The sequence below is a fragment of the Cyprinus carpio genome, unplaced genomic scaffold, assembly GCF_018340385.1.
Source record: "Cyprinus carpio isolate SPL01 unplaced genomic scaffold, ASM1834038v1 S000000972, whole genome shotgun sequence".
NCBI classification, from domain to species: domain Eukaryota; kingdom Metazoa; phylum Chordata; class Actinopteri; order Cypriniformes; family Cyprinidae; genus Cyprinus; species Cyprinus carpio.
Window position 1 is genome coordinate 275,531 of NW_024873695.1, and position 72,089 is coordinate 347,619.

Below are 72,089 nucleotides of genomic sequence, written 5' to 3' on the forward strand. Positions count from 1 at the left end.
CAACACTTAGCTAAGTGTTAAAGCATGCTATTAATGCAGTGAAACAGAACATTACTGTAACTTGTGCATACAATATCCAATTTGCCTTAAACTTCACAGGTTTGATTAGAGTCCTGGCCTGAAGACATCTACAGTACATGTTCATATTTGGTTATAGTTATAGCGCCACCTAAAGCATGCTATTAATACTATGAAACAGGAAGTTGTTTGTAACTTATGCATACAATGCACAATCTGCCTCAAACGTCACACGTTTTATAAGAGTCCTGGCCTAAACACATCTTGAGGCCAATATTGATTTATAGTCAAAACGCCACCTGCTGGCAACAGGAAATTACTTGTTTTACACTAACTTAAACATGCAATGTCCGATCTGCCCCAAAATTCACATCTTTGGAGTCCTGGCCTGAAGACATTTACATGCTAATATTCAGTTATAATCATAGCTCCATCTGTTGGCAGCGGAGTCATTTACTTGATAATTTTAAGTTATAATATTAGGTTCTCTTTAGTTGGATGTTGAATGAATGAACTGACTTTAACTGAAAAACTGAGTGTTTTCTATTGACCTTCCTATTATCGACATACTATTTTCCTGTATAATCCTGTAAAGATGCTTTGACACAATCTGTATTCTATAAAGCGCTATATAAATAAAGGTGACTTGACCTGACTTTAACTACAATTAAGTGGCCGTTTATTCCATTAACATTATATTTTGCGCAAGTACATTTTAAGATTTGAAGCACACCACAAGTGCACATTCAATACAGTTATGCATGCCTCTTTTTCATAATGGCTAACTTTTTTTTTTTCTTTTTTTTTGTTTACAAAACTTACAAAAACTGACCACATGTTTGGTATCCTTCATTTCTATCATGATGTACAAATTATAAATATGTATTGTCAATTCTTCCACATGTACAGTACATACATACAGAGAATTGAAATTGCGTTACTCTCAGACCCTTGGTGCATACAGATAACACTAACAGTAAAACATTAAATACAGGTAATAAATATAATATAAAGTGCAACTATACAAATATACAAATAGGTCATGTACAAAGAAAGATAAGTAAAGCAGTACAAGGCGCATGGCAGACAGAGTGCAAACCAGTGAAGTAAACAGTGCAGATATAATTATTGTAGTGCAAAAGAGCTTATTCAGTCAAAAGTGTCAAAGATCTCAGAGAGCAGTTCTTTATTTAAACTGACAGTAGAGGTAGTTGAATGAGGTCAGTTAACTGCTGAAAGAGGTAGTGAGCAGACCAATGCTGTACAAAGTGTCTGGTGCAGGTCCCAGTGTGTTAGTGGGAGCTGGGGGCGGGGGGGTGGGGACTGAGGTTCAGAGTTCAGAGGTGCATGGGGAAAAAGAGGGGAGGGGGGCAAGGTCGGGAGGGAGTTCAGCTTCCTGACAGCCTGATGAATTAAGCTGTCCTTCAGTCTGCTGGTCCTGGCCTGGGGACTCTGCAGTCTCCTCCCTGATGGCAGCAGACTGAAGAAGCTGTGTGATGTGTGGGTGGGATCACCTGCGATGCAGAGGGCTTTACGGGTGAGACGGGTTCCGTAAATGTCCTGGAGGGAGGGGAGAGAGACACCAATGCTTTACATATGTGCAAAACAAACAAACAAAAAACACAAACAAATAAACAAACAACAACAACAACAAAAAAACGTTTTTGATTTTAGGGTGAAATATATGACCATGTTCTTGACTGGCTTTCAGCCACATTTCTCATAATGCTACAGAACAGCTCTGGCATGACTGTATGCCATATGTGTTTGGAATGTATGCCGTGCCCATGGGGGGGCCATCCATCCATCAATCCAGTCTTTGCATTCAATCCTTTTTGCTAATTGAAAAAGATGCTCGGAGACAAAATGATTTATGCCACAAGGCAAAAAACAAGCCTGATAACCCTTGTTGTACAGGTTTGTGTGGCTGCGCCAGAAATCTGTAGATTAGAGGAAAGAAATCTGCACCATAATAGGACAGATTTTGTAAGTTAAAAGTGGCTCAGTTCTTCAGGGAGTGCCAGTCTCAGAGCAGGGGGCGGATTTAGTGTATTGGGGGCCCCTGGCAAAATATAGGAATGGGGCCCTATACATTTGCACACATTTTCCTAGATCAACCTTGAGGTTCCTTTTTTTTGTTGTGATGCTTGTTACTGCACAATGGTGCCTCATAGTTGTGTCCAATGTTTCTAAATTTTTTCATGTACATGTTATAATGGCCTTTTTTCATGTTGTAGACCATGAAATAGAAACAGATTTACTGTTGAGATACAGGTTTTCCCAAAAAAAAAGTCAGAAGTATAAATTATAATATAAATTTAAAACGGTTTTACTACAGTACATACATATGTTTGTAAGGGCTGCTCATCTGATTTTAAACTAATTATAGTTCGCTTTCACACTGAAAGATCCGCAGCAAGTGGGGAAACAAACTTGAGTTTGATTGAATCGAACCAAACAAGTAAAAAATAAATAAATAAATAAAATCAACATCGTATTTGGTCCGGACCAAAGCAATTGAGTTAGCGGACTTTCCTGGTGTGAATTACAATGTTGATTTTTGTTTTTGTTTGGTGAGGTTCGCTTTCACACTGCCCTTTTTGCAAGTGAACCAGAAATTGTAAACAAAACCACACTCATGCTAAAGGTCATCCAATCATTGGACAGAAATTCTCAAGCATACCAGAGTTTGTTTGGAACTGGACTGAGACCACCTCTTCAGCTGGGTCTCGGTGCGGATGGGGGAAAAGAACTTGAGTTCAATTCAGTCGAACCAAAAAAGACAGGTGTGAATACACCCATAGAGTGATTTGTGGCTTGTAACAGATGTGTGTGTTGAATTTAAATGCTTCTCAGTAGATGTCACAGAGATGTTTGATAATGTTGTCCATGAGTAAACACAGCTGCTCTGAGCTTGCGTTGCACAGCCAAATGTGCAGCTTTTTAAATGTTGTCCATGAGTAAACAGACTTGTATGGTTTGATATAATGTAAATTATGTCTCTTACTGAAATATGCAGTAGAAAATCTAAAAGAAAATCTAAAAGATCCACATTATTTTATACATATTTTGGACTATGAGGGGGCACTATTATTTTAGTTACCTCAAATGGTTGCACTAAGTCAAAGTCCTTTTAAGGCAAGTCATGTCACTCAGGGGCCATCTTTGAAACCTCTCAGTCATGCAGGTTTTGCTGGTATGTTTTTTGATTTGGAAACATAAAATTCTCCAAAACTGTTCGCTAAGCTTGATTAAATTTCATATTTGAAATCACCTCTCATAAATTTGTTTTTATGTGTTCCAATATCGTTATAAAAGAGCTTATTTTTCAGGCTAGACCAGCCAGTGTGCATGCGCAGTCCTGAGCACACCTCTCAGAACGCTGACTGTTTCTATAGCAACCGCGACTTCTAACGGCAGCTGTAGTGGCGCGCTGACTTAACCGTTTAGCGATTGGCTCTTTTACTCAGAAGGCGGGGCTTCGTTCGATAGAGCACCCATATTGAGCGTTGCATTTTTGCCCATTCAAAACTTTATGAGTGACACATCTTCATATTCTATTGTCTTTGACTCAGTGAGCTACTGGCACTACTGGTTGCTATTTTTACTGCCACACAACTCAGAAAATAAAATGTAAAAAAATGTTTAAATAGAAGACAAAAACTTTAATAAAAAAAAATAGAAAAAAAATATATAAAGATGTCAAGGCTATTTACAGATGTTTAATCAAACATGAACTTCCTATGCTGTGCTGATAAACAAGTCAGCCAGTTTGGTTTAAGCCTATGCTCATATCCATCACTATCTATAAGCTCCTCTTCTTACCCCCCATAGTCCAATATATCTTCACAATGGGACAGTTAAAGACAACTTTATAATGTGAATTCACAGTAAAACAAGAGCAGTAAATTACTGTGGTGTTAGCATCGTTCTGCTGTTCATTCACAGTCATTTGTAAGAAAATGACCCAGCATGCATTGATTTCACAGCAAAATTTCTGTTTACAGTAATATATTGTCAAATAATACTCTTGAATCTTGTAAATCCTGGTACCTTTTTACAGTGTAACCTCAAGCACATCTGTATTTAATAGCTTTTGATCTAGTTCTGATTTTATTTATTTTCTTATGACAGGGAGGTGATTAAGCCTGTGCTTTACATTTCTGTGGATGATAATGTGGCGGTTGCCATGGATACGGAACAAGTGGAGGAGACACATGCACATGCTGTAACATTCTAAAATTAGAGGGACAGTAATTAAAGACCTTTAAACGAACCTCTAACATTGTGGGGGCATTAACAATTCAAACTGTTAAAGCATACAGCTTATGAATGGTGCAATACGAATTTTGTTGTTGCTGTTTATTTTTGACTAGTTTTATTTGTTCATTGTGAAAGACTTAACTGTATTTCACTGATGAAACAAACACATTCCCTGCATACACTCTGTACACTGCCTGTTCTGTCTTACTACGGTTTTGTACCTATTAATCATTCATTTCTGTAATCAGCCACTGATTGTGAAGAGTTTGTGGTGTTATCTTTTGCTGCTGTGGAATTAGTCAGTTAGTTCTGGAATTATAACATATACTTCCAAACCTAAATAAAAACAAACCTCAAGTTGCATTGTCACAGTCTAGGGACAGATATCAGGAGAAAAATTAATATTAATAGTATAATTATAATAATTAATATTAATTTTAATTAAGATTTAAAAAATATTATTAATAGTATATTTATAATAATGAATTATAATATTTTAATTAATATTCATTAAAAGTATAATACTTGTAAGGGTACAAATACACTTGTAAGAGCTAGTGGTCACAAAGGAAAGTAAATATTTTAAGAGACATTTTTTGCACATCATACACTTTTCACATTTTTGTTTCAATAATTATTTTGGATTTCATATTATTACATTATGTTCTGTTCCATTGTGAATTATTTTTCCAAAATGCTATAGATATCAGGATATCTAGATGGTGAAGGGAAGCTTGGATAAAATATAATGTTGGATTTCAAGTTCAAGTTCAAGTTTGTTTATTTCTAGAGCACATTTACTTCCGGTTTTTAGCTGACCAAAGTGCTGTACAGTAATCACGACAAAATACATAATGAACCAACAACATCACTATCAACAATCAAATATAGAGCATTAAAAGATAAGTTCAAGTAAATTACACATTAAAAGCTAATCCAAACAAATATGTTTTTAGCGCTGTTTTAAAAACTCAGATAAAGTGGAAGCCATTTTAAGATGAATAGGAAGATTGTTCCCATAGAGTGGGGCCCACCACTTCAAAAGCTCTATTTCCCCTCTTTTTCAAGCGGGTTCTAGGATACGAAGGAGGGATTTGTTTCCTGATCTCAGTTCTCGATTTGAAGTATATGGGTGGAGTAAAATCCGATAAATAAGATGGTGCAAGATTATTTAAGGATTTGTAGACTAGTAGTAAAATTTTATAGTCGATTCTATATTGAACAGGTAACCAGTGAAGGGATCTCAAAAACGGTGTCACATGATCAAATTTTTTGCCTACTTTCAAAAAAACGTGCTGCGGCATCTGAACAACTTGTAATCTAGAGATTTGATTCTTGGAAATCCCATAATAAAGAGAGTTGCAATAATCTAGCCTGGATGTTATAAAGGCATGAATAGCAACTTCTAGAGAAGCATTGGATAGGAAAGATTTAATTTTGGCAAAAGAGCGCAGATGAACAAAAAAAACTAGAGCCCACTACCGAGGCAATTTGCCTATCAAATTGTAAGTTTGTTTATCAATTACCACACCTATACTTACGAACCTTGGCTGAGATAGTGAAATTTAAAAGATCAAGGTTAGGTAAATATTGTCTTCTTTGTTCGGATAGCTTCCGATTTATCTGAGTTCAGAAAAAGAGAGTTTTTTGAGAGCCATGCCTTTACATCATTCAAACATGCTGATAAATTACTAACAGGATTCTCATTACCGCTGGTCAAGGGGCAGATAAATTTGCATGTCATCAGCGTAACAATGGAAGGCTACATTATGTTTCCTGAAAATGGATCCCAAGGGAAGTAAATATAAAGAAAACAGAGTGGGTGCAAGAACAGATCCCTGTGGTACGCCACAGGATAGCTTGCGTAATGATGAAGAAAAATGTCCAAATTTTAACAGAAAAAGTTCTGTTTGTTAGGAAAGATTTAAACCAGTTTAACACTACCCCGCCTAAACCCACATAGGACTCCAGTCGGGAGATGAGAATTCCGTGATCGACAGTATCAAAAGCTGAAGACAAGTCCAGCATGATTAAAATGACAGAAGCTCCCGAATCAGTAATCATAAAGATGTCATTTAAGACTCTAATAAGGGCCGTTTCAGTACTATGTAACGATTTGAAACCTGATTGAAAGATCTAATATATACAATTTGTGGATAAGAAAGACTGAAGTTGCAGAAAGACAATTTTTTTTCCATCACCTTAGAAATATAAACGGAAGGACAGACACGGGTTTAATCGCGAAAATTTGCTAAGATAGATGTATCAAGTGTGGGGTTTCTTTAGCACTGGAGTCACTTTGTCCCTTTTTAAGCTATCAGGGATAATCCCTGACTGCAAGCATTTATGTAAGTAAAGTTACAAGGCCAGGTCCTACAATATCAATTAATTACTTCAGATAGCGGGGGTGCATAGTGTCAAGGGGACTAGAAGAGGTTTTAGTTCTGGATTTGTTCTTTGTTGTATTATATTTAGGATTTCCCCCATCACACTAATAAAGTTTAAAGCATTAACCAACTCTTCATTACCACATTTAAATGCGAGTGGAAAAGAACCATCATGACAGAAGTTCACAAATGTATACATGCATACAAACTTACTTATTCAGGGAACTGGAGAGAGATGAGGTGAGGACACAAGATGCAGGAAGTCTGGGCTTTATTAAAAGTAAAATTAACAAACTAACAAAAACTACCCTCAGGGGGAAAAACAGGCAGGCAGGAAAGGACGGGACAGGACTATGCACTGCACAGCAAGACAAGGCAACAGGAACATACCACATAGTCACATGTAATGACGCCCTGTTAGTGAAGAGAAGCCATGATCTTGACCTCAAGAGCCCTTTAGACTAGGCTTTAGCAGCCTCCACAGGCTACACGTCTTACATTTACATGTATTCATTTAGCAGATGCTTTTATCCAAAAAGATTTGAAAAAAATAAGTGGAACATAGAAAGAGAGATGCAAAAATACAAAGTTAGCTAGAAAAGTGCAAGTATAGAGATGTCAGAAATGAACAAACTGTGACAGATATGACAGTTTTTATTAAAATGTTGTAGAGTTTGAGGTTTTGGCAAGAAGGGCATTCCCACAGTGGACGGGATGGGGAGAATGTGCCTTCCAGACCTATAGTAAACTAGATGAACTCTTTTGGTGCGAGGCCAGAGAGAGAACAGATGGCTTGCTATCAGTGTGTGTGTGTTTGTACAATTCTGTGGGTTAATCACACAGACATAGAATAATATTTTGCCATATATTACACTGGATACATTCAGACAAGAGCCAGCCAAGTTAATGTCAGAGTGGGGTGGGTGTCAACATTTTTGATTGGGCAAGCTGTTTTACTAAAACTATGTTCATATTTAACTCGTCTTCATGTTGTTGGAAATCTGCATTGTTGTTTCATCTGTGGAAAACAAAACGAGGTATTTTGAAGACCTTGGTCACTCTTTTTCATGCAATTAATTTACAATGAGTGGCAACAGTTAATTAATAACTTAAGATACATACATATATATATATATATATATATATATATATATATATATATATATATATATATATATACACACACACACACACACACACACACGAGATTCTGCATTTACTGTATTCAAGTATGTGTACTTTCCTCAGTATTGTTTGCTGGCGCGAACACATACATTATAACACTAAATATAATGATGTACATTAAATATATATATATATATCATATAATTAATAAGGAAACATTATTTCATAGTAGTATTGTTAAGATTCACAATTTTTAAAAAAAAGTTCAGATTCTTGTTTTAAATTGTGTTTCGGCTTAGTTTTTTATTTATTTTGTTTCATACTTTATTTTGTTCTGTTTCAGGAAGTGGAAAATAAACTGACTCTAATCCCTTATATTAACCTATAGTATCCAGAGTTTAGGTTCAGTGTTAGTTCCTTGTTTATTACCCAGTTATTGTAATACTAGAAAAAATACTAGTATGTACATGAGGAACATGACTGTAAAACAAAGTGCCACATAAATTAAACTTCGCGCTCTCATTTGAAAAATGGCTTGTAAATTGTTTTTGCTGAATTTTCATCCTTTTGCTTGTAGAATGGGGGCAGGGGTGTTGAGATGTGAGCGGAGGTGGAGGGAGCATTGGATTTGGGGGGTGATTCATCGGGGTCTGGTGCAGTCAGCGTATGAAAAAAAACTGCTACTGAAACCTGAACAAAAATAACACAAATAGGGTTACAAATACAAAACAAAGATGGCCGGGGAAGAATAGAGGGTCAGTCCCGCTCGGGCCCGGACCTGCCCCTCAAACTAGCCGAGCTCTCGCTCCACAGGTCAGCCAGATACTCTGAGGACACCACACACACCACACACACACCACACTCTAACACGTTTCACACACACACAGCCAACACAGATCATTCACACTCATTCAAACCTCGATACACACACACACACCACACACACACACAACCACACACACACACACATTTGGTGGTTCTCGTGTGTGTAATCTGTTGTTTGCTCTGCAGACGGTCCCGAGGAGCGCAGTCCCATCACACAGGAGGTCTCCCCTCCCTCCAGAGAGCTCAGAGGAGAAACTATGCTGAAAACTCCTCCGCTCACCTCCTGTCCACATCATCTAATGAAGAGAAAGAAAGCCTGATATGTCAGATATGTGTTCAGACAACATTTGGAGAACTTCACCTGCAATGGCCCCTGTGTCCTAATGAAACACTTGCAGGTGGATTCTTGTAGACTCAGCCGGTGTGTCTGCTGTTTTCAGTGAGACTATAGGGCAGATGTGTCATTACAGTAACTGGATACTCGGAGAGGGGGGGGCCCTTAACCACTTCAAATAGTGGCTTGGGAGGTCGTAGGATCCCTACTGTGCGCCGAGTGGAACGCTCATTGCAGACTGGGCAGGTACGGAGTAACAGTAGCATGATCAGAAACATCAGAATGTGGCCTTTGACTCTCCTACCCACCTGCTGTTGTATTTTTCAATGCGTAAACGAAAAATGCGGTGCGAAAATATTCACAAAAAGTCTGTCTGTGTAGTGGTCGCGGGGCGGGCTGTGGCGCACCTGACTCGTCACAGAGCTATGTATCCTGGGGTACTAACTAGTTATTCCACGGTTTGTGTGTATAAAAGGTCGGAGCGTGTCACAAAAAAGAATGTACTAGGTGTCGCGGACTCAATGTGGTGTGTGTAGAACGGTAATTTCTGCACTCTGAAGCCGCGATGTAAGTCATAGCAAGTGATAACAAAAGGGACAAGAGCAATGTGCAGTGTCAGAATCGTGTGCCACGTAGGTGACGCGGAGGCAAAATCATTTTATTTCAACATAGAACAGTCGAATGAAAGTCTCTGGAAGTAGCTGTAGCATGTCAAAATGGAAAAAGCGAAGCATCAGTGCGGGTATAAGGACCGTGCTCCAGTGTAGAGAGCTCTGGTAAGGAATGATGGACGTGGTCTAGGTTTTATGATGGAATGATGAGCTGCAAAATAATCAATGTTCTTTTCAGCTTTATTGATGATTATGAGCAGGCAGTCATTGATGATGATACATCTGTGCATTTAGTAAGACATGTGGAGAACAACACATACACAGACACACCAAACCTACATTCACCAAGACCAGAGACCATGAATCACTGGAAGCGGAAGCGGCGGAATAAACCAGAGCTGTGTTTCTCAATGCAATCGCATAGCCACAAAAGCCTAGATCATAGACAGACTGGCACTAATTAATCTCTACTACGTACTACCCCTAATGCAAGCCCAGGGGTCTCATTCAGGGGTCGGACTTAACCAATAAGTGAGGTTAAGCAGCCCCAAGGGCCCCTGGAATACTCGCAAAACAGATTTGGCAAAATGCTCCAGTGTGGATTTGTAGCCTGGATATGTGACGCCACCGTATCGGATATTCTAGACCATGCTATAAACTCCTTTTTTTTTTTCTGGAGTGAGAAAAAGCACTGAAGTAAACACGATTTTTAAACCACTGCTGGATTCGCCGTGGTCGAAGGGTCCCAGTGTCCTGCTTGAATAGGTCCAGTGATACATAACTTACAAACCACAGCTGCATTGTGTTGATTTAGTGTACGAAGAAGTCTTCCATCAACAATTAGGAACTGACCACTGTATTTAATTTGAAGAAAAGCTGGAAGAAGACGGTAAGATGTGCACGTTAAAAACTATCATTATACTTCTAAGAGAATCAGATGACTCATCGAGTCAGACACACCATAATGCAATGCAATAAATACATAGGCCTTCAGACCAACAAAAATGGTCCACTAAAGACAGCTTAAAGATGCCTCACCCTTATCATCTACAACTGCAGAAATAACATTTGATTTGAATTGTTTAAAACAAGTGAAATACTATTTGGCCAGTGGAAATTAATGAGTTCAAATCTAGTAAAAAAAAAAAAAAAAAAAAATACATCTGAGGACTATTGTAAACTGTTTTGGTTTTATGGATATTTGATATATTTATTGTAAAACATAACAAGGATACTGGAATGATTTTTTAGCAAAAAAAATTATGTATGGCACAAATGGTATTTATAGTCCCAGTATCTCACTAGCTTCCATATAATGTGATTTTCAGTGAGGAGTCAGGGTGGAGATGAAACGTTAGCGAGCCTATCTCCTCTGACCTGGATTTATAAGGAGGGATTTTATGCAGATTCTGTCACACACACATGGTTTTAAGAAAACTGAAAACTTTTGCAGCATAGCGACCCCAGGTCATTCTGAAAAACAGCTATGCAACTTTTTAGGTGCCCCTTGCATTGTAAAACAATATGGTTTGATTGTTCTTACAAACTGAGGCTTGAAATGATTTCCTGTTTCATTACTCAGCACTATACCACAGAAACTGTTCAATGAACCCAAAACACACGGTAATACTTTTTAAGTATTACATTATTTACACAAACCAGTTTATTTAGGAGTTATCAGTGGTTCATAAGATCATTTAGAACAGATAACTGAGTCACAAATTAAATCTCCTTTTTAAAAGCTTTACGAGGCATAAATAGTCCTCACTTAACAAAAATAGTTAACTGACAACTACTAAATGTTTTATAACAACCTGAATTAATCATGAATGCATGTTAATAAAGCATTTCTTGAACACACTATTACTATATGTCTAAATAATAAGATATTAATAAATGTACATTTAAATAGTTTATTATCATTTACTTACACTTTCTAAATGATCTTATGAACCCTGACAACTCTAAAATAAACTTGTTGTAATAATGTAATACTTAATTTAGAGAATGATAAAATTGATCATTAATAAAGTATGAAAATACACTTATTAAGCACATTATAGATATGCTTATACTGTATATCAAGTACATCGTCATTTATAGCTATATTTCTAAACTGCTTACTAATGTCTATTAATGTAGGGACAATGCTTTATAAAATGATGTGAATTAATTATTTACTAATGCTTAACTAATGATCCAGAGCGTGCAGTTATTATAAAGTGTTACCTTGTATGTTAATACCAGTGATGCTGTGCTAATGGTGAACTTTGTAGCCAATAACCTAGAGATAAACAGATTTAAAAATAATTTCAAAAACCTCCAGAGTGAAATAATCCAAGTTCTTTCAGGCAGAGGGAGAACTTTACTCATCATGTGCTGAGTAAACAGATTTGCAATTGAAGATTTTTTTCTGTTAAAACTGACTCTGGTCTTTTTCTGCTGCATTCATTATCTTTTCACACATCTGAATACATGTGCCATGGCACCCGTGAAAAAATATATAAAAGCTTTCTTTTTAATCTTAAATATCACAGTTATGGGTGTATAACAATCAGAGTGGCATTTTTAGGCTTTTGAAAGAGTGCGGTTTCCTCTAACAGAGATTTTAAAGTGTTTAAATATTCGTTTTTATACGTTTATTGACAGTAAACAGTGATATTGTGTCATCAGCGTATGTTGATGGAACTGGCACTGTTACTAGGCTGTTTTGGCTAACACAGTGTGCATCGCATCTGTGAAACACAGCATTTCAGTGTCACATCCTGCCAGTCAGCAGCTTGAGACAGACGTCTGTTCAACTTCACAGCTATAGCACCTTAACAGACGGGCCAGTCCTAGAGACACATGACCTTACAAACTGGACGCACCGTGACTGATCATGCTGTTTATGTAATTTGGGGTATGATGCAGGTGTATTTGAATTTATTTAAGAGATTAAATGTGTCGCTAACATGTTTATATAATCTAGATTTTGATTACAAATGCAAACTACAGGTCAGGGTGTCTGGGTTGACTCTTTGTTTTGACTTCTTATAATAGTATTTCGAATTCTTCTAGATTTGAATGAAAGTACCAGAATTTGTTTTGATATGTTTTCTTGCTCTGTTTGTATTTCTGATTCTGCATATTTCGGCTCAAGCCATGATGAACTCTTTCTTTCTGATATTTTCAGGGTAATATATATATATATATATATAGTAATATATATATTATATATATATTTAAATTATAACTTCATCATTACAAATGGTGTAATTACAAATATATTTAAAATGCATGACATACAGTTTTTTTTTCTTTAAATATTAGTTTACCATAAATGCTCAGTCAGTGCTGTTCAGCAGTACACTCAAAAATAACGGTAACACTTTAGTATAGGGACCAGTTCTTACTATCAACTATTTGCTTATTAGCATGCATATTATTAACATATTGGCTGTTTATTAGTACTTATAAAGCACATATTCTGCATGACCATATTCTATATCTCTAATCCTACCCAATACCTAAACTTAACAACTACCTTACTATTAATAAGCAGCAAATTAGGAGTTTATTAAGGCAAAAGTCGTAGTTAATAGTTTGTTAATAGCGAGAACTAGAGCCGTAAGCAAATAAAGATGTGACCGAAATTACATATAAAGATGTACTTAAGTCCTACCTTAAATGGGTCATAAAAGGCACTCCTCAAATATAAAAATAAAATATGCTCTTAATATAAAGTTGAAACTATCAATACATTTTCATAAAAAAAAAAGTTTGAAAACATTGCATTCAGTCCACACTTAAGTATATACTTTTTCACACTAAAGTATCTACTCCTCCTTTTTTAAGTATACCAAAAGTGTACTTCTTTTTCATAAGGAAATACTGTTTTTTTTTTTTTTTTTTTTTTTGCTCATATTAAAGTATCTACTGCTTTATCACTTTAAACCTGAATGTTTGCTTGAAAATGTGCCTTGTGCTTCCTTTTTTAAAAATAAACAATACTTGCTTTGATATTTTGTGTGTAATGCAACAGGATTCACAGATATATTTTTTTTAGGTGTGGTTGTAAATGTCCACGCAAAACACTGCATGTGGCTCTCGTCTGAGACTTTGACCTTTCAAAGAAATTACTATGGGAGGAAAGAAGCAAAGCACAAACACGGGAGAATGACAGAGAATGATGGGAAGACTGACTAATGACTCTTCTGTGGTATCCACAAGCGGAGGCTTAGGTCGTGGGATACGTATTCAAATCCTTGAAGAAACGACATGTTGAGTTCCAGACCAGGTCGGGGGAGCTAACTACCCTGACGGGTACAGCATATACCCGTGCTATGCATGCATGGTAAAACGTGCGGAGCATAAACATTATAATCTTTGACGCAGCCATTACAGTGTGGTCATTATATTCATGCAATAGAAGAATCTGCGTCCAATAATACTTGCCCGTGGTTGTATACTCTAGATGGATACGTTCTCTATCTCAACACACTGAAAACATGCGTTTCCGTCTTAGTTGACAGACCATGCTGAGGAGAAGGTGAGGATGGGAAGTGTCGGGTTGAAAACCATCGGCTTAGATCAAGTCACAGTAGTAGAAACAAGACACGGGGGATGATATTAGAACTTGCATAAGCTAGAGCGAGGGGGGCGAGCAAGGACGTAGGTGTCAGGATAGGGGTGGGAACAGTAATGTTGTCGTGATGTAATGTAAATATAGCATTTAATGAGATTTAAGTCATAGGCCTGTTGTTTGTACTCTGTTCGCTTTAGTAGGAAGTATGTGTTTGAAGAACGATTGAAACGTGCGGCAGTACGCTTGCGTCAGCGTGTGGGAGTCCCGGGCCCGGCTGCTCGAGGGCCGCGGTCCTAACTCACTGGCCTAGTCTTGTCTAGATTAGTGTCTGCTATTTTCCAGTCGTTTTGTCTTATGCCCCCACACAGCCAAAAAACAAAACCAGAAATCTTCTGTTCCTATTAGGAATAAATTACATTGGATTTCAAACAGGCAATGAGTGTGTGTTAATTATAAATGTTGAAATTAATTGTCATTCCGCTATTTTATTCTTGGTCGCAAGATTATTTAAAAACCCAAATATCCCCCAAATATACTCTGAAGACATTCCAGTTTGACATTATACACTGTTCTTTAATTAGTCTTGAGAAATGATTCTCTCTCCTGAAAGTTGACACGGTCTCAGTCATGCAAGGGCTGCGTCTCAGTGGGCCGCGTGGGCTATGTAACTTCGTTGCTATAGTAACATCTTCTTTGAATGCCGTACTCATCCAGAAGGAACTCACTATTTTGGAGAGCTGCTCGGGGACATTTGCACACATCATTATCTTCTGTCAGACTTCTTCATTTCAGTAACATACCTGTTCATAAAACTCACAGTTTAGCCTTCCTTTAAACTATAGAACTGAGATATATAGCCTGATATATAACTTGTAAATTATGCCGTTTAGTAGTGATTTCCCCAACCTGATCTGGGCCTTTAATTGTGGTCATTACAGTTTTTAACACAAAATGCATTGAGGTAACACAAATGTAAAATGCTTGAACTTCTCTTACACACAAGCTCAACCAAGACCAAAACAATGTAATTTTACTGGCAAATTTTCAAATGCTTTCACACTGTATGTCAGAACAGATAACATCATTTTCTAAAACTATCTTATAGGCTTAAGTCAAAGTGAACAGCTTTTCATATTGTGAACTGAAGCACAAATATGTCTCCTGTATTTTATTCCATTGCTAATGAGAAAGAGCTTATTGAAATTATGCAAATATATAAATTACAGCTTATTTCCAACAAGAAAAAACACACCTACCACCGCAGGTGTCTGAGGTTCTTCAATCACAAAGCGGACAGACGATATGATGTAAATAACCGCAGTAAACAGTGAGCGGGACGCGTGCGTTCGGGCGATCTTTGTGGAAAAATATTATTCTTAAATTCTGGAATAGTACTATTCGTAAAGAAAAAAAATACTTAAAAAAGAAACACTAGCTTTTTCTAAGATTTTGTTTCTATTTATTTTCTTTTTATTTATTATACAATTACAAAACAAAAAAAGTCCTCTAACACTACTCTAGCTTGCTTGCTATATCTATTTTTTATTATTTTCGCTATTCTTATCTGTTTTCTTTTTATTTATTATAGAATTAAAAACAAACAAACAAAAAAAGAAAGAAAAGAAGAAAAAAAAACTGCTATGTATACTAGCTTTTAACTAACTGAGACTTGTTATAGCACGTACGGCTTATCCGGCTCTTTTGTGTTTTGATTTTGAATTGCTTGCATTGTCCTCATTTGTAAGTTGCTTTTGTGGATAAAAGTGTCTGCTAAATGACTAAATGTAAATATCAATGGAATGAAAAGTGCCACTTGTGCGGGAAATTGTGAGGGGGCCACTTGCAGAAAGATCTGCACTCAAAAGGAACTAATGCCAGAGAACGGGGACACAGTTGAGACCACTTGTCTAATATATATCCTGATACACAGGGAGGAGAAAACATAAAACATCTGCTATTTCCACCATTCCCAGCAGTCAGACCTGGTTTGACACCCATTTCGAGAATGATGTCTCTTTTTTTCCCTTGCTCCTTACTACCCTTTCCTCAACCCCATTGAGAGAGTTTCTCTCAACCTGGGAGATGGAAGGTTTTCACCAGTTCATTTCACCTCCAGATTGTCCCATCCAAATGTCCCTCCAGGAGGCAATGGAGGATTGCTGAATGCCAAGACAACAATACCAGGAAATGTATACACCGTCGTGGAGGCAACAGAATCATCCAAGATCACATTTCCAAGTTTTTTTTTGCCTTTCCCACAGAGAAGGATTGCAGGTGGTGAATGAAGATAGGAAGACCATGTTACGCACACGCCGAGAACTCAGGCAGATACTATGATGACTTTATTTATTTATTTATTTATTCTTTGCTGTGCGTTGTTGGCTGGTTGTATCTCTGTGTATTTTCACCACACGAATACAAGTTTTTTTTTTTTTTTTAATTGCTGAACAAGCTTTACCAATACTTAAGAAGTACTTTTTTTCTAAACTACTTAACACACGTTGCAACACACCTACATCACACAATTACGCCAAATGAGTTAATTTTCTGGGCCACAATGCGTCAACCACAACTTGGTAAATAAATACAACTCTACATTTCAAAAATGGCTGAAGTACCTTTTTCAACATATACTAACTCTAAACAAAATCAAACACAATGCAGAACACAATTCAAAATTGGAGTCATTCGGACAAAAACATTAGCACTACTGTTCTATCAAATAGGAAACATATAGTCAATCAGTAGCACATGTGACTGTCAAAATACTAACAGTTGATGGCGTCTTTACAAAAACTGCAGTTACCGATTTCTTGTACATGTTGTGACATACATTTGTCAGTTCTACCTGCATATAGACAATATAAAATTTCATTATTTTTTTTTTTTTTAATTTAGGTTACCTGCAACTGAAAACCCATTTTGTAGTTTTTAAGTGTTGAATGTGTTCGATTCTTGGCAACACACTGTCTAAAAACTGAATGAGTCATTACGGTTATAGAATGTACAATAGACAAAAAATAGGGTCCTCTATGCAGAAATTGCAATTGGAAAAACCTGTGACTGAAGTTGCTCGCCATGTTGTGGGGGACTGGATGTGGATGGTAGCTCTGATGCCCAGTGTATCATGGCAAACAAAACAGACATGCGAGAGGTTCAGCGCAGCACTCGGTGGGTGTTGCACTCGTGATGATGACCAAGCTTGTTTCCGCACAGGATAACAAAAAAGCAAAACGGTAATTGTGAACTTTTTATCTCACAATTTGGACTTCTGTTCTTGCAATGTGAGTTTTACATCTTATTGCAATTCAGACTTAACATTATCCAGATGCACAATTGCAAGAAATAAAAGTCAAGAAACATGGTGAGATTGAAAACAAACTGCACAATTACCCTTTACCCTTTATATTCCATGGCAGAAATCAGCTTTCACAGGTTCCACATGTGTAAGAGGGAAAACAGACAACAACCAAAATAAATATCCAATGTCAAGCAACTTCTTCTTACCAGCAACCCTTACTTCTTCTTCTGAATCTAACTATGCCTCTTCTCTTCCCAGGCATTTATTTTTTCTCTCTCTGATTCTTTTTGTTGTTCTGCATCAGCAAAAACAGTTCAAAGAGGTCTTTTTTACTCTATGTTATGTAATTGAAAGAGAATCAACCCCGACTATTCCTCCACCTGAGAATGGACTCAGCTCTTCTGAATATTTAGTGATCTGTTACTTAAATATGCTTATCAGTTGTTACACATATTTTATATAGAAATATTTTTCAATACTTTTGAGTTGCTGTTGGTTGCAGAAGTAAGGCTTTACCAATATAGTGTAAAAGTTTGTAGAACATTTACGTCTTCATTTCTGTGTCATGCTGTGTATTAAGCATAGGTAAAAAAGATAAGATCGGATCTAATGACTTTGGTATGGGGGGTAAGGCGATGTGTGTGAAAATAAAATTGTAAGCATTTTAGAAAGCGTTGTAATTTACTGAATATTGTGTGTGACAACATGTGAACGTGTGAATGGGGGGTTCCGCAGGCCGAGTAGGTTCACAACAAACTGGAATGTGTGTGCTAATGATGTGTAGGAGTGTTTTGAAAATGTGTGACTACAGATTGGACAAAAAGGATGTTAGCAACCTGAAAAAAAAAAAAACTGTAAATGACAGCTAGATATTGTACTTTTTTTTTCTTGCATTTTTGTGAGTTTTATGTTTTCAGTTTTTGTGAGTTTTTTTTTCTAATGTCCTGTTGCGAGGCATCCACGAGCGTTATACAATGCCAAGTGGCTAGGGGTGGGCAATCGGTCGATTGGCGTGCTGGCGGCGGGAGAAAGGGGGGGGGTCCCCACCGAGAGGCGGCGTGGGGAGGCACCCCAGGGATACACCTGTTGCATTCTATTAGAAGCTGACGGTCTGAGATGGGGTCCATTCATTTTTTTTGGTAGTTTGGGAATTTCTGGGCGGGACGCGCCTGAAAAAATATAAAAAAATAAGCTAAAAGGTGAGAATAAAAAAGAAAGAAAACAAAAAGAGATGCATTTACTAAACCCATAACAGAAAAATAAACTGGTAGGTACGTCCACAACACACCATCTCACATGATCAACAAGCAAATATACTTGTCTATGTTAGATAAAAATCAAACCAATATCTCAGGACCTGACACCTAAAATAACAGAGTGTTCTGGTAATTCCATTTGATGTTAGTGTGTTTTTTAATGACATTGTGCTATGATATAACTAAATGTTTCTGTTGGAAGAAGAGACATGTGTTAGTGTCATTTGCGGAATGGCGAAATTTGATGTTTGAGACATGTTGTGAGCAGTGCTGTTTGGTTGTAGATGCTAGTAGTGTTTAATGTGTTAGGGGAGTATTGTAAGTTGAAAATCAGTGCTGTTGAGTTGTTCAGTTACTGTGTGGATGTTTGCAATAAAGTGTTTATGTGTGTTGTAGGAGTGGTCGTTGATGCGTTTAAGAGGTTTAGGTGAAAATGTTGTTAGAAAAGAATTAGAATTAGAAAAACTGTAATGTGACCGTGTCATACGTGAAAATAGATCATGCAGACCTCATGAAGGACAGGTTACCTGGCACAATATATCTACAGTTACCATGCTTTAGCATGCTATACGAGATAAAATAAAATACATTAAATAAAATGTGGATTTGTAAATAGAATGCAAATTTTAAATTAAGCAGTAAACTAAAAAGGATTGAATAAGGTATTAGCTTTTCATAAAATTTGTTCAGTTAGGAATTACCCAAAATATTATCTACCAACGTATATCAATTTTTTTGCTATATACCCCCTATGTATTTTTTTTTTGGTAAATTAAGAGATGTAAGACTAAGATATATATATATATATACATATATATCTCTATATATATTATATATATATATATATATAATATATACTATATATATATATATATATATATATATATATATATAATATTTAAAAAATAACTTTCATCTTATAGACTGTACGTCTGTATTTTTGGACAGTGTTGAAAGTGTTGAAGTCAATTTCTTTCAACAGTTTTGCCCAACTATCCAAAACCAGACCAGGCACAGGGAAGAATTATGAGTCTGATTCACAACTGATTCAGACCAGTGACCTGCAGTACTCCAGCCAGCGATCAAACCCCTACAGGAATCCGCATGTTGGCGTGTTTACATCCTTTCACCGCTTGACTCAACAGATCAAACCATTCCTGATGAAGTGGGCAGAGCAAACACTCACTATGGTACTAATTACTGACAGATTTATGATCCTGAATCGCTTCTTGTCAGGTTGTTTGTATATATTTATGATTCTAAAACAGTTTCAAAAATGATTTTTCAAGAGGATTGGATTTGATTTCACTAGTTGTTTTGCTCTTGTAGAAAGTACTCTCTCTTGCATTCCCTCTTCTGTTATTTTGAGGATATTCTAGGTGGTGACGCTTCATCCTTTGTCCTGATTTGGACCACAGAGCTGTGAACCAGACCACAAACACCACACACACACACACACACACACAAAAAAACACACTCGCAGTGACATCCTTGCACGGACTTGGGGTCTCAGAAGCAGTTTGGGCCAGCATAGTCGTTTTATATATAATTCACCTCTCCTCTCATGATTTCAATCTCATTGGGTGACAATCATACTCTTAAGGGTTGTGGTGTGATTGTAATGTGGGACAGATTCAGATCTCACCTGGAATATCTTGTGTTTCTGCCACTGTTACAAATTGTACATTATTGTACTGACAGCAGCCTACTATAAACAAGTCTGTAACATACTATATTGATTAATAAAGGTGACTCCGAGGGGGCATATAGCAGTGATCAGTAAAGTGTACACTCACAGTGCATTTTTACCTTGTCGCAAAGATCAAAGGACCACAGATTCAAACAAAGTTAAAACCACAATTAGTCCAAACTGTATTATGTAAAAGACACAGCCCCAGACTATTGAAGGCGATCTATTAAAACATGCACTTCTGATTATAAAAGAATGTGTAGCATGTAATATTGTCAGTTACGTTAGATCTGAAAGTGTATATGATTAATTCAAACAGCACAGGTACGTAGGCTCTCTTTAGCATCCTCCCTTCACCAAGTGACATGTTATTAGGTCAGTTTATTTTAAAATATAGACAGAAACAAAACCAGGACCTTTATTTGTATGGTCTCTGAACACAGGCCCAGGGGAGAGACCAATGATTCTGTGGGGAACTGACTGCTCTGAAGCTCCCTGCTCACTCAATATGCTTGATCTCTGCTCAGTAAAATCATTTATTGTCCATATGGAAATAGTTGCGTCTGCTCTAAAGTGCAACCTTCAAATGTAGTGTAATATACTCACATTTACAAAGCAATTAAATAAAAAACAAATACATTCATTAATTTGGTAAAAGTAACACGCACCATCCTAAAATCAATGCAAAAAGATTTCTACACCTTAAACGGCTTAGTGAATTTTCAGTTGTCATGGAATACTGATTCGCTATAAACAGCACATAGTGGGCAATATTCTGTTGTAACAAAATGAAGCACGGAGGGAATCCCACTGCCCCTGTGGGACAACGGCTGAAAATGGCCTTTGCTGATAAAAACAATGCTCACACACCCCCACATTTGCTTTTCCCTTTCCCCTCCCTTCCTTCCTCTGCAATTTCCTTTTTTAGTACGAGACCATCGTAGTATCGTGTGTTAATTCTCATAACGGTTTTACTACTCATCAGGCTTTGACCTTGTGACCTCTCCTTCAGCAGATTTTTCTGACCTGTTGTCCCTTCAGTGGCGGTGATTTTGAAGAGTACAACAGCTTATAGTGCACGTGTACAGAACTGATTAATCAGTTAGTCAGGTGATATGACCAGGCCCTGCTCAGTTACAATAATTTGGCAGCCATGGTAAGCCCTCTGTTTAGAGTTTCACTGTAAAATTACTGTAAACCTGGGCTTCTTCTTGGATTAATTTTTTTCTGATATAATCTTTTAATGTCCTATGGAGTTTACATAAAATGAACACATTTTATGTTTGATTTCATGTACATTATTTTGTTTACATTGATTAGTACATTAACCATTATCTGCTTGTTTTGGGTCACCATTGCATATCTGAGGTGCATGCTGTACACCATCTCAGGCATTCTCTCTGTGGTTTGTCCTGCACAGGCAGGGCTTGTGGTTTTGTTGGCATGAGAGCAAACCAAACACCATCTGTTCCTCCACCATTGTGCCTGGATACAAATACACATTATATTAATCAGCATTTCTCAGACGATTACATACGAACATGCAGCAGTGTCTTTGCCATTGACTGCCACAGTAGACTGACAGAAAACTTATTTGGGGATAATTAACATACATGGATACACATATAAACTTATTAATAATTTGCCATTGGCAAGGCTAACTACTACAAATTGCTCATGCCTCTAGTTTAATAGCTTTAAATCTTTAACTTTAGTGCATAACCTGTTCTGCATTATTTGTGCTTCAGCCATGAACTGTGAACAAAATCAGCAGCAAAATCAAGAGATTTTACAGTAAATATTCACAACAGCACAATACTGAACTACGCTGTGATGTGTCTGGGAACAGGAGATGCTAAATATATCCTACCATTAAATAGCTTTGTTTTACAAAGCTACAAATTCTACTTTCCATCCTCTTCTCTCCAAACTTTCTGTGTAACAGTAACTGTCTGAGAGTGGGAAGAGCTGAAGAATAACCAGGAGCTATTTACAGATTTCCAGCCTATTGTCTAACACACACACACACACACACACACACACACACACACACACACACACACACACACAGATGCCACATGAGAAACATGGCATTCCACAATCCATTTGTGATTTATTTCAGATTACTTCAAACATATTTACAGTTTTTTTTCAATCGCTAACAAGCGCTTACCCATACTTCCGTATCTTTTTCTAAACTCTTAACACAGACTCACACCTACATAACACAATTGGCCAAATGGATAATTTTCTTTTCAAAAACAACATTTTGTTACAGATATATCCTAACGACTCTTCATTTCCAAATAGAACACATCTTTCTCTGCACACACTAACTTTACCCAAACACTGTAAATCTGACTCAAAATGAAAGTATTCTGTCAAAGAATAACACTTGTTTTCACTTCACAAGGTACATGGAGTCAATCAAAGTACACCAGTTTCAAAATACTGGCTGATTGTTGACATTACCAAAACTGCATAGACTTTTATGTTTCAGTTTTTTACAGGTATTTGCATGCAAAAAACATGCAATCCACAGTGTTTACACTAAATTTCTTGTTGGGGAAACTGTAGTCGACACATGTACAGTAAGTCGTTCACATTCTAAAAGCTTTTCCAGTAAAAGCAAATCAGTTTTATTTTCCTTCTACTGTTTTTTACTACAGGCGGTAACATAGAAACACAGTATGATAGAACAGAAAAAGTTTTACAGTATTGCCTACAGTGAAAAAAAACATATCCATGAAACACACAAGAGCATTTCTGAATAAAAAAAACATCAGCAAAAAGCCCATATTAAACTGGGATCTTCAGGGTTAGGCCCATGTTTTCAATCACCCATCCACATCTGATATTATCCAAGGCGATGCACCTGGGGATAAACTGCTTGGTATGTCGGATACACCCTTGGCAATCATGAACTGTGATGTCCCTGCAGCCAGCATCCATGGCTTCAAGGAGGGACATTGGTCATGTGGCTGATGGTCATAAACCTTCCACCTCCATGCAGAAAATAACTCCTCTATGGGGTTGAGGAAAGGTGAATAGGGTGGAAGGAAGACACTTACCAGTCTGTGGGACCTGGACTTCAAACCATGTTGTTATTTGCTTTCGAATGATGGAAAGCCACATTGGTCCCAGGTAGTTACAAAGGTCCTCAAGTTTTTTACCGTCCTGATCCTGCTCTGGAATCAGGCAACTGGTGGAGATCATTGAGAAAGGCAAGGAGGGCGTCGGTTTATTATAGGGTCCAATCTGGACATCTGTGAAAGGAGTAATCCCGCAGTTGCAATTGCTGCACACATGGTAATGTTTGCCCCTCTCTGTCCTGGAACATCAACTGTGGCCCTTTTTTCCAATTACAGTTCGTCCACGTTGACCGCCTTTTGGCCCAGATTGAATCCTGCCTCATCTATGTATATGAAATTCATGAGGGGGGCCTGGTTGGCCTTCAATTCCATAACTCTCTGAAACAAGTTTATGTAAAATCAGGTCATTACTGTATAACATACTGTACTTTAAACCTATTGCTGTGTTGGTTACCTACTTGCAAAGTGCAAAGCTTATAGAACTGGACATTGAATTGAATATACACTATACCTGGACATATTGTCGTCATAGCTCCTAGACTCTCTCACTGTTCCTCTTAAAGGGAACAGTGTAGAGCTGCTTCATCCGCACTCTGTGTTTGGACAATGTATTGTGAAATATCTAATGGTCTCCACAATTCTAGTTTTAATTTCATGCAGTTTGTATTGCATTATTTTGCAACAACCATTTCTACAATGGCAAGCTCTTGATCATTATTGAGGAGCTTTCCTCTTCCCCCAGAGGGTGGAAGACTTTGCATTCTTAAGAGGGACAAAAAAATTCTACATATGCATTACTGTTATGACCTTATTAACATGTCAAGTGAGAATAGAAAAACAATCCATGTAAAATGGAAACTACTTACCTGTTGGTTTGTTGAAAGATGCGTATAATGGAGGCAACCGTTGACCCGCTTCAAAAATTGGGCTGCCACTCTTTTAACCAGCCCTCTCTTAGTGAAAGACCATGGTGATTACATTTGTCAGTGATAGTGTCACACATTGCAATCACTTGACTACTGTTCTTGCAGCCCCTTGGAATGCCGCACCACAAACTTCTTACACCTCTACCTTGCCCTCAAAGGTCCTTGGGCATGATGCCTTACCTGAAAGCTCCTCTCCACCTGACTCTCTCACGGCATCTGCACCTCTCACATACTTTCTCTCACTGCTCCTGCACCTCTCACTGCTGCTGCCACCTCTCACTGCATCTCTCATTGCTCCTGCACCTCTCACTGCATTTCTCCTGCATCTCTCACTGCTCCTGCACACTCTCACTGCACCTGCACCTCTCACTGCTGCTGCACCTCTCACTGCATTTCTCCCTGAATCTCTCACTGCTCCTGCACCTCTACAAGTGCTGCTGCACCTCTCACGAGGATTTCTCCCTGCATCTCTCACTGCTCCTGCACCTCTCACTGCACCTGCACCTCTCACTGCTGCTGCACCTCTCACTGGGATTTCTCCCTGCATCTCTCACTGCTCCTGCACCTCTCAGTGCTGCTGCACCTCTCACATGCATTTCTCACTTCTCCTGCACCTCTCACTGCATTTTCTCCCTGCATCTCTCACTGCTCCTCGCCTCCTCTCACTGCATCTGCACCTCTTACTGCACCTCTCACTGCAACCTGCACCTCTCACTGCATTTCTCCCTGCATCTCTCACTGCTCCTGCACCTCTCACTCACTGCCTCCTCACTGCTCCTGCAGCTCTCACTGCTCCTGCATCTCTCACTGCATCTCTCACTGCATCTCTCACTGGGCCCCTTTGCTCTTACTCTTCCTCGTCCAGACATTACAGTGTTTTGTCTTTTTCTGTTTCTGTTTTCAAAAAACAGCACTTCTCAAAGTCCTCCCTTTTACTGAATAAGTGTCAATGTAATAGAAAAAAATAACCCCTGCCACTGAGTCTAAGTAAGCCAGACTGGAATCAGCTGTGGTTGGCCCAATTTACCCAACATAAATCAGCTATGTGTAAATTATTCAATTGTTTGTTTATTATCAGCATGAGATATATTGTTTTTGAACTGATATCATTGCAGAAGCAGAGGTTTTTATACTGTATCTAAGGTCTGGAATATTGTGTTTTGCTATTGTGGGATGTTGTGTGTTAACATTCGTAACTACTACAAAAACAATCCATAATTTTGTTTGTTGGGAGGTATAGCTTGTCTGTTAAGAAAATGTTAAGCATTGTGGAAATGTGTTCACTGACTGCATATTGTGTGAAAACGACATGAATGTGTGAATGGTATGGCCACAAAAAGACTGATGCTGTGCTAATTGTGTTTAGAGTTTTGAAAATGTGACAACTGGTTGGACAAACGCTTGTTAGCGACTGAAAAAAACTGTAAGGATAAATTTTTGTTTTATTTCAGATTACTTCAAACATTTTTATCCATCTATAGCGTCCAGCCTCAAATGAGTGTGAGAGAAAGATGACTAAATTTAAGCATGCTCAGGTAAAGGTATTACTCTAAATCCCTGTACAGGATTTATTTCATGGTGAAAATGATGAGTCACTTCCCTTTGCCCAGCAACATTATGCAGTTCCAAATTGGGAAAACTAAGTAATCAGTCACGGCTTATGACATGGGGGTGAAAAAACAGATGGCAGTCTTGGCCTGTTACATGACATGAAATACTGCCAGAAGACAAGTCAGTTAATTTAATCCGTGATTATCAGTTTAGTTCATGTACTGTATGACTATGCATGACTGACAACCACCATAAGTCTTTTGCAGCCATGAGACTGATCATATTGACTGACACTGATATACATCACTATTTGAAATGCTTGCAACAACATTAAAAGGATAGTTCACCCCAAAAATTAAAATTGTGTCATCATTCACTCGCCCTCAAGCTGTTCCAAACCTGCATGAGTTTCATTCCTCTGCTGATCCTAAAAGAAGACAGTTTAAAGAATGTTGGTAACCAAACAGTGGATGTTCTCCATTGACGTCCATAGGATTTTTTTTTTTTCATACTACGGAGGTCAGTGGGGACCAGCGGTTATTTGGTTACCCGTATTCTTCAAAATATCTTCCTTTGTGTTCAGCAGAAGAAAGAAACTCATAAAGGTTTGAAACAGCTTGATAGCAAGTAAATGATGACAGAATATTCATTGTGGGGTGAACCTATCCCTTTAAAAGACCAGACGAGGAAATCCACTGTCTTCTGGGTAGCAAGATAGCCACTCAAGTAAATAATAATGAATTGGTACAGGAACGGAATAGAAAAATAAATTAGAAGAAAAAATGTCATGCCCTACAATCATCTTCATGCTAAAAGCTCTCGATGACAACAGAGACAACTTGGACAATTTTAACTGACAACTCCTAGAACTAGTAAAATACATTTATCACAATACCGTAGGCTTACTATTTAAAAGAACTGTCCGGTTTGATTCAGTTACCAAATCAGACATCAGGAGACTACAACGGACAGTCTGGTTTCCCCCGCCTAACCTCCAAGATCTTTACACCTCCAAAGTGTTAATAGGCTAAGAAAACCACTTTGGACCCCTCACACACACTCTCTCTTTGAACCGTTGCCCTCTGCTCGCCGCTGTATAGCCATTCAGCCTGAACAATTAAAACTTGCATAACTATAGGCCTACATGGTACATCATTACTAACACATTTATATTGCAACTGAAAATTGTATATTTGTAAATGACATAAACTGTGCACTTGGAACATATCCATACATTCATTAAAACAATTACATGTTTTCTCTCTATATTTATAGCTACTCATATATAATATAAGTTTGTTTATATATATTTTTTTCCATTTTTCTTACATAAGTGTTATATTTCATCTCTACTGTGTAAGTTAATTCATATGCATGTCTGCACTATCATCCTATGTTTGCACTTTGAGTAATAGACCAAGGTTCACTATCATCAGCAACCGCAGTTACGTAACACCACATCTGACTCAAACCATTCTTCCCAAACAGAAGAGACTATTCAGATATATTACTTTCTGACGTTGCCTAATGCACCATCAATAGCTGCAAAAATGGCAAGTAATAATAACTATTCCGCCGCGTGTTTAAGCGTGTTGTTGTCTGAGATAGAACTACATTATCCGGGAACCAGTGAGCGCAGCCAATGGGCGTCAAGAAAACACGAGGTGTGACGACACGAATTCGATCCTTTTATGCGCGAACTTGACCTGCTCTGAGAAAACGGCGCGAGCGAGGCGAGCTTTGCCATCAAACCCGGATCGCTTTGTCTGAAGGTGGGTGTGCCTGCATTGTTATGGTAAAGTTTTTTAAAAATGCGTACGCGTTCTGTTAATTTGTGCGATTATTCTGTATGCCTAGGATTATTGGAGTGTAGTGGGTTCATATATTTCTGATATGCATGATGTTAAGTGTTAATGGAAGCAATCGTCCACACATTGCGTTTTTATTCTTGACAATGTATGATGTTTTCAAGGTTTAAGTCTTAATTTAGGTCACATTTAAGTAAGTATTCAAATAAAAATATCGAAAAGTAACGAAATCTGACCTATAATACGATAAGCTGCCTCATGCATCTGAATGGCTGTTTAAAGATAGGTCGTCCTATACTTTTTGCATTCGCAAAGCATTGCGCTGCACGAATGCCGTGTTAAATCAGACCGTTGCAGGTTGGAGTGCATCATGTATTTTTAGCGTGCATGAGTTTTCATGGAGCTGTAGAAAGAGCTTAGCGCGCGGTGGCTTTGTTTGGATCTGTTCTCTCTGACTCTAATAAAAGCGTCTTTGTTTTTGCCACAAAATGAACTTCAGTCTTGTGGCTCATTCTACAGCAGCAACACGTTAAAATAGCATACTTAGTATAGAGTATACAGTTTTTTCCTCCTCAAGTCTGTGTTTTCCACATCACATGTGCAGGCAGTAGCCCCTCGGGTCACGTGTGTGTGTTTTTGTTTTTTGAGGGATAGGCGTTTTTTTTTTTGCGCGAGATGTTGTAGAATTTTTTTCGCTAAATTCACCACATTTCGTCTTTGCTCTCTCTCTTTTAAAATGGTTGGCTGCAGTTTGGGGACCCAGTTTTCCACAAAAAAAGTACTGTTGGGCACATCAGGAGCCGTCGTCAGTGGAGAAAACTATTACTTTTCTTTAAATAAATAAATAAGTATTTGATGTTTAGTGTTTATTTTTTATGTTTATTTTAATTGGTATGTTTTTTTTATGTTTTTTATTTTTTGTTTAGTTGAGTATAATATTGTGTTCAGTATGACAAGGATTATGTGTATATTATTGATGTACAACAGTGTTGTATGGAACAGTAATGTCGCTGATTTGGTTTTCAGGCATACGTCGACCCTCTAGTCTTCTGCAACAATGGCTTCAGGAGGTAAGACACCGGCTTGTGACCGGATCTGGATGTATTTGTAGTAGTTGAGGCAGAGATTAACAAGAAAACTTGTTTTCAGATATTCATGTGAAGGAGCTGGACAAGCGTGCCTCGGGACAAGCTTTTGAGGTCATCCTTGGGAGTCCTGCTCCAGATGCCAAGGCAGAGTTCCCGCTCTCTCCTCTGAAGAAGAAGGACCTTTCCTTGGAGGAGATCCAGAGGAAACTAGCCGCTGCAGAAGAGAGACGCAAGGTGCACACCTATACGTGTTTTTTTTTTTTTTCCATTTTCTCCACCATTCAAGGCATGCCAAGTTACGTCGAACATGTTTAAGTCTTCATAAAAAACATGTTCGATAACAAATAAATGTGGGTGTGTATGAGATTTTCTCCAGAGGCAGTTATTAAGGTTCGTTATACAAAAGGTTTTTTGTTTAACCTGTTCCTGGAATAAACGTCTTGCATTGATTTTTAAATCTGACAACATCATATTCCTAGCTTCAGGGAGTCAGATTAATGCATTTTAATTTTATTTTTTTTCCTCTAGTCTTATGAAGCGGAGGTTCTGAAACACTTAGCAGAGAAGCTTGTGAGCATGAGAAGGAGGTGCTTCAGAAAGCTCTAGAAGAAAACACAACAACAACTTCAGCAAGATGGCAGAAGAGAAACTGAACCAGAAGATGGAAGCCAACAAAGAAAACCGTTCGGCCATCATGGCAGCCATGAACGAGAAGTTCAAAGAGAAGGTAAAGGGGATCTGTTTTCATACATGGGTTTTATGAAGAGAAAAATGATTAATACCTTCTGCTTCTATTTTAGGACAAGAAGCTGGAAGAGGTTCGAAAAAACAAAGAAAACAAAGAGGTCACCTGTGAAGAAAACTGAAAAAATGTACAATTACAGGGGATCCTGGTGGGGTTTTTTACATTTCCAAAGATTTTTTTTTTTTTTTTTTTCACATGATAGGAAAAAATATATATTCAGAACAAACAAATGCAGCGTTTGGTTTGGATAGAGCAATGCTTTTACACTTTGATCAACTCTCCTTCACACATCTGTGTGCTGTTGAGACCGCGGCTGATATTAGCGGTCTTCTCGATCTGGTAGAGACTCGTGTGTGATGTTTAACATGCCAGTAACCATATTTCTTGATCTTTTTGCTTTCCATGAGGTTAGGAGCTTGTTTGTGTATTTCTTGCTTTAAGCACATGCCTGTTCTTTGTACAAGTTCAGACTGGATACTGAAGGGCTTTACATGTGAAATGCAAAATTAGCATTACCTGTTGACATCTTTGACTGTTAACTTGTTAACTTGACGGTTGTACCAAATAAAAAGTACTGAAGCTAGCGCTGGCTTTCAAGTGTTACAGAATGAAAAATGGGGTGGTGACCTCTTTCAGCAGGTTTTTTGCAAAGTATTACATATTGTGCGTTACGAGAAGTCTGTATTCATGCTGAAATTAAAGTTAAATTGAAGTTAAAATTAGGTCAAACTTGTTTTAAATGTAGTATAGGCTGAATTTGTTGATAATTTTTCATGCCGTTTCAGTGTCCACTGATCACAGAAGAGCAGATATAATGTGGATTGTGTCTCCCTCTAGTGTAGAAAGCGATCAGGTTTTGTTATGATGTTATTTATCCCAGTCTGCAACATGCTTTTCCCCAGCTCAGACGAGGTATGTTTGAGAAATGGGGCAATTGAGAAGTCTGAGAGCTGGTGACAAGTAGCAGGTGACCAAACTAGAGCTTCTGCACAATTGTTCATGAAAGATTCTTGATAAACTGAATGCAGTTTAATAAACTGAAGCCTTTATCTTTCTGGTCAGGTTATCTGATCACAATCTGAATCCCATAAAAAAAATTTACATTTCTTGCATGAAATGATAGTAAATAATCATGTATTTGGCATAGCCTATATTTCAAAACGTCTGTTCTGAGTAGATCATATACACTGTAGAAAATGTATCATTTTTATTGTGACGATTGTTTAAGAAATTCAAATTCCACATTTTTAAGTTTATTGTAATTTGCTGAGCTGTTCCTTGCACCCCCACACAAAAATACAATTCTTTTTTATCAGCCTTTAGTCTGCTGAGCAAAATAAAGAAAAAAATTCCACAATATATATATATATATATATATATATTTATATTTATATTTATATATATATATATTTATAATGCTATTTCAGACAAGTTAATTATTTATGGCTTTTGAAACAAAAATTTTATTTATTTACTGGTTGGTGATAATTTGATGTATATGGTATTTATATATATTGTGTATCTCCAGAATGATCATGTTCAGTGTTTTAATAACAGTTTGATCCACTAGGGGGAGCTCTGCACAAGCATCCTCCAGTATACTGTAAGAAGGACAGATGCAGATTTTTTTAAACACTGACAAAATGCACCACTGCAGTTCCTGACAGGCCTGTCAAATACCTCTCCGTCTGACTGCTGACATTAGGAGCTCGCACTCATGTCAGATTTTATGGCGGGGTGTTCCTCTAATGTGCACTAATGTGGCTTTTAACGAGAAGGGAAAAAGAAATCGCATTCCTTGCCCTACACTTGTGTGTGGGTGTCTTTGTAAGTATTTTCATGAGTGGAGTCAACATGGAGGTCAAAGGTCATGCAGACAATCACTGGGGTCAGTGTAACGTCAATGCAACAACAGCGCTCTCGGCTTGCAGGTATCATGAGAATGTCTGGAGCAGTCCCAGCAGTGAATGAACTGAAGGTTATAATCACAGCAGACTGTGTCACTGCAGCCCTTTCTCTGGGCTTTTTTTTTTTCTCCAGTCTATTTACATTTCCACCACTCACTCTGACAGCAAACCTTTCAGATGTCCTCTCAAAAGCTGACATCCCCTCGGATTTTATTCCATAAAGGTCAACTGCCATACATTTTACAGTCAAAAAAACCTCAAAAAGAAGTCAAGTTGCCCCCACATGACCCAAATGCAGATAAAGGAAGAAGTACACACATCTGACAGCAATCTCATCTAATGACAGCAACAGTCCATCTCTACAGTTAGTGAGCGATGGGTCAAACAGTGCAGAAACAGATTTCACAATACAGGACAGGAAAAATCTTTTTAAAAGCTCGTTAAAGACACATGTGCCAGGTTCTTAAAAAATTTACTATTATGGTTTATGGTTTAGAAATTTCATTTCAATTTAATATCTAAACTTAAAAATGTCATGTGGTGTAACCATCAAGTAAAAAAATTAATGTATTTTTTTTTTTTTTTATGGAAAGTATTGTTCGGTGTTACTTTTTTCTCATCTGAGCTACTCTTTGTTTTTAATATAAAAAGTATATTTTTGGCAAATTCACGTCTGTAGAGTATTAGGAGCTGCTCAAACAAACTTTTCAAGTCAAGTCACCTTTATATGTATAGAGCTTTATACAATACTAATTGTGTCAAAGCAGCTTTACAGAGTTAAACATGAAAATAGTTTGTCAATAATGCAAGAAGACACTAACAGAGTCATTTTCTCCAGTTCAGTGATGTCCTCATTCAGTTCAGCTCTCTTCCAATAGTGTTTTAATTGTGTTGCCATTCTGAGTTGCATGAAAAACATTTATTTTCAGGGGATTACAGCTTTTTAATTAGGCTTGTTTTCTAAATTATCATACTAGGACAGCCGCAGCACCCTGGCACTGTTAACATTATGCCAGAAAATATCAATAAAATATCAATCAATCAATTAAAAAAAGGTAATAAATTATATATATATATATAATTTAATGCTTTGTATGAGTAAACTTTCTTATTTGCATATTTGCAGTGTCAGTATTATTAATTATACCAAACACAGAATGAGGCCTGTTATTTAAGTAATGGACTATTTCTCTCTTGAAGGGGTTAAAACTGCAGAGCAGGGTTTCAGATCCCAGGGTTAAAAGCGTTTAAAAAGATGATAACCCTGGGTTAAGTGCAAGGTGAAAAGACTTAGACAGAAGGTTGATTTGGGCCAGTGAGCAGCCACATACAGTACAAACTGCAATGCCTTGCAGCTCCATGCCATTTTGCACAGAAAAACAAAACAAAAAAAAAAATCACTCACACTTTCTGTCGAGAATATAAAAAAACTGGTTGCAATGCACTCACATAAGTAGGCGGCAGCCATCATATGTGAAAGTCTATGTGACTGAGAATAGAAAGTGTATGTGTGTGTGTGTGTGTATAGCATCTTTGACCTTGTAAGCCCTTGTGAACTATTATGTTGAGCTCCTGCACTCTCAGCCCACATCTGTCCAAACACTGTCTCAGTGACAGAATTTTACTGCCTGTCTGAGCTCTGCCAGGTGCTTCAAACTGCAGCACCTCAATTATGTTGTTTGCATTTTGTAGAAATACTTGGCATCCATAGTCACTAATGTCTGCTAATGTCTGGTAGAGCTTTCAGCAAGTCACTGTCACAACCATGAAAGCCTCCATAAAAATCATCTACAGCCATACATTGCTTACTGGTGCATACATAAACAAAAATTTGCCTTTATGTATTTGGAATGAAAATCGAAAAATCTACATAAATACATATCATAACAGTAAGTGCACCTCACGGTTATGGTTTGTTATTCACTAGATGAGGATGTGTCAGCTGAAAACTAAACATCAGCTGTAAAAAAAGCCATAATGTCTGAGACCACACTCGGCTAGGCTTCGTAAATGTTAGGTAGATTTCTAGATTATTCTCATATCATGCCGATCCTCATGTTTTGTTCGTCATCTAGACTGATGTTGTCATTAAAGGAAAAGTTGGACATATGCCACAATGCTAAAAAAGGTCAAATTTCTGTTAATCTTTCAGATATTCATTTTTCAAAGTTGACCTCAGATTATTTTACTCTAAGGAAGAAAAGCTGCAATTCTCAGTCTGCTGTGAACCTCATGAAATCCTGAAACAAATGATTTACTTCGTCCTGAATGAAACACAGGAGACTTGATAAGCAGTAATGAATTCTTCTCCTGGCTATTATAGTTGTTCCACTCAGAATCTGCCCATTTGTCTGTGTCTTGCAAGGTGATGCCCACTTCTTTTAGCATTAATTGTGTCTTCATGTATTACATGGTTTGGCAAGGCAGCTGAATGTCATTGGTTTAGTGCTGGCTGACAAAAGGTGTAATGGGGTCTTGTTGGTGCTTATATCTAGCTACGTTGAAGGCCTAGAGACTGTTGAGGGGGCGACAAAATGTAGCGTAACTGCAGTTAAAGAGATTCCAGCTGAGCCAGTCACAGGTAGAAGTATTTCAGACAAACACCTATACTGGGGCAGTTATATATATATATATATATATACAGTCATGGCCAAAAGTTTTTGAGAATTACATAAATATTAGTTTTCAAAAAGTTTGCTGCTAAACTGCTTTTAGATCTTTGTTTCAGTTGTTTCTGTGATGTACTGAAATGTAAATTACAAGCACTCATACATTTCAAAGGCTTTTATCGACAATAAACATGACATTTATGCAAAGAGTCAGTATTTGCAGTGTTGGCCCTTCTTTTTCAGGACCTCTGCAATTCGACTGGGCATGCTCTCAATCAACTTCTGGGCCAAATCCTGACTGATAGCAACCCATTCTTTTCATAATAACTTCTTGGAGTTTGTCAGAATTAGTGGGTTTTTTGTTTGTCCCCCGCCTCTTGAGGATTGACCCAAAGTTCTCAATGGGATTAAGATCTGGGGAGTTTCCAGGCCATGGACCCAAAATTTCGACATTCTGGTCCCCGAGCCACTTAGTTATCACTTTTGCCTTATGGCACGGTGCTCCATCGTGCTGGGAAAATGCATTGTTCTTCACCAAACTGTTGTTGGGTTGTTGGAAGAAGTTGCTGTTGGAGGGTGTGTATCAGTCACTCCTCTCTTCCATGGCTGTGTTTTTGGGCAGAATTGTGAGTGAGCCCACTCCCTTGGATGAGAAGCAACCCCACACATGAATGGTGTCAGGATGCTTTACTGTTGGCATGACACAGGACTGATGGTAGCGCTCACCTTTTTCTTCTCCGGACAAGCCTTTTTCCAGATGCCCCAAACAATCGGAAAGGGGCTTCATCGGAGAATATGACTTTGCCCCAGTCCTCAGCAGTCCATTCACTATACTTTCTGCAGAAGATCAATCTGTCCCTGATGTTTTTTTTGGAGAGAAGTGGCTTCTTTGCTGCCCTTCTTGACACCAGGCCATCTTCCAAAAGTCTTCGGCTCACTGTGCGTGCAGATGCGCTCACACCTGCCTGCTGCCATTCCTGAGCAAGCTCTGCACTGGTGGCACTCCGATCCCGCAGCTGAATCCTCTTTAGGAGACGATCCTAGCCCTTGCTGGACTTTCTTGGATGCCCTGAAGCCTTCTTTACAAGAATTTAACCTCTTTCCTTGAAGTTCTTGATGGACCTATAAATTGTTGATTTAGATGCAATCTTAGTAGCCACAATATCCTTGCCTGTGAAGCCATTTTTATGCAACGCAATTTGATTTAGGTGCAATCTTAGTAGCCACAATATCGTTTAATGTTGGGAGATTTTTGTTTTAAGGAATTAGGGTCCTTTTAACATGTCAAGTCTGCCATTCTAACCCAATCAGCCTGACATAATGATCTCCAGCCTTGCGCTCGTCAACATTCTCACCTGAGTTAACAAGATGATTACTGAAATGATCTCAGCGGGTCCTTAAATGACAGCAATGAAATGCAGTGGAAAGGTTTTTTTTGGGATTAAGTTAATTTTCATGGCAAAGAAGGACTATGCAATTCATCTGATCACTCTTCATAACATTCTGGAGTATATGCAAATTGCTATTATAAAAACTTAAGCAGCAACTTTTCCAATTTCCAATATTTTTGTAATTCTCAAAACTTTTGGCCACGACTGTATATATATATATATATATATATATATATATATATATATATATATATATAATTTTTTTTTTTTTTTTTTTTACATTTTTTTCTGGTTCTCAGGAGGTTATGTCACAAATGACTTTGCCTGGCATTCATTTGTGAATAGTGTCCTGTACATTTGTAGACCTCTGTAGATCCATGAATGCATCCAGCGATTTTTTTAAAACATTTTTAATGCAAAGACATGCTGCACATCCACAAATTGGTGGACTCCACCCACCGTCTGCGTAAGCCAATCAGATAACAACAGCCACAATTCGCTGACCAATTGTAGCACATTCTTGCTATGGCCAATCACATTTTGCTTTACAATCAGGGGTGGTCTTGCATTGAAATAACTTTGCTCATTCATCTACATTAGCTCAAATAGGAAAATATAAAGGCCAAAAAGATTGGTAGAGTAAAAAATAAAATAAATAAATAAATAAAATAAAAACATGTTTAAAATTGGATTTTTCCAACATGATGGACAATAGGTCCAGTAACAGCTCCGAGCCTGAGCTCCTCTCGTCAGGCAGAAATAGTGAACACAGCTATAGGCAGCAAACACAGACACTTATGCATAGCGAGCTCAAGAAATTACAATCAGTGGCTCATCCACTATAAGAAATCTTTAAGGGGCACAATGTACTATATTAACATATTGATTTTTCACAGATGTTTACCTGTATTTTGAATTATGCATTGCATTGTCTTGTGTTTGAGGGTTAAAAAAAATGTCCATCAATTTAACTGATAACATCCTGGAAGAAACAACCAGCAGCTTTCCCATTCTTCAGCTGATTTCTTCCTTACAATCTGCACACATTTCATGAACAAACCAGCTCAATTTCAGTAGAATTCATGATTGCTAAAACCTTCAGCCCACAGGCCTGACATTAGTCCGCCGAGAGTGGACAGCGTCTTTGTGGGACACGTCCTTTGCTTGTCAAACCTGAAATTGATTTTCTCAGAATTCTTTGTAATGTTGCCTTCTCTCTGCCCTTTTGTTTGCGCTGGCTCTGATGAAAGCAAGCAAGCAAAAGCGATGGCATGTTTACTAGCAATCTGAGAATTGTCCCTCTATTCTAAGAGTGATTTGCTGTTGCTCTCATATGAGCCCAGCTGCAGACAACACAGCTCTGGAAGAAAGCTGTGTTTGGAATACTAGTGTATTTATAGCATTATTATTCAGTATACAAGTGTACAAAACACTTGTATTTGACACAGTACATGCATATACATTTCAGACATGTTTGCATTTTATTTCAAATTAAATTTAAAGGTAGTTTCAAACACGTTGTATGCAGTATTCTGTGAAGTGCACTCTATACATGAAACATTAGTAATATATGTCTATAAGGGCTGACTAACCACCCCCCATCAGACTGGGAGGCATCTTAATGAAGCGAGGGATGAAGTAGGAGAGATGTGCGGAGGCTTCACAACATGTTCTCTGGATGGATGATGGCAGAGATGAGTGTGAAGAGAAGGTTTCTAATACTTTAAGGAAAGCAATTTCTGTATGTGGGCGTTTCTTCAACTATGGGCACTTTTCGGCCTTGAGAATTCACTTCAAATACTTTTATTCACACTCTGACTAGTTTATTTGTCTAGCAATGTCCAACTGTGGACGTTATAAAATAATGTTTGTAAATTTGTATTCTAAATGTTTTCTGAACAGTTTCTGACAGTGACATTTCCACCACATCAAGTCAAGTATTGTGTTCACTAATAGTCTGTGGTGCATTCACAGTAACTGTTATTTTACTTATTTACAACTGTTATTTTACTTCATTACTGTACTTAAGCATTTTCCAAGTATCTGTATTTTCTTTTTTTTATTTTGAGAAACTTTTACTTCACTATGTTTATACATTTTGCCCTATGCAACGTCTGTTTTCTGTTTTTACAGTATATTGTTTGCCAATGCACATTTTGTTTTTAGTTTTTTATTTTTATTTTATTTTTACCGTGTTTCTTTGTTTTCTATTTGTTTTCATCCCACCTGTTTGCACCCATGAAGTATCAGTAACCTAAATTGATATGTTAATATATTTAAAGTTTTGATAGTCTATGACAAAGCCCCCCTCCACCAGGTTTTTATTATACAAAACATATAATATAAAATTATCATAAAAAATGTATTTAAGTTAAACATTCATCAATCAGTACTTTTTACTTTCAATACATTAAAAATCAAATACTTTTTTACATTTACTTTAATAAAATTGAAAAGGAGTACTTAATACTTTTACTGCATGGATTAATATTTTTATTAGGGTATTTGTACTTTTACTCATGTACTTGATTTGTGTACTTCATCAGCCATAGCTGGAGAACTAACCTCTGCTCTAATGTTCATCATGACTGGAATCAGTTCAAGACTCTGTTACAGCAACAGCATGAGAGCATGAATGTTTGGATATTCAGTTTCACAGCGCTTTCTACTCAGCCTCAGTGGGTGGGTATGTTTCTGCCTCAGTCATTCACACCATGATACATCTCTTCTTTGCACACTTTGACCCTGGACTTTGAAATCCGTCATGCACATCTGACATGGGGCCGCTTCACAGTAGACTCAGGATCACATCATCAGTCCACAGACATCAAACAGGAAAAGGTTTTCTCTCCAGACCTTTCAGAAATGCAATTGGGTGTGTGCCATCCATCAGCACTGTGACAACACATGAGTATGAGAACATACTGATAAGCACAATTCTCGCTCACTAATCAAATCTAGATTCTATAGGGTTTTTATTTGACAATTTTTAATAATTGCCTAGAACAGACATATATGTTATGAACACTTACTGTTTTTTGGAAGAATGCAGGGACATGCTGGCCGTAGGGAGCACCGGGACTTTTCTCAGCTTTTTTTGAGTTTTTGGCTGGCATAGATGTCAAAACCAAGTTTATACTGTATACAGTTGAATTAAAGGGAGAATGTAAGTTTCAAATATAGTCATCTCAAGATTCCAAATGGTGTTTTTATGCACTGAAGGGCAATGAGGTAAGGGGATGGTTATTTTATTTTATGTTTATATTATTTTTATGTTGTTTTAACCATGCTGCAAATAAATCTACATAATAGTGTAATGCAACAAAAATTATGTGGATATTTAAATTGAAAATAACATCATAAACACAGTGGCACAATGGTGGCTATTAGTTATAGAGGTTAGGGTAGGTATGTGTTGTTAAAATTGTTTAGTTTTTTCATTTCTACCAGAAAGACTCAGGAGGTGAAGATAAAACTCAAAAGTATTTACAAAATCAGACGTTGTAAAATTCCAGCTATTCCTGCCGAAGATGAAGGCAGGGCAGAGCATACCCCTGCATGGTCGGGGCCAACCTGGTGGTGGTGGGCAGGATGGAGGGAAACGACAGCGGCAGTATCTGAAAACACAATGAAGGGTGAGTAGAGCTCTTTTATATTCCTCATGTTGAGTGCCGATTGGCTATATCTAACTGTAATATGTGACGTGTCATTAAGTCTTCCTAGTAGAACTTGCACTGACGCTTCCATTTCTTATGGAATTGTGCTTTTTCTGGTTGTTTCTTTAGTTGTTTATTACCAATATGTTGTTTTTGTCTACGGAAACAGCAGAAGATTATGTTTTTGTCTCTTACAAAATTTTACACAAATGCTTGTAGTAACCATTGTGGGAAATATGCACGCAGAAGGTCAGCACAAAAAAAGAAGAAAAAAAAAAAAAAACTTTGTGTAGCACAAAAAAAGAAGAAAAAAAAAAAAAAGTTCTTCCTCCTTAGATTTCTCCTTGGCCACTTCTGCCATTTTGGCAGTGACTTTGAGTGCATGTGTCACGTTCATTTTCTCTTCTGAATTATCATTGTCCACAACACAAGCGTAGCCAGAAAAGAGACTCTGGGTGTGCATCAGAAAAACTTGGTGTGCCACATTTATTGCCAGATTAATGTGCAAAAACCCCTGACTCAGCGTATCACTAACGTTACTGAATAAGCTGGGCTGATGTGTAAAACTACACCCAGGCTCGCCACATAACCATAAAACTATATAAAATATAACTTGACATTACACAAAGGATCGCCAACAACATAGTCATAACACAGTACCTTTAATAGTGCATGTAACCATCAAGAAAATGCATATTTTTAATTAAAGAGAACTTCAATAATGAGGTCTAAGTTTAAGAATATGCTACAAGTTAAAATAGAAAAAAAAGTAATGAGGTCTAAGTTTAAGAATATGTTTATATTTATATTTTTTTATTATTTAGAGTATTTTTATGTCAAGGCAAGGCAAGGCAAGTTTGTTTATGTAGCACATTTCATATTTGTTGTTAATTAATTGTGATTTTTATAAAAGGGTTTAAAATTATCATAAGGAAATTAAAATTGTGGATATTATGAATTAAAATGTTAATAATTTGATTTTATCAGTTAAGATGTTGTTTTTTTTAATTGGAGTTAGATTTCTTTAGACTTTGTATTCTGCATGTTTTCTTGTCATGTTGGATGTTGTGCGTAATATTGTAAGTAAACAACAATAGACCAGTTTTAGAAAAACATTTTTATTAAGACTATAAAAAATAATTCTGCATCTATTTTTTTGTGGTGGCTATGCCACTGGTCCACAGTGACTGTAAATCCTGCCGTGTCTTGTGATGAAAGTATGTAAAAAAGCATGTAAACAGTGGGGAGTAACTGATGAAGCCATTCAGATGACAGCCAAAATCTGTTACAAGGAAACCAAGTTCTGTTAGGTTCATCTAAGAGTCTACCAAACATCAAGCTGTAATGTATTCACTCAGGACTTTTATGTAACATATGCTCTTTGGAAACTTTAGCCTATACCTACATTTTCCCAATAATATACATACAATACTCTGCTGTTTCCATCTGAAATTAACATTAGAGGCAGTAAAACAACAACACCTTTTATCCCTTTTCATGCAAACTGTTATTACTGTGGCAGGTTATTAATTAATTAAGATTTTTCACACGGTTCCTTGCACAATGCAATGTTATAATGACCTCAAAACAATTTTATCAAGTACAAAAGGCTTTTCTTCCACAGTAAACTTGCTCAGTAGCTCACCTGGTACAGGCCCTTGCGATGGAGTCTAGTGAAACATGCATAAAGATAAAAGTGCTCAAAGACTTGCACTTTATTTTGGTGAACATTCATCTTATCGCTGTGCCACAAAATGAGAGAATTGTGAGAATTCTAGAGAATTGTATTCTTTAACTTTATTGCAGCAGTTTGAGGAGGGCCTTTTTCAAGAAGCCCTGAGCACCTGAGTGAGGTCCATATGGAAATGACTTTGGTGTGTAAGATCTTGAGTGGTCCAGACCAAATCCCCAGAGGTCTTAATACCTTTGAGATAAACTGGAACAGAGAGCAGGCTTCATCACCTGCTGTCAATGCCTGACCTAACTGATGCTAATGTGTCTGAATCGGAGCAGCTGGAAGCACAGAACTCTTTAAAGTTTCATTGTATAATGTATTATGATTGCATTACTGGAGAAGTCACAGTACAATCCTCCTCTGTATACCGATGCTATAAACAGAAGTGGATTGTGGATCAAATATATACTATACAAATGTCTGTGAATGTTAAGCCTGAAAGGACATTTTTAGTTTTGTGTTGCGTACTAATTAGGGATTTAAACTAAATGCATAATTAAGAGTATATTTATAAAACTTAACATCAGAGATTTTAATTGGTCTTAAGTGTGTCATTGTGCAAGATAATGTAGAGATTCATGCTCAGTTTTTTCTTAATTTTCTCACAGAGATTATTCACCAAGTCATGGAAATGAGCTATTTATGTTGAATTAAGATTTAGCAGTTGTCATGGTAGGGGGTTAAAATGAAGGATGGAGGGTTATTACGTTATTGCTTATTAAGGATAATAATAATAAGGCCAGTAATACATTCATCCAAGTCATGGATCAGATCTTGAATAATAATAACACCAGTAATACATTCAATAATCTGTAGGTGAGTACAGGAGCTGTGGTCAGTTTCATCAAGCACAATTTCATTACAATAATCGCTGTTTATTGTTATTGCTTGTCTTTACGTTGTCCTTAAATACCCCAACAGAAATGGTCAGAAATATACTCATACACATCAATGAAAACACTTCTAGCTTCTTTATTTCATGCGTTGTTGCTTTTCCCAATTCAAAATAGGACCACAAGCTTGCATTGTGTTGGCGAAGCACTCACTTGTACTTGTGTCAAGTATATTACTGGCCTAATTGTAACCTTTTTCAATTAGCCTTTTGTTTGGTTAAATTAACATGGACCTGTAACCTCAAGAATAAATGTTTTATCCAATTTAAATATTTGACAAATCTATTACAATTTATTACAATTATTTGACAAAATTTTAAATGTGAGTAGATGTAATTGATTGGTTAGTTGGATGATTGGTGTCGTTTATGTTTGTTTAATTAGTGTGTGTAGTGTTTGGTTTGAAAAAACAAAACAAAAATAAAAACAAAAAACCTTGGTTTGCATGTTCCCATTCCTTTTACATTGACTCTGTACTGTAAAAAGGTGCCGTCCTTCAGGAGAGAAGTAAAACTGTGGTCCTGACTGTCTGTGGTCAATAAAAAGGGCTGTAACTGGCCAAATTTGGAGAGGGGATTCAGTGAAAACATGAGAGCTGAAAACAGCTAGAAGTAGAAGTTTCTAGTGCTTGTCTTTTGAAGGAAGGAACGACATGCACAAGAATGTCAATGATTGCTCATGAAGGTTTGTCATTGGAAGTTAAAAATGGCAGGTACCTCCTACTCAGAACACTTTGCATGGCAACAGTCTGGCAAACATCTAATATCAGTAGCAAATATCATGGGACCGACTTTTGCACAGGTGAACACCAAATAATATAATCTAGACACATACAGCAGTAAGTAAGCCTTTCAATGCAGTTTAACTTAACAATTAATATTTAAATATTACTTAACTTTTTTTTCTATCACATTTTAATTTAATTTAATTTATTTATTTATTTATTTATTTTTGCTGGGAGTTGTTGGATATCCCCAATATAATTTTTGAGTGTTAGTTTGTTACTGTAAACCTTTTATTTTATTTATGTGGAGCGTCTGCAATCTTAGAAAGTTGCTTAGTGTTCCTGGTTTTGTAGCTGTGTGTGACTCAAATGCTTCAAATATCACAAATTAAATGAGACAAACTGCATCAACCTCTCTAGTAGGCTCTAGCACTGATTAAATTACAAGATATTGTTTTGTTCACACAGTCAATGTTTGAGACTGACAAACATTACTAGCAGGTTTGATTCTTAAACTGGCCCGTCCATACAACAACTTACTGGAGTGACTTGAATCCTGCAATAGCTTTTGGTTTGTACAGTAGGAGACTAATACATTATGTGTATGTACAGTGTATAATGTATAAATATTTTGGCATGGATTTAAATTAACTCCTCATTTATACTTTAGGGGTGGGCAATATGATCAAAATTATAACCCTGACTTTTATAACCCTGTCAGCCCCTCTTCTTCCTCAGGACACTGAAGAAGAACCAGCTGTCTTCAGCCATCCTGGTGAACTTTTACTGGTGTGCGATCGAGAGCATCCTGACCAGTTGCATCATAGTCTGGTATGGGAACTGCTCATTTGCTGACCGCAAGGCACTGCAGAGGGTGATGAAAACCACTCAACGCATCACAGGGACAACACTTCCTGCTACTGAGGACATCCAGAGACTGTAGACTGTAGACCATAGACTGTTTAACCTCCTGCCCTCCGGGAGGTGCTTCAGGAACCTCCGGATAAGGACCAGCAGACTCAGGAACAGCCTTTTCCCTACAGCTGTCCCCTTACTGAACACTGCCCTCTTACACCCCCCCCCCCAACACACACACAAACCACACACACACTCCTCACCCCTCCTCAACACTACATCTGGTTTACAAATAAACAAACAAAAAAACGGTTCACTTGTTATTACTTGCACTACTGTCTGTTCATCCAGAATACTGAATGATCCGTTTGCACACTAGACTAATTTTCTCTGCACTTTTTTACTGTCCATTGCACTAGTGTAAATGAAGTTCATGTTCATAGTTTCTGCTTATAGTGTACAAGCACTTATTACAGAACTAAGAACTAAACTAAAATAAAAACTAAACAAAAAAAATCATAATTTGGCTAGCTTGTTGTCACGTTATGCTACTGCGAAGGAGCATGGAGCGAGGAGACCAGGAGTACATCAACAAGGAATTTATTCAGATCGCGGGGAATCACACGTAGCACAAGGAGTAGATAAACAATACCAGACAATAAACTGAGAACTGAACACAACTAATAAAGGGTAGATAACGAGGGGCACACAGGTGATGAGAATAATTAATAAGAAATTAACGTCCTTTGGGCTTGCCACGTTAGTGTTCGGTGATCTCGCCATATTAACATACTGACTTGACTCGGGAACTGCCGGCACTTCTGGGATGAGGACTATCATGGAACTTTGGAGGATTTGGGGGTGTTTGGGGCTGGGCAGGCGGTCCGAGCCGTTGGTGCGGTTTCCTGGCATGGGGTGAGCTGGCGAGATGCGGCGTGCTTCTGAGGGGGGCTGAACGACAAGGCTTGGGAGGGTTCCAAAACTTCATCAACTACTAAGTTAGAACCATTCAAAAAGAGTATGAGATTAATCAGCTCGATCTGGGGAAAATCAGAGACAGGAAGATCGCAGCGGATCCTCTCATCATCCAGTCCCAGCAGAAAGCACACACCAAGAGCGGCGTCGGGCCAGCTCAGCTGGTTAACTAGCTCAATGAAATCCTCCACATACCTCTGGAAAGTTCGGTTGGTTTGCTGGAAACCCCACAGCTTGTCCTCAGCCATCATCTGTTAGGGTCCGGTATTCTGTTATGTTATGTTACTGTGAAGGAGCACGGCGCAAGGAGACCAGGAGTACATCAACAAGGAATTTATTCAAATCGCAGGGACTCACACATAGCATAAGGATTGACATAAACAATAACGGACAATAAACTGAGAGCTGAACACAACTAATAAAGTTTAGATAACGAGGGGCAGACAGGTGAGGAGGATAATTAATAAGAAACTCCTGGAACAATTAACATGAGGAGCAAAAACACACACAATACTCAGAACAGAGTCTGACACTTGTCACTACACCAACTAATGGTTATAAATTAGACAAAACCTTCATAATCCTCAATATCACTGCACAATAAATAAATAAGAAATAAAAGCCCTCCAACTTACAACTACTGTCAGAATATTCACGTTTTCCCACATTCAAACTGTATACTTATGTAAAGTGATACTATATAGCAAATCTTATCTGCTTTATTGTTTATATTGTCACAAAATGTAAACACATTTTTATTGCTTACTCAGTTGTTACCCAGGTATAATCTGCTAAATGCAACATCATCATGATTTTCTGTAAAGTTGATTTGAAACAATGTGTATTTTAAAAAATGTTAGAAAATGTAATTGACATTTGGGAAGGTTTGGGTTAATGTAAATTACCAACAGTGGATGTACAGTATAATTGAGTGTGGAGCAGTGTTATTGCAATATCATTAAGACATTATTATAGTTATATTAATAATTTTATTAATATTTAGTTTTATTAATTTAGATTTACACTATAAAAAATGTAATGTACAAAAAAAAAAAAAAAATACAAAATTCAAAAATGAAAAAAATATATATATATAGAGAGAGAGAGAGAGGCAGTCTAAAAAAAAAATCGGTTTTGAGTTCTGAAAGTGTGCTGCAATGCAGATAAAAGTTAAATCTTACTAATGGCTGGAGCTGTGGGTAAAGGGACGGGTGTGTGACTGTATAGATTCGGGCTGGAAATGCCCTGTAGGACAGTGAATGACAGCAGAGATGCACTTTTCCTAATGTACTTCCTGTTCCCCTGATATAATTCTGTCATGGCAAATGAGAGGGTGTCTTGAGTCAATGTGAACACCTGAGGGGCCTTAAACTAACTCCACTGTCACAGCAAAGACAGAACACCCAGCTAAAGTCAGAGAAGTGTGACTGCTGGGTGACGTTTATCAGCCACACTGGGAAGTGTAGTCTGGCCTGTCGTCATTTGGCTCACGGCACATCTGATTCAGTGTTGTGTGGTTTGAAATTTTTAGTGAAATTTCAGTATGAAATTCTAAAGCATAAAGTACCACAGATCTTAGGTGTTTCTGTCTTGTTATTTGGTGATTATCATATCTTTGTTTCTTGCGTTGCTTATAGACCAATGTCATCTCAGTATTTGTAGGCATTTGTATGTATTTAAAATGTAGTTCAAGCACTCTTTGAATAATGCAGGAAATGTAGCGTTGAATAAAATTGTTAAAAAAAGCTCAAGCTCAGTGACTGGACCTCTGAGGCTAGGATAGGTTTTGAGAAATTGAAACAGTAATACGCCAAGAGGTGGAGGAAAAAGAGTATAGCATATTGTGAAAAAGTTCATTATTTCCATAATGTAAAATTAAACTTTCATATATTTTAGATTCATTGCACACCAACTGAAATATTTCAGGTCTTTTATTGTTTTAATACTGATGATTTTGGCATACAGCTCATGAAAACCCAAAATTCCTATCTCAAAAAAATTAGCATATCATGAAAAGGTTCTCTAAACGAGCTATTAACCTAATCATCTGAATCAACTAATTAACTCTAAAACACCTGCAAAAGATTCCTGAGGCTTTTAAAAAACTCCCAGCCTGGTTCATTACTCAAAACCGCAATCATGGGTAAGACTGCCGACCTGACTGCTGTCCAGAAGGCCATCATTGACACCCTCAAGCGAGAGGGTAAGACACAGAAAGAAATTTTTCTGAACGAATAGGCTGTTCCCAGAGTAAATTTTGCATGTCATTCGGAAATCAAGGTGCCAGAGTCTGGAGGAAGACTGGGGAGAAGGAATTGCCAAAATGCCTGAAGTCCAGTGTGTCAAGTACCCACAGTCAGTGATGGTCTGGGGTGCCATGTCAGCTGCTGGTGTTGGTCCACTGTGTTTTATCAAGGGCAGGGTCAATGCGGCTAGCTATCAGGAGATTTTGGAGCACTTCATGCTTCCATCTGCTGAAAAGCTTTATGGAGATGAAGATTTCCTTTTTTTCAGCACGACCTGGCACCTGCTCACAGTGCCAAAACCACTGGTAAATGGTTTTACTGACCATGGTATTACTGTGCTCAATTGGCCTGCCAAATCTCCTGCCCTGAACCCCATAGAGAATCTGTGGGATATTGTGAAGAGAAAGTTGAGAGACGCAAGACCCAAACACTCTGGATGAGCTTAAGGGCCCGCTATCGAAGCATCCTGGGCCTCCATAACACCTCAGCAGTGCCACAGGCTGATTGCCTCCATGCCACGCCGCATTGAAGCAGTCATTTCTGCAAAAGGATTCCCGACCAAGTATTGAGTGCATAACTGAACAGAATTATTTGAAGGTTGACTTTTTTTTTGTATTAAAAACACTTTTCTTTTTATTGGTCGGATGAAATATGCTAATTTTTTGAGATAGGAATTTTGGGTTTTCATGAGAGCTGTATGCCAGAATCATCAGTATTAAAACAATAAAAGACCTGAAATATTTCAGTTGGTGTGCAATGAATCTAAAATATATGAAAGTTTAATTTTATCATTACATTATGGAAAAATAATGAACTTTTTTCACAATATGCTAATTTTTTGAGAAGGACCTATTATGTGTGCACATGATAAATCTTTGACTTTGGAAACAGGATGTTAACTCAAGAAAAGGGGAATCATAATAAACTACTGGGTGTTTTTTCACAGCTACCCAACACCATGATTCAAGGTTAAGGCTGTGCTGATGAATAGTTTTCATACAGTCTATTCACTTTGCAAAGTGGGTCCTTTTGACTAAAGTTAAACATTCACTATCTGCAATCTACAAATTTGACATCAAATTTGATTTTCTACATTGTTCGTTTTTACAAACGAATGGCAATCAATAGGTGTAAATGAAACGTGTTAAAGAGGTCCTTGCTGCAAGATGTACAGTAGTAAGTAGTAAGTAGTAGTCAGGTGTCAGTCCCCCACACTGTGTCTGTAAAGTTTCAGAATACACCACAGAACATTTATTATTTTGTGCTGAAATTTCCCATCTCCATACCCCTCATTCCAAGTCACTGGAAAGTCACTGAGAACGCCACATATAATGTATCATGTGAATTTATTGTTTTTCTTTCATGTTTGACATCATTTCAAATGTCTCAGGGCGATTTGAAACTTTGGAGAGTTCAGCTCTTTTATTGTGGGTTGTGTCTCCCTCACGGTCTCTGGTAAGAATAACTTTCTTCCCGCACATAAAGTGTGACCCTTGGGTCACTAATCCTGCCAAACCAACCATGAGCAGCCAGCGTTAGACTCTGTGTGACATTGGGTCCCTAATAAATGAACAATTGAAGAATAAGAAAAAATAAAACACAACTAATACCACGATCAGCTTTTTAAAAATAAAACACCATTCCAATATAATTATTATTTGAAATTGGAATCAGATTAATCACAGAGCTAGAATGAAAAATAAACTTAATTCTAGTAAATTAACTGAGCTTTAGAAAGGCCTATGGCACTGGATTCCATCGTTGGTTTACCTTTGTTAATGTTAACTTGTGCTAATATAGTCACCGTATGCTGTGGTACTATGGAAAAATCATAATCGTAACCTTTCCTGAAATCTCAGGTGGCCAGACAGTGATGCATCTTTTATGAGCTGTGCAAACATTGGTGACAAAAACATCACAGTTTTTTGTCATCCTAACAACACAGAGCGAAAGAGCAGCATTAAGATCAGGGGTGTCCAACTCCAAACTCAGTCCTGGAGGGCTGGTGTCCTGCAGAGTTTAGCTTCCTGCCTTGAAGTTTCTAGTATGCCTAGTAAGTTGTGTTTAATTTAAGTTGGAACTGAACTCTGCAGGACAGTGGCCCTCCAGGACCGAGTTTGGACACCCTTGATCAAGACTGTCAAATATTGGGCACATGTCCCCCTCTGAAAGCTACAATTTTTTGGCAATAAAATGTCTGCTTATTTTGCAAATCAATTTTTGCATTTACTAAATGTCTACATCCACTACCCTGCTTGTTGACTTGTGCTGGCCAGCTGATCAGTGTTGCTGGCCACCATGCTCTTGACGTGTTTATGTTCTGATTCTGTGTTATTTTTCCTCTGTGGTCACTGTTGGCTCTTTTTGTTTAGTGACCACTTTTATAACATCAGCAGCAGATGCATTTGTGCAGATGCTCTCTGTTTTTGCATTCTAAGTGAGAGAAAAACTGGCAAATTCTTTCCATCAGACATCCATCATTCCATCAATCTGAAATCATACAGAAAGAAAGTAACTACCTAACCCTCATAGTGACGTTTTACTTGAGTTTATGATCAATCTGCGTTTGTCAAACTCTGTGTGTCAAAGTGTTATGTTATCTGTCTTGTGTGTGGACTTTTACTTCCTGTCTTTGGTTTTTTAAAATTTTTTTTTTAAAGTTTTTTTTTTTTTTTTCTTGTGTGAATTGTTCTCATGTGTGTTTGTCTATTACCCCAATAATCATTATTATTTCTTGGTTGAGTCTTGTTGATTGTGGATGTATTTGCTGGGTCCTTAGATGTGCTCCTTGTTTTTGGATTATTGTTTCTCTGAATGAAGTTTGTTTGTTTGTTTTATTTTTATTTTTATAGAGGACAATTAAAACAACGCAAGGTTTGACCAATGTGCTGCACAAATAGTAACTAGTAAAAAAGAAGACCAACAGCACAGAAGGAAAAAAAAGAGTAATAAATAAATAAGCAAGTAAAACAAACATCATAGCAAAGAATGAGACCCACTTTGTTTACTCAATGTGTTGAGTATTCTGCACCAACTGCAAGTTAACAGTGATTGGCTCACACCTGCATACAAAGAATTACAGTAGTCCAATCTTACAGAAATAAAGGCATGAATAAGCTTTTCAAAATTGCTAGGTGACAGAAACGGTTTTACTTTAGCTAGTAATCTCAGTTGAAAGAAACCAAGACCTAACCACCAAGTTGATCTGTTTATCAAATTTCAGAGAGACATCAGATTGAACCCCAAGATTCTTAACTACCGATTTACAGAAAGGGAGTCAAGTTCCCCAAAATTGGAGAGGACTTTCTGGACCAAATTACCTCTGTCTTTCTTTCGTTTAAATTTTAAAATTTTACTGACATCCATAGTTTTAACTTCATGCAGAGACAATTTAGGGATGTAATTGTCTTCTTGTCCTGTTTCCGTAAAGGTAGATACACCTGTGTATCGTCAGCAAAACAATGAAAATAAATTCCATGCTTTTTAAAAATAGAAACCTAAGGGCAACATACAGTATACAGTAAGAACAAGATTGGACTAAGAATTGAACCATGGGGAACACCACAATTCAGTGGAGCAGTTTTAGAATAAGATTGACTGATATTAACGGAAAAGGTCCTATTAGAAAGAAATTATCTGAACCACTCAAGAGCCGTGCCTCGAATACCCACAGTCTTTTCTAAATGAGTAATAAGAATATTATGATCAATAGTATCAAATGCTGCCCTTAGATCTAGTAAAATTAAAATCACAGAGTCAACAGAGTCAACTAAGGTTAAAATGGCATTTAATACTTTGAGCAGGGCTGTCTCTGTGCTGTGGTTTGCTTTAAATCCAGATTGAAACTTTTCAAAGATATCGCTTTGAATTAAAAAAACGCCTGAACTTGATTTAAAACTGCCTTTTCTAAGACCTTAGATTCAAAAAAAGGTAATTTAGAAATGGGACGGTAGTTTGATAAATCACTCGGATATAAATTAGATTTTTTTCAAAAGGGGCTCTACAATGGCATGATTAAAACTTTCAGGAACTACTCCTGCTGTAAGACTTTTATTTATTAATGTCAATAGGCCGATAATCTCAAAAATCTGTTTAAATCATTTTTGATGGAATGGTATTATGGCAGCAATTTGTAGGTTTTAAGTGACCAATTAAGTAAGCAGATGTGTAACTTTTAGATAGAGAATTAAAAGAACCAGGCACAATCTGCATTCTAATATCGATAACTTTCTGAACAAAGAAGTATAACAAATCATCACACACTGTAGCAGGAAGAGCAGAACCGGCGACGGAAGGATTTAGTGCAGAATTAATTGTATTAAACACCACTTTTGAATTCCCATAATACCTCGAGATTAACCCAGCAAAATAGTTCATTTTTAGCAGTTTTTTACAGCATTCTGGTAGGTAACTAAAGCATCCTGTAAAAGTTTGTATGACACCTGTAATTTATCCTTCTTCCACCTACGCTCTGCTCTCCTACAAGCTTGTCTCAAATCACGTGTATATTTGTTTAACCAAGGGACAGATTTAGTCTTACCACTCTTAGCCCTTAACGGGGCAATAGAGTTTAGGATAAAGGAGAATGTAGAATTGAATATATTAAAGGCCACATTTACATCACAAGAGCCAACAAGAACACCAAAAATGTCAGATTCAGAAAATAAAGTCTTAAACCTCTCGATGGCAGCTGTGGTTACATAACGAACCTGACAAGCTGTAGGACAGGTACTGTTATCTGAGTGACTCATGAAGTAAAAAAATACTACTGAGAATAAACATATGATCCAAAAAGACCCCAACAGAAAGGCCCAGAGATAATATAATATTTTTTGATTTATAAATGTTTATTTAAGTCATAAAGTGTGCAGGATATTATAATTCTTTGTTGTTTGATGGATTGGACATATTCAATTTTAAGTCATTAAATGCAGCCGGTGTCCCCTCCCGAACTCAACAGCACCCCACAAATTTTACAATGTAAATGTGTGGGTAAAAAGTGGAACTGCAGAATGCTCTAAACTCCCGTTCATACTAGCAGCGACTTTCAGGGGCTGGCGATGAAGTTGCTATTGAGCGAAGTGGTCGTTCTCAATACTGGTTGCCTTGACAGCGAATCAGGTTTCTTGCTGCTAAAAATTTTTGAGTATTGTTTAAATCTAAATTAAATCCGTTCATACAAACAAAAATTAATGAGAAACAGAGCCTAGTTTCTTCCATTGCATATTTTTATCTACGGCTGAGAGGAGAATGATCACAAGCTCTACCGTCGTCTTTCCTATTGGCTGTCGCTATTCATTTGCATAAAGTTGAAGGATTCCGAACCTTTGTTGCGTTGCTGGACATGCCACATCTGGTCGCCAACAGCCGCTGTTGCCAGAAATCACGAGCTCTCCATTGAAATTAATGTGATGTGTCGCTTTGCTGTTGCGTGTCGCCTTATAGTGTGAACAGGGCTTATCTGAGAGCCATTGGGCAGTTTTGAGGCTGCTTATTTAAACCGTTATCATCTTTTGCTCCAGACAAGGACGATATCAGTCAGCTTCAAACTATATGTATCAGGTCAGCAACTAGCTGGCATGTCTGTTTGTGCTATGTGGAGTACTGTTTTAAATTAATGAAAGTGTTAATCCTGAAGTTTTAAATGTGCTTACAGCCTTAACATAGTTCTATTGTGTTGATATTCATTTCCTCACTAAAATTCCTCTACAACTTGTAAATTCTAAATCAACATTCAGAGACAATATTAAGGCAATAATTCTACATATAATATATAATTACTAACCTGGATGCCTTTTAAAATGCTGTCGTTATGTATATATGATATAGGACTCGGATTTTAACATTAAAATTGTGTAATTTCACTTTTGATTTCCTTCAGGTAATGCAAATCTAGTTCTCATGTGTTTCAGTTTTATTGGAATATTGCCTAGGGCTGATAACTGCAATCAGTAATGTTTTTCTGTGAGCTGAGTCCAGACACACAGCCTTCTGTGAGGTGAGTCTCTTTATTTTGGTTCTTCAGTTTCTTCATCAACCTTAACAGCATCTAACTGTAGTATGTTGGTGGTGTGAGGTGGAGAGGTGCATCTGAATAAGGAGAGTTTCTGCAGCATCAAACACAGTTTCTCCAAAATTGCTCAGATATTGCCCCCATCACAACAATTATGCAAAATTAACAAAATATAATGGAGAAATTAATGCATCACAACAATTATGCAAAATTAACAGAAATTCAGAGAGAAATGTAAAGTAAATGCTACTATACTGTATGTAACAGTGAGTGGGAAATAAGTGAGGAGCAGAACATGGAAAACAATTATACTGTTATGTTAATTAATATATGGCATTGTGGGTATATTTTTCACACTCAGAAGACTTGCAGTCAAAGAGACTTCTGTTTTCTTAATGCTGAAAAAATGCAGAGTGAACACTGGCGGTGACTAGGGGTACTTAGATGATGTGACGTGGTACTTGGCTTGAACATACCAATTTGAAAAACTAACGGAATGCATAGTCAATATAAAAAACTGGGATGACAAGTAATTTCTTATTGCTAAATTCTGAAAAAAAAAAAAAAAAGGCAGAGTTATTAATTATAAGACCTAAAAACTCTGCATGTAATAATCTAGAACACTGTCTAAGACTTGATGGCTGCTCTGTCAATTCTTCGTCATCAGTTAGAAAACCTAGGTGTGCTATTTGATAGCAATCTTTCCTTAGAAAGCCACGTTTCTAGCATTTGTAAAACTGCATTTTTCCATCTCAAAAATATATCTAAATTATGACCTATGCTTTCAATGTCAAATTCAGAAATGTTAACCCATTCGTTTATGTTATGCTTTATTGGGTGGTTATTCTGCACGCTTAATAAACAAACTCCAGCTAGTCCAAAATGCAGCAGCTAGAGTTTTTACTAGAACCACGAAGTATGACCATATTAGCCCGGTTCTGTCAACACTGCACTGGCTCCCTATCAAACATCGTCTAGATTTTAAAATCTTGCTTTATTACTTATAAAGCCCTGAATGGTTTTAGCACCGTCAGTATTTGAACGAGCTCTTGTTACATTATAGTCCTCCACGTCTGTTGCATTCTTAAAACTCTGGCAACGTGATAATACCTAGAATATCAAAATCAACTGCGGGCAGCATCTCCTTTTCCTATTTAGCGTCTAAACTCTGGAATAACCTACCTAACATTGGTCGGGAGGCAGACACACTCTTGCAGTTTAAATCTAGATTAAAGACCCATCTCTTTAACTGGCTTACACATAACACACTTAAAGGATTTTTAGGGCTGCATTAATTAGGTAAACCGGAACCAGAACACACTTCCCATAAACACCCGATGTACTTGCTACATCATTAGAAGAATGGCATATACGATAATATTAGTCTGATTCTCTCTTATTCCGAGGTCACTGTAGCCACCAGATCCAGTCTGTATCCAGATCAAATAGACACTGCTGTCACCCGGATCCAGTATGTATCCAGACCAGATGGTGGATCAGCACCTAGAAAGGACCTCTACAGCCCTGAAAGACAGCGGAGACCAGGACAACTAGATGTGCCCTAGATCCCCTGTAAAGACCTTGTCTCAGACGACCACCGGGACAAGACAACAGGAAACAGATGATTCTTCTGTGCAATCTGACTTTGCTGCAACCTGGACTTGAACTGCTGGGTTTGTCTGGCCAGAGGAGAACTGGCCCCCGAACTGAGCCTGGTTTCTCCCAAGGTTTTTTCTCCATTCTGTCACCGATGGAGTTTGGTTCCTTGCCGCTGACGCCTCTGGCTTGCTTAGTTGGGGACACTTCATTTACAGCGATATAGTTGACTCGATTGCAAATGATTGCACAGATACTATTTAAACTGAACTGAGCTGAATGATGACATCACTGAATTCAATAATGAACTGCCTTTAACTGTCATTTTCCATTAATGACACACTGTTTTCCTAATTAATGTTGTTCAGTTGCTTTGACACAATCTACTTTGTTTAAAGCACTATATAAATAAAGGTGACTTGACTTGAAAAGTCTGAGTACCAGCGTTCGGTGCTAATTAGTAAAATAATTAATTCGTAGACAAGCAGCTGCAGTGGGTATAGTAATATGGCAATTTGTACACTTTTTTTTAAGCCCAGAATAATTACTTTTGCTTGTCACAGAGACATCCAGCACTTCACTCACTTTTCACACATACCACCTTCCAACGGTGTATCATTTAACAGCGATGACATTTACACTAGAGTGCATTTCATGTCTAACATTTATCAAAACTGCCCACAGTTCACAAAGCACAGACATTTTTACAATCATAAGGGTAGTAAGTTTGCCTGATTTGCAAAACAGTGTCTCTCATTTGAGATAAAACAAGATCTCTCTCTTTGTAAGCATTGTGAAGGATTTGTGCAGTGTTGAAACACAACCAGAATAGATAATTAACAAAATAAACTGTGCAGAGACATCAGAACTACTGGGTTTGTGGCCACGTAGTCTGCAGAATATACTATTTGTAAGTTTTGATGAATAGATGTATACATGACAATAGATGTATTCATAAGAAGACAAACAGAGTGAATGGATATGGACAACTTCCTCCACACTGTCCTGCACTCAGAGGTAGACACACATCTGACACTGTGAGTAAAAAGTGTGTAAACAAGACAAACAGTAGCCGGGGATCATGCTGCCGATGCTAATGGGCTAGAGTAAAAAGTGTGTTTTTTTTTTATTTTTTTTCTGTGGATCATTTTGATTATTTTTTTGTGTTAAGCTTTTTTTGTTTTTTGCCCTTTAAAGGGGTCATATGATGCAATTAAAATTTTTCCTTTCTCTTTGGAGTGTTACAAGGTCTTGGTACATAAAGAAGATCTGTGAAGTCGCAAAGACTAAAGTCTCAATGTCAAAGAGATATTCTTTATAAAAGTTAAGAGTCAACCACTCCTACCTAAAACAGCTCATTCAAACACACCCCCAAATGTCTAGTCACAATGTGGGAAGATTTGCATTAAGCCGCCCAAATGTTCAACGCAAACAAAAAAGATGTAACTTTTATTCTGCGCTGTTGCCGCCGGCACCATGTAGTGGAGTATGGAATTATATTTGCTTTAAAAAAAATTAACGTAACTTATATAAAACTGAACGTAACTTTTCACAAACAAATATCAAAATATCAAATATATGCAATTACAAAAAGAAGAAAACACAATATGTAGCCACTTAAAAATATTCACTATGTAAGTCAGTTGCACAAATTTAACAGGCTCTTCAAATGTGCTTCATTCTTGTTAATGTTTTTCAAAGATTCCTTTTCGCTAATCGTGGATTCTGAATTCTGACACAAACCTCTTCTGGGGGGCGGCCTTAACAGTGATCTACTCTGATTGGATAGTGAGCTTTTGATGGACAGGTGCTCTCTGACCTGGAAAGTACAGACGTCCCTCATTGGCGCGCATATTGGAAAGCTCTCACGGTGAAAACACAATCAGGATTTATGCAGAAAAGGCACTTTACTAATAATATATGGTTAGTTCCAGATGTGTTAGATTATTCAGATTTAATAGAGTTTTTAATAGTGATGGTTTATTTTCTTTTTAGATTATTACAAAGCTTTCGACACACTGGAACATGAATTTTTATTTCAGGCTCTATGAAAAATTGGCTTTGGCGATGCTTTTTTGCAGGATGGTCCAAATACTGTTTTCAATAAAATGAAACAGCTCTATCAAATTAAGTAATTGTACTTCACCTAGATTCTTTTTAAAAACGAGGAGTTCGGCAAGGATGTCCAGTTTCCCTTACCTGTTTCTAATTGCAACACATTTCCTTAGCACACATAAACAGTAGTCAATTAAAGGGTATACAAATGGTAACACACTAAAATAAAAATTAGTCAATTAGTGGATGATACAGCTGTATTCTTGAATGATTCATCACAAATTAATTGGCTTTGGGTAGTTCTTTTCTTTAGTTCTATTTTATTCTTATTATTTTATTTTTTTTTGCGGTTGATATTATGTGATGCATGTTTATACTTTGTATGTTTTTGTTTCTCGCATTAATAATAATAAAAAAGCCTCTCGCGGTTATTTGTATGCAGTACGTCGTGCTTTTATACTAAATATGTAAATAATATTTGGCCTTCGATCGTCTCAGTCTGTAAAGATGAGCTCTTGTCCTTCAAGGCAGCTTAAAGTAAGCTTGTGTTACTGAATGACAATAATAACCTGCAACGAACTGCTGCACACTGTAACATGAATAAAAACTTGTATCGATGTTATTGGTTACTTCAGTAACACAAGCTTACTTCAAGCTGCCATATTTGTGCGTTACAGACATTTAAATAACACAAGTACTGGGATAAAAGTTTATAGTTTGGGTATAAACACTTATTCTCCACAATAATGATCGAAATGAAAACATCTTAACACTTGTATGTATTGTAACGCTTTTCTCTTCCGCCAGGAGGTGGCGACTACTGCATGCTTAAAAAAAGTATTTGTCATTGAATTATTCATTTAGGAGATTGTGAATTGTGAATTGTGAAACAACTCTTTATGAATTGAGACACTGACTCCATTTAATTATTATTTTTTTTTTTTAATTTTGTTCAAATTAATATATTTTTAAAGACTTAAGCAATGAAAATTTTGTCAAAACCACTAGTAAATTATTTTGTTTAGTTTTCTAATCTTTTTATCTTCAGAATCGTGAGAGGATCGTGATCTCCAATTTATTTATATAAAAAACATGATTCTCAATTTATCCAGAATCGTGCAGCTCTTGTTTACATGTCGTTTATTGCTGTAGGGCCTATATAATTCATTAAAATAGAAGTTTAATTTCATAAAACACAAGTTGATTTCAAAATGCACCTACATTTTTTGCATTTTGTGTTTTTCAGTTGAATAAAAGACTATTTTTACCAATATATTTAATCATTGAGGATTTCTTTTAAAAAAGTCTAAAATTCTTTATTTATTTCTTTATTTATTTCATCATTGAGGGTCTTGTCTCGTCTCAAAGGATCAGTTGTCTCGTCACACCCCTAGTTTTGTCTCATCACGCTGGTGTCCTGACATTTTATCATACCTGTCAGGCACACACGGCATTACATTGTTAAGGGGCATAACTTTCCGTCACACACTTGAGGCATTCGGCCAATCACAAAGCATTGAATAGCTGGCTAATCAGCATACACATAGCTTTTCAGACCAATAAGCTTTATAAAAATCGACATGTTTCAGAAAGGCAGGGCATAGAGGAGAAAAAATAATGTACAGTATGTGGAAAATAATGTGTTGTTTGAACCTTAAACCACATAAACGTATTGCATTACACCAAATACACAAAATAATGTTATTTTTAGCAACATCATATGACCCTTTAATATCTTAAGCATATGCCCCATATCACAAGACTTTCTAGAGGTGACATCATTTCCTTAGAGGGAAAGCAGAACACAGTATTGATACTGTAGTAATATATTTTTCTCACTTTCTCTTATATTTAGAAGACTTAATTAGTGTGTTTTTATAACTTTCTCTTACCTGTTGTGGTCGATATTTTCTCTTATATTTAGAAGACTTATCTAATAGCAGAAAAAATAACATGTTCACCCTGTTTTGTTGATAGCCTAGCAATGTGCTTCATTAACTTAAAGCAACACTATGTAACTTTTTCTGTGTTCAAAAAGTGTTTGCAAAATGTATATAATGAGCGAGTACATCATAAATTAATCTACCAAACCACCATTTTTGTCTTATCCCAACTCACTACGGTACATTTATAATAGTGATTAATTTTGGACTATTGTAGCCTGAGTAACACATGCCTACGTAAATCGCCATAGACATTAACTTGGAGAAGTAGCTTCGGTTAGAATGTTCTTCCGCGGGATGCGTGCAGTTCTGTTTATTAACCGCTAGAGCGCCAAAATCTGGTGGGCCGTGTAGGCAGCGGTAGACTACCCCAAATTATTTTTAATTTATTTTTTAATTGACAAATCTTGCGGCAGACAGTGAGCCTATGTTTGATCATAGCCTTTTCAAATCATCACAACTTGCCTAAAATAAAATCTATAGCTATAAAACAGTTCAAGCATATAACCATGTTTAAACGTTAAAACAAGATAAATGTGCGTTATATCTAGTGGAAGTTGATCAGTGGAACATACCAGCTATACAAACTGTGTGAGGGAAACCTAAACTGAACCATTCACTACAAGCAGGGCGTCGCTGAAAATGACTGTGTAAGTTTGTTTACAGAATGCTGTTGTCACTGCTGCAAACTCCCATATATACAAATAATTATTCAAAAAATAAAATTTCCCAGCAGCCAGTGGGCCCCTCCCAAGTGTAGTCCCCTGGGCTTCAGCCTCTCATAGCCCGCGCATTAATGCGCCCATGGGTATAAGTGATGTGTCCAGTTTTTCTCCAGTTGAACTGTAAAAAAAAAAAGAATATAATACATGTAACATTAAACAGTCATGTTCATATCGCTAATTGTATTTGATAAATTACACTTACAGTATGTAAATTGGGGTGAATGAACTTTGTTGAACATTTCTGCTAATGAAGAGAGAAAATGTTCCCCTCATGTATGTCTGACCCGTTGTTACAGGTATGTTAGCCTGGATGTGGGAATGATGTATTATTGATTAACTTGTTAACTTGTGTGTCTGACTCGGTCATTGGTCTGACCTACCCTGTTATTGTTACATGAAAAAATGGTTACTGAGTAAACCTGCCAAGTCTTTTTTTTAACAAGGAGAGTTTTCATCTATATAGCTGACTTGACCTAGTCTGCAATAGTGGCATAACAGATTAACAGCAGAGTATATCATTGTACTTTTTGAGTTTTCTGTTATTCTGTTTCTACTATCATATTTGGAAAGGTGTTCCTCGGAATGTTTTTAAACAGTCATTGGTGGGTCATGAGTTGCAAAAGGTTGAGAACCCCTGCTTTAAAGCCTCCACCCTGTTAAGGTCTACCATTTTTTATGTGTTGAGAACCCCTGCTTTAAAGCAAAAAAAAAAAATTGTAACAAGCCTAAGCTTGATCAATGTTTTTTTCTGATTTTCTCCCTCTGACTAGACACACACACACACACACACACACACACACACACACACACACACACACACACACACACACACCTGTAGCAATGAATGAGGCTATGACAGGTAGATTGTATGTTCAATGGATTTGTAGAGTAGTTTAACAACATGCCAGTACTTCAGTTGACAAAAAATCCATAAAATGTTTTTAAAATTACTTGATCTACAGTACAATCCCAATTCCAGAAAAGTTGGAACGTTTTGTAAATTGCAATAAAATCAAGAATATTTGATATGTTAATTGTCTTTAACTTTTATTTAATTGTCAAAAGTACAAAGAAAAGATTTCCGAAGTTTTCACTGACCAACTTAAATGTATTTTGTAAATATAAACAAATTTTGATTTTGATGTCTGCAACACATTCCAAAAAAACAGGGACAGAGGCAAAATAAATCTGTATAGCAGTGGTCGGCAACAGGCGGTGTAAATATAAACAAATTTTGATTTTGATGTCTGCAACACATTCCAACGCAGGCAGATTATTTTTATAGTGGCTGGTTAAGAAATAGATCTGTCATGATAGCAACAGATACTCACAATCAGAGTATGTGAGCGGAGCGCGGAGTGGAGCGGTGTGATCTTGACTGGAGCGAGGAGCGGATTTTCAGAGCATTGTGTTTTCCCTCGCTCCAAGAGCGCTCCACCACCACTCCATCAAGAGTATGATTCATGCCAACATCCCGTAATATAACTGCATACTTAGCAAGAATTCACATGTTAAACATATTTAGCTAGCTTGATAGAGAAGGATCAGTCAAATCAGAAAGAATGAGAAGGTTATGATGACGGCAATGGACATGAACGGGAAGTTATAGTTCTCAAGGAATTTGTTTGTTCCTTCTAGATATATGTATTTTCAGCTGAAAACATGACTTAATCAAGTACTACAACACTTATTCACACAAAATCGCTCTCTCTATAATGCATTCAAACAAATGTAATCTTACAGTGCTACTTCACCTGTATCCGATTTCAAATGAGCATAAATCTGTAAGAAAAGCATCAATCCGTAGGTAAAATAACTGACGAAAAAGTATTGTTATTTTCATCTCAAACAAAACTTGCACTGCAAAAACCAGCAATTATACCTTTTAATGCTGACAACCATGTTATTTGCTTATTGGTAATGTGGTAGGAAAAACGTTTTCACACTAGTGTTCCAATAAGCCACTTTGAAAACTCTCCTGTTATTTAATAGGATCTTTAAAACATATATATATGTACATTATGAACAGAACTGTCATATTTCAAACATACTGAAATACTTTAGACACGGAGCGAAGGCGGAGTGGTGTTTCTGATATCAGTGAGTGAGGAGTGGAGCGGGAGCGGGAAATGGTGAATCCAGAGCGGAGTGATTATTAAATGCTCGGTGCGTGGAGGGGAAATTGTTGACGCTCCACTCCGCTCACATACTCTGTCAGATACGCCACACAAATGTGGCTTTTTGTTAATGACTGTCCTCCTACAGGATTTAACACAGAGTAACAGCTCACTGCAGTTACAAAAGACACAGTAACAGTCTGTCACAGGCAATTCCAGTTGCATTTTTAATCAATAATTTCTTAAATTATCCTGACTATGTTCTGGGTCCACCATCTAGTGGCAATTTTTAGTGGCAAGGGCCCCATGCCAAATTTACTTGCCGAGCCCTGGTGTAAAGGGTTATAGAATATCCAAGTTAAACTGTGTTTTGAAACAGTTGACCGTAAGCAGGTAAATGTCATTTCGGTTATATACGTAACCCTCGTTCCCTGATGGAGGGAACGGAGACGTTATGTTGTGATGACATTAGGGGTCTAACTTGGGAGCCCAATCATCTCTGAGTTAAAGAGAAAACACCAATGAAAACTGGCTGGTGGATTTTGCATGCTGAGCCACTCCCCATAACTCCAGATGTACTTGCTACATCGTTAGAAGAATGCCATCTACACTAATATTAGTCTGTTTCTCTATTATTCTGAGGTCACCGTAGCCACCAGATCCAGTCTGTATCCAGATCAGAGGGTCACTGCAGTCACCCGGATCCAGTACGTATCCAGACCAGATGGTGGATCAGCACCTAGAAAGGACCTCTACAGCCCTGAAAGACAGCAGAGACCAGGACAACTAGATGAGGCCCAGAGACAGATCCCCTGTGAAAACCTTGTTTCAGACGTCCACTGGGACAAGACCACAGGAAACAGTTGAGTCCTCTGCACAAAGTGACATTGCTGCAGCCTGGAATTGAATGGAACTGGCTCCCCGACTGAGCCTGGTTTCTCCCAAGGTTTTTTCTCCATTCTGTCACCAGTGGAGTTTTGGGGCAAGGGCGAACTACGCGACTTTCGTCAAGACACAGCGGGACATGGAGAGCCCAAAGGGGAGGACCTTGTACTGCCATTTCCGACCCTCGAACGCAAAACATAGGAACAGTCTGTGACGAGGAAGGATCATTACATGAAAGTACGCACCCTTCATGTTGATCCCTGCAAACCAATCCTGGGCTTAAACGCATTTGATAATACACTTCTGTGTCAACGTGTTGAACGGGAGCCTGTGAAGGGTGTGATGGTTATGTTTAAGTACTCGCAGATCCAAGGGCTGTAAAACCCCTTCCTCATCTTGGCTGGAGGGACTGGCTCGATTGCATCCTTCACCAACAGGACAGCAATCTTCTTGTGCAAGACAAAGGCGTCTCAGACTGCCACCAAAGTTTCGAGAACGCCGTTGAACTTGTGAGGTTGCCTGGCGAACTGAACAATTAGTCCTCAATTCCCAAACAATTAAATATTGTGATTAAAATCAAAGTTGATGTGAGACGGTGGTAAACATGCCTCCCTCCCAACTTTTTGGAGTGTGTTGCAGCCATCAACATTTATTTGCATTTACAAAAAAATCAAAGTTGATGTGAGACGGTGGTAAACATGATTAGATAAGATTTTTTTGGGTTAAAAAGAATAAACAAATAACATATTCTTGATTTTATGTCATTTCACAAAACATCCCAACTTTTCTGGGATTGGGGTTGTACATCTTTACAGAGTATGCACCATTGTAAGGACTGTAGTCTGTCCCGCACAGCCTCATTTTCATGTACATAACATTTAATATAGCATCTGCCCTGACTAAGGTCTATGAGTGTCCATCCCGCCAACTGCCAGCGATAATTTCTAGCATGTTGGAAGTTGTGTGAGAGTCAGCAGGGCCATTAACACTGAATGCAGTCACTGGGGCTGTTAACATGCGGCCAAGCGAACCAGCTCTATCTGATTTCCAACCACTATGTAAATTAAGCTAATAATTGAAAAATGGCCAGCCTTGGCCGTTTATTCACAGTTCTCAGAATTCAGTATGAGATTTTCAGATGTCCACAAGGTCTGGGAGACTACAGAGTGAAGTTTAAACTGAATGCATACATTCAAGCATTCGATGTGGGATCTCGCCGACTTTGAGCTCTTCCCATCTAAGCCCTCTGTGCCTCTATGTCTGAACCCACACCCTCAGGCTATCCATCACAGACAGAAAAAAAAGAGATGGAGCACTTTTGAAATCCCAGCAAAGCACCTGTCAGTGTGCTGAAGAGCATTTGTCCTCTCTGACCTAATTCATTCACATCTAAACAGTTTGGCTTCTCTTCTCAAACAAAGTTCATTGGTCAATTTGTCCTCTGCTAAAAATACAATTCATAATTAATGCAGTAGTGTCACTGGAACCTCAAATAGTCTGACAGATACAGTAGGAATTTTAGGTTGAATCTCACAAACACCGTCAAGAATTGACTGGGACGAAATTAAAAGAAGAAAATTAAATAAATATATATATATATGCTCATTACTTTAATGCAAACAAAATAAACATCCCCAGCATTTCTTTGTGAGTTTACCCTTGTGATTTAATTGTTGCACAAAAAAAAAAAAAAAAAAAAAATGTTGTAGATATGTACAGAAAAGAGAGATCAGAAACATTTGCGTTTTCTTAGAAAATATGTCATCCTGTTGATGGGTTCAGTTAATCATGAAATAAACACATTTTATAATAATGCAAACACTTTCAAGAAAATCTTGGAATACAGACCATTAGCACAATGGTAACACTGTACTTAAATCCTTGATATAAATGTATTATAAAAGTATTTAATGCATTAATAATGCCGTGCAATCCACCTTATAATGCATTGTATAAATGTAACCACAGTTATAATACATTATAATAACTCTCAAGTATTATAATGCATTTTAACTTATTTATGAAAATATATAATGCATTACAACCTACATTATGGATACCTTTATAATGCATTATACATAAAGTGTTACCAGCATGATATATTATTTCTGCTTACCTTAACATAACTGATTCTAAAAGACCTGTTTTATCACAATTATGGATTCTGTCCACTAAATGGAATGTTTTATCTGAAAGAAAGAAAGAAAGATAAAGATCTGCTAATCCTTATATAATGTTTCATAAGTACATTAGTAAACATTGTTATCTCATATTTTCTAGCAATGTGAATTTATGTCAACTAATGTTTTATCCTACAGGTCACGGTTCATTTGAATCACATGCTTGTTACTGTAACCCACCCTGTTCAAATCCACTTTGTGGTCATTTATCGTCCCCCAGGTCAATTGGGAAACTTCTGGAGGAGTTGGACGTGCTGCTATCAAACTATCCTGAAGATGGTACTCCTCTGGTACTGCTTGGTGACTTCAAACATCCACCTAGATAAACCCCAGGCTGCTGACTTCAACACTCTGCTCGCCTCATTTGATCTCAAGCGACTCTCTACTACAGCGACTCACAAATCGGGCAACCAACTGGACCTCATCTACACGCGCTGTTGCTCAGTGGACAACACTTTAGTTACTCCACTGCACACCTCAGACCACTTCCTCATTACTGCTAATCTAGCACTTACTCCTGAAGCGGCACACGCTCCAACGCGGGTCACCTTTCGACGGAACCTACGCTCACTCTCTCCATCCTCGCCTATCCTCTGTGGTTGCATCCTCACTTCCTTCACTCTCGCAGTTTCCAGCTCTGGAACACGAACAGTGCTACGGACACTTTTTGTTCCACTCTGACCTCCTGCTTGGACAACTTTTGCCCACTGTCGTCTAGACCAGCACGCTCCACCCCATCTGCCCCCTGGCTGTCCGATGTACTCCGTGAACATCGCTCTAAAACTCAGGTACTAATTTTTAGGTCTTATTTTATAGAGAAATTCTATTGAAATAAGTGTTTATATGTATATACTCTGCTAATGCTATAAAGCTTACTTCACTGCTAAAAACATCATATTACCACGACAAGATTAACAACTGTTGTGACGCACGGACACTCTTCAAAAACCTTCTCTTCTCTTCTTAATCCGCCTCCACCACCTCCTCCTCAATCGACTCTTACAGCTAATGACTTTGCAGTTTTCTTCACAAATAAGACAAGAACAATCAGTGACCAATTCTCCACACCGCAGACTGAGGATAACTTCACAACGACTCATGCTCACTCATTCTCCTCCTTCTCTCCACTCTCAGAGACGGGCATTTCCAAACTATTATCCTTGTCCAGTCATCCTACTACTTGCCCACTGGATCCGATCCCCACTCACCTCCTTCAAGCGATTTCTTCTTGAGTCATACCTTCACTTACTCACATTATCAACTCCTCTCTTCACTCTGGAACATTTCCCTCAGCATTTAAGCAGGCTCGGGTAAGCCCACTGCTGAAGAAACCATCTCTTCCATTCATTGCAAAGACACTCGAACGAGCTGTGTTCAACCAGCTCTCTATGTTTCTTGTACAGAACAACCTCCTGGACAGCAATCAATCTGGCTTCAAAAAGTGGCCACTCAACTGAGACTGCCCTGCTCTCGGTTACTGAAGCCCTGCGACTGGCAAGGAGCAGCTTCAAAATCCTCAGTACTCATTTTGCTGGACCTGTCTGCTGCTTTTTGACACTGTTAATCACCAGATTCTCCTATCCACCCTCAGAAAGATGGGCATCTCTGGAACCGCACTCCAGTGGCTTAACTCCTACCTGTCTGATAGATGCTTCATGGTGTCTTGGAGGGGTGAAGTTTCTAAGTCACAACAGCTTGCTACTGGGGTGTCCTCAAGGCTCAGTACTTGGACCGCTTCTCTTCTCCATCTACATGACGTCATTAGGATCAGTCATTCAGAAGCATGGCTTTTCCTATCACTGCTACGCTGATGACACTCAACTCTACTTCTCATTCCAACCAGATGACCCGACGGTAGTTGCTCGCATTTCAGCCTGTCTGAGTGACATTTCTAGCTGGATGAATGACCATCACCTTCAGCTCAACCTTACTAAGACAGGACTGCTGGTGGTTCCAGCTAACCCATCGTTTCATCACAACTTCTCTATACAGCTAGGTTCGTCAACCATAACTCCTTCCAGGACAGCCAGAAAACCTAGGAGTTGTGATGGATCATCAGTTAAGCTTCACAGACCCGGTCTTGTAGATTTGCCTTATTCAACATTAGGAAAATTAGACCCTTCCTGTCAGAGCAATCCACCCAACTTCTTGTCCAAGCTCTTGTTCTCTCCAGACTGGACTATTGCAATGCTCTCCTGGCGGGCCTTCCTACATGTACTATCAAGCCTCTACAACTGTTCCAGAATGCAGCAGCGAGGGTTGTCTTCAATGAGCCGAAAAACAGCCCATGTTACTCCTCTCCTCTCATCAGGTTACACTGGCTACCAGTAGCCGCTCGCATCAAATTCAAGGTACTGATGCTTGCCTACAAAACGACCACTGGCACTGCGCCAACTTGCCTAAACTCACTAGTTCAATCTTATGCACCCTCCAGAAGTTTGCGCTCTGCAAGTGAACGACGCCTTTGTGTTGCCATCCCAAAGAGGTTCAAAATCACTTTCACGGACTTTTTCCTGGACTGCTCCCAGCTGGTGGAATGACCTCCCGATCTCAATTCGAACAGCTGAGTCTTTACTCATTTTCAAAAAACATCTAAAGACTCATCTTTTTTCGCCTGCACTTAACCAACTAATACTAGTACTTACCTTTTTCTTTTCTATCAGATTCCCAAAAAAAAAAAAAAAAAACCCTGGCTACGTGTTTGTGTATAATTTCTGTATATATGTGTATAAAGCACTTGTATACCGTTGTTGTTCTCGTTGATCTGATTGTTTCTACTGTTCTCATTTGTAAGTCGCTTTGGATAAAAGCGTCTGCTAAATGATTAAATGTAAATGTCAATGTGAATTTTAGTCAACTAATGATCTGTTATGCATTATATAATGTTCGTTAAAGATTTATTCATGAAAGTTATTATAAAGTGCTACTGAAAGGGCAGACAGGGACAGTGATATGGTGAAGGTTAGTGATATGTGACCTTATGAAAATCAGCTAGCCACTGGCAAATATGATGGCAGCCTTACATAAATGCTTAGTTTCTAATTTTGACTCTTGAAAGGCCAGTAGCATAGCAGCAGCTCGAACCCTATGGAATGACTAGACAGATCACGAAATGTCAAGTTCTCAGCATTCGCCATGGCATTTCTGCTCTTTCTGACAGAACGTCGTTCTTTTTATTTTAGATCTGAAAGTGCTTGCTCTCGAAAAAGGTTTTTTTTTTTTTTTTTCTAAATAGCTTGCCTGACGAGTTCAGGTAAATTTGTGTTTCACAGATGTACTCTGTGATTTTAATCTTGTCTGAATCAAACATTTCTGTGTTTTTCTCAAATATCTCAATCAAATTTATAAAGCAAATTAGCCACTTTTGTTCAGTCCACTCGGAATGCTGAATCCTGTCCAGATAGGAATATCTGTAATTGTTGTATGTTATCAAAGCACTTCTCATTTATTTTGACCTTTGCCAAATATCATAACTCAAGCTAAATGTCTCACTGAACTGCTCAATACGCTGTGAATTTAGACCTTTTGACCAACTCTGAGTACTTGTGGAGGTTCACATACTGCAGGTTTTCAGTGTAATAAAAGCATCAGATGTGATGCTCACCTTAATTAATTCCTTCTCTTGATGTTATACATAACATTATTCTATAATAAGTCTTGTTTAATTCAAGAGCATTCATGATGATTCAAGAACATTCATTCAGAGCACATGGCCATCTGTAATACCCACAATAAGATCAGAATCACTACATGAAACCATAGGCATCTTACCACATACAACTGTTTGAGGTTTGCTTGTGAAATTTAATTTAGCCAGTATTTGAAATATTCAATTATTTTTTCTTTCTTTCTTTTTTTTTCAGGCATAAGATGACAGAAATACTTCAGGCTGGCACAAAAGCACATTTCTTAGTTTTGGAGTCTGATTGGCATGATATGTTTCTCTTTTCTCAGTAATCTCTTGCAATTCGAGTCTCTTGGATGTGATGCTTTGACCAGATGAAAGTTGTTTTAAATGACTGCGTTTGGTCTGTCAGATGCTGTAATTCTCTCCGTCAGTAACTCCAGCAATAGCCTTACAAAATGCTTTCAAATCAGATTTTTGGATTGCATTTTGTCATACCACATGAATCTTTTATATGCATTCTCTTCAATCTGTAATCAAAAATGATATTTGTACTCATCAGTTTTGCCTTTTCGAAAGCCAGTTGCTAAGAAATGCAAGTACATGACTGCTGTTGGAGCCTAGACAAACAAAGTTTAAATTGCAAACAGCAGAGGGCGCAATCAGGCCAGACGTTATGAGCAGATGCTATAGATGGAGCCTGGATGAAGATATGTGTGGAGTTCACAAGAGATGTTGTCTTTGGAAGGATCTCTCTGTTCTTGCCATCAATAGCCTGAGGCAGAGAGTCCTAAAGAAAGAGTATAAAAAAGATGAATTAGCATCAATAAGGAGAAGAATTTGATGATTCCCTTTGAGCTAAATTGACCTGTTTCCCTTACATGATCCGAACATCTGGAAACTCTCCTCTCCATCAGAGAAACCAAGACTCTCTGATAGTTTAACTCGTCGGACTCTAAAGTGCTGTCGATCAACCTGCGTCTCTGACTGCGTGAGGTGGGAAAGCTTTTTTGAGGTCTCTCTCTCCCTCTCTCCCGTTTTATCCAGGATAAAAAACTGAAAAGGGACATTTTTTTTTACCTTTTTAACTTTTGAAATAAATGCATTCTCTTTAAGAACGCAAAATAAATTGGCACTGTAGAGCTGTTACCAATCAAACTAAATCAGCATCAACAAAATCATCATCTTCACACTGCAGAGGTGGCACAGAAGCTGCATATGAAGTGGCAAAGATGTATTTTCACAGACGGTTTAATGCAGCTCATAGATGCCCTGAATGCATTTGCACTGCAGTTAAAAATGCATAAATAATGTTATGAGACTAATTGTCAGTCAAACACGCACACTGGACAGACCGGTAAGTTTTCAAAATGATCCGAAACACTTTATTAACAGACCTGAATGCAAATCTTAGACAGCAGAGCAGAGGATATGATGGAGATGGGAGATGAATGGTGAATAGACACACACACACACACACACACACACACACACACACACACACAGGATGATGGCAGACAGGTGTGGTGACTGTGAAGTGTGTGCAGGTGAAAACCAAGGGGGATTGTGGGAGATTTTGTGCACATCCTGACACTAATGATTTAAATGCATAAAATATATTGAATATAAAAAAAATTATATATATATATATATATATATATATATATATATATATATATATATATATATATATATATATATATATATATATATATATATATACTAAAACCATCAGTAGGTGGTGGCAAGTCGCTGTCTTAGTCATTGATTCATTCAACTGATTCATACAAAATGGCCAATTTATTCAGGATTAAAGCAAGTGATTCCCTACACACACACACACACACACACACACACACACTTATGTATATATATATATAAGTGTGTGTGTGTGTGTGTGTGTGTGTTATCTGTGTTATATTTTATCTGCAACAGTAATACAAACTTTTATAAAGATCCATTTGTTCATTAACTTTTAAATGCATCATTATGCAGAAGAGCTGCGGCTCACAGATCAACATGCTACTTTTTTTCTCTCCGATATGGTAGGAAGTTAAATGAAATGTGGAGGATATAAACTGTGACACGATGATTGACAGGCCAGTTTACAGTGACAGGATGCGTGTAATTGTGACAGAGCGGTCCATTAAAGACCCAGTTGTGTGACGTGACAGTATGTCCCAAACATTCAAAAGTGTGTACCTTTTTTTTTTTTAAAGTACATACTTTAAGGGTGTAGTATGGCACATTGGGACGCAGCATATGTCTTTATGAATGAGTCATTGAATCAATTAATTTAAAAGCATTGAATCATTCATGAAGGAAACACCGCTTTTTTTCATCAGAGGTGCAATGGTTGTGATTGAATCATTCATCAAGCAAACACTGCTTTTTTCATCAGAGGTGCAATGATTCTACTGTTTTGCTGGTGGATTAAAACAAAAACTGCCAATATTGACAATAATGTAAAATTGTACTCCATTTAATATAAACCTAAACATATAAAGCTGGATGGATGGTTTTCATGCTGCCCTTGTCATCCCCTCATTGTTTTGGTTCATTAAAATGAACTGAATGATGTCAGGAAAGTAGCTGAATAAATGATTGCTGTGTCGAACATGAGGTTACAAGTAAATGCCATCAGATGACTTACTGCAGTGCTCTGGTCTGGGTTCATTGTGTTTGAGGCTTAATTGCTATTTCAGAATGTAATGAATTAGAGTCTCTGTTTACATATAACTTTTTATCTCGATGTTAATTGCCAGTTGTGCTGATTGGCTCCCCTCCACAAAGTTAAGAGGAAGAATATTGCTTTAATTAGCCTGCTCACACAAACCAACCTGTATGTGTTTATGACTGGAATGAGAAGGCACAGCGCTGCACCGAACGGCGTTACTCATGGTTAAGATGATTTAATTAGCCTGCTCACACAAACCAACCTGTATGTGTTTGTGAGGACACTGTTATGTGAATACATTTAGACAGTGAGAGATGCCTGTATGTGTTTATGACTGGAATGAGAAGGCTTGGATTTTTGATTGTTGGAGTTGGTATTAAAGCACTGTGTGTGTGTATGAGAAGGAGCAGCACAAGCTCAGGTTAATTTGTAACTATGGAAATGAGCTCTGCATGTCTTATTTTCACGTCTTGACATCCTGCAGTCAGTCATTCAGGCCGAAAGCATAGAGAGAAGGGAAATAATGAGAACTATCATGAGCGTTTTCATCATTAGTACTTCATTTACACCCTTTTAATGTGTCTTTATACTGAGCAATACTCTTGAGGGGAAGAATATTAACCACAAATTGCATTACACACAAACTGAGCTTGCCTTAGGCTTTCTACATACCTTAAACGGTCCCGAATGATCCTCTGTCTATTGTGATAGACAGCTCAAACATGATGCTTAACGAACCACATAATGGAACTGTTTTTGGAGGACAAACAGTTTGTGGGTAACACACAATCATTCTGACCACACCTCTCGACTGTTTCCTAGAATAGGTTATTATAAATTGGTAATTGGCCTTTACCACTTAAAGCTAGTGTTAAGAGACTTGTGATTTTTTTGTAACTATGGAGATCTCATTAACAAGCTAGTATACAGGGGAGACCAGGTCTAGTTATCACGCTTACTTCATACCAGGGCAGAACACTGCCATAAAAATGTAAAAATCATATCCTGGTGAAGGTAAAATGGTTAGCTGCATTCTGTTTGCAAATAAATTGCATCTAAATCCAAAACACTACATGCTATTTTTTAGACATCAAGGCATACATTTCACAAATATATTACATTTAAATTCATACCTGTCTTGAACATCAATCTTTAAATGGCATTACAGCAGCTCCATTTAATTTTAAGGAAGGTGTGAAAGACTCATTATGTCAATGAACTTTCTCACTTTTATTATTTTTTTTTCCAGTCTGCTCTCTTAGAGTGAGAGTGTGCTCAGTATACCACGGTGTAGGACTGTTTTCCTTAATCTTCTGTAAGCGTGAAGGAGCAACTGTATCTAAAGTAAAAGAGAGAGTCAATAGTTTGTTACAACATCATTTTTTCTGAGCTATTGGACTTGCTGAGGAATTGAGACAAATCAGGTAGATTATTTACAAAGCCCTTTTGTTGTAGAATTGAGCTATATGGAGTATACACAAGACTAGATAATGATCTGAGATATCATCACTCTGCTGCAGAATTTTTTTGCCATTAATATCAATTCCGTATTAAATCTAAAGTATGATTTCGACAATGAGTAGGCCCTGACACATGTTACATGTTGTTTGATAATGATATGAGTTCAAAATGTCTATGAATGCTGATCCCAATGCACATTTTTCATTATCAACATTTTTTTTATGATGACAGAAA

General features: G+C 37.6%; 1 pseudogene; it reads left to right on the top strand.

Moving 5' to 3' along the window:
- Nucleotides 1–27,612: 27,612 nt before the first annotated feature.
- LOC122143154 lies at nucleotides 27,613–30,170 on the top strand (annotated as a pseudogene).
- Nucleotides 30,171–72,089: the final 41,919 nt, after the last annotated feature.